The sequence below is a fragment of the Prunus avium genome, chromosome 7 (genome assembly GCF_965620075.1).
Source record: "Prunus avium chromosome 7, drPruAviu1.hap1.1, whole genome shotgun sequence".
In the NCBI taxonomy this organism is placed as follows: domain Eukaryota; kingdom Viridiplantae; phylum Streptophyta; class Magnoliopsida; order Rosales; family Rosaceae; genus Prunus; species Prunus avium.
The window spans coordinates 6,234,991-6,305,236 of NC_142290.1; the positions used below are offsets into that span (position 1 = coordinate 6,234,991).

The 70,246-nt window shown below is 37.6% G+C and overlaps 7 protein-coding genes across 8 annotated transcripts; 4 read left to right on the plus strand and 3 right to left on the minus strand.

The window, feature by feature from the left end:
- The first annotated feature begins 12,314 nt into the window (after positions 1-12,314).
- On the plus strand, positions 12,315-14,286 carry LOC148292903 (uncharacterized). Its single transcript, XM_088244493.1, has 2 exons — positions 12,315-13,139; positions 13,315-14,286. The coding sequence occupies exons 1-2, from the start codon at positions 12,315-12,317 to the stop codon at positions 14,284-14,286; spliced, it is 1,797 nt and encodes a 598-aa protein (XP_088100619.1).
- A 487-nt stretch (positions 14,287-14,773) lies between these two features.
- LOC148292904 (uncharacterized) lies at positions 14,774-15,888 on the plus strand. The gene is made up of 2 exons (XM_088244495.1): positions 14,774-15,109; positions 15,190-15,888. Exons 1-2 carry the CDS (start codon positions 14,774-14,776, stop codon positions 15,886-15,888), a joined length of 1,035 nt encoding a protein of 344 aa, XP_088100621.1.
- A 25-nt stretch (positions 15,889-15,913) lies between these two features.
- On the plus strand, positions 15,914-16,750 carry LOC110763657 (uncharacterized). The gene is made up of 2 exons (XM_021966489.1): positions 15,914-16,207; positions 16,403-16,750. Exons 1-2 carry the CDS (start codon positions 15,914-15,916, stop codon positions 16,748-16,750), a joined length of 642 nt encoding a protein of 213 aa, XP_021822181.1.
- A 12,435-nt stretch (positions 16,751-29,185) lies between these two features.
- Positions 29,186-32,918, minus strand: LOC110763666 (syntaxin-51). The gene is made up of 6 exons (XM_021966497.2): positions 32,623-32,918; positions 31,869-32,090; positions 30,430-30,635; positions 30,240-30,340; positions 30,078-30,122; positions 29,186-29,783 (listed from the first exon to the last, which is right to left on the minus strand). The coding sequence occupies exons 2-6, from the start codon at positions 32,081-32,083 to the stop codon at positions 29,658-29,660; spliced, it is 693 nt and encodes a 230-aa protein (XP_021822189.1). The 5' UTR covers positions 32,084-32,090; positions 32,623-32,918; the 3' UTR covers positions 29,186-29,657.
- A 421-nt stretch (positions 32,919-33,339) lies between these two features.
- LOC110763668 (uncharacterized) lies at positions 33,340-40,951 on the minus strand. Of its 2 annotated transcripts, XR_015825810.1 has the most exons (9): positions 40,637-40,951; positions 37,379-40,062; positions 35,837-37,190; positions 35,090-35,436; positions 34,798-35,001; positions 34,297-34,457; positions 34,037-34,128; positions 33,821-33,923; positions 33,340-33,637 (listed from the first exon to the last, which is right to left on the minus strand). XR_015825810.1 is itself a non-coding variant. In XM_088244732.1 (8 exons), the coding sequence occupies exons 1-8, from the start codon at positions 40,806-40,808 to the stop codon at positions 33,877-33,879; spliced, it is 5,061 nt and encodes a 1,686-aa protein (XP_088100858.1). In that variant the 5' UTR covers positions 40,809-40,951; the 3' UTR covers positions 33,645-33,876. The 2 variants fall into 2 exon arrangements, 1 of the variants encoding a protein (XP_088100858.1); XM_088244732.1 differs by lacking the exon at positions 33,340-33,637 and having other exon boundaries at positions 33,645-33,923.
- A 5,115-nt stretch (positions 40,952-46,066) lies between these two features.
- On the minus strand, positions 46,067-54,620 carry LOC110763667 (Peroxisomal membrane 22 kDa (Mpv17/PMP22) family protein). The gene is made up of 8 exons (XM_021966499.2): positions 54,135-54,620; positions 53,393-53,480; positions 52,352-52,446; positions 51,998-52,070; positions 51,801-51,893; positions 51,608-51,694; positions 47,907-47,987; positions 46,067-46,379 (listed from the first exon to the last, which is right to left on the minus strand). The coding sequence occupies exons 1-7, from the start codon at positions 54,545-54,547 to the stop codon at positions 47,907-47,909; spliced, it is 930 nt and encodes a 309-aa protein (XP_021822191.1). The 5' UTR covers positions 54,548-54,620; the 3' UTR covers positions 46,067-46,379.
- Positions 54,621-56,532: 1,912 nt separating this feature from the next.
- Positions 56,533-57,483, plus strand: LOC148292905 (uncharacterized). Its single transcript, XM_088244496.1, has one exon. The coding sequence runs from the start codon at positions 56,533-56,535 to the stop codon at positions 57,481-57,483; it is 951 nt and encodes a 316-aa protein (XP_088100622.1).
- The last annotated feature ends 12,763 nt before the right edge of the window (positions 57,484-70,246 follow it).

Here is a 70,246-nt window from a genome sequence, read left to right on the forward strand (position 1 = left end):
GCCAGTAAACGCATGCCCAAATTGGTAGCCGAGACCGCGTGGAGCACAGTTAAATTGTGGGACTCCTCCACTGCTGCCTTGTCAGACCTCTTTGCCACATGCAGATGATCTGTCGATGTGAGCTTGCTGCCAATCATGCCTTCCAGCAGTGCTGCTCTGTTCGGCACTGCCTCAGAAAAGTTCGGTATTACCTCAGCAAAGTTTGAGGCCGTACCATGATGATATGTGGAGTTTGGGAAGACATGGTTTTGAGGAGCCCTTATCTGCGCATTCGGTGGCGCAAGGGACAATTCAAGGTTGAGATCATCAAGACTTATGCAGATGAGGGAGCCGAAAGCACTTCAGATCTCGAGGGTGCTATCCTGTGCTCTTTTCTCTCGAATCCCTTCATTTCTGGCGCAAATTGCGAGCACGTTTTTTTTTTTAAAAGGGAGCATGTCTACACTTTCACTTACTTTTGCCTCCCTGTTTTCTGATGTTTGTGTTTTTGCTTTTTCAGTTTTTATTTTATTTTATTTTATTTTATTTTCAATTATTTTCTTCTTGTTTGACTGGTTTCTTAATAATGTAGTTGGAAGAAGAGACAAAATTAAAGATGCGTCTTGGACACCTGGTGCAAGAATCCCAACTCTTCTTTTAAATTATTGTTTGAATTGCGTGTTTATTTCAGTTTATTTATTTATTTATTTATTTTGTTTTTTATTTAATTAGGTAGTATAATTTAAAACTCATAGGATATTCTTTGAAGGAGCTAAATTTTTGGTAACTCCAGTGAGCAACCGCAGTCTATACAGTGTCTAGGAGTTCTTTAAGGCGACACCTTCGGTGTCTAAGAAGTTAGGGTTTTAAGCGGGACCATTGTGACCCCTCCAACCTTCCCGGAACCCCTGGCTGTGTTTTCTGAGGCCCTTAACTGGTCATCCTTAAGTTTTTCTCTTAAAAGAAGAAGCAGTTATTTGTGTATTTACTTAACTAAAAAAAAAAAAAATTTAAAAAAAAAAAAAAATCTTGTTTGGGTCTTCGTGTTTTTGTTTGATTGTCGTTCTTTACATTTAGGGTCAATCGTTTCTTTGAGATAGCTAACGTTTTTATTTCCCAATTAAAGAAAAAAAAAAAACACACATACACTTTAAAATTAAATAATAAATAAAAACTGAAATCATTTCTTCTTGGCGCTGGGTGTCTCGACCATAGGAGCTTTGAGTTTGGCCCTCTGGCTGTCCTCTTCCGGGGCTTCACGCACAGCCTCTTGGGGCTCATCACTTGAGCTCCCAAAGATCGCAATCTTAGCTTGAGCGTAACTACTCTCGCGATCCGCTTGCTTGCGTTTACCCGGTCGGTCTAGGTCCTCCAGTTGCTTTCTCATGTCGCGAGAGTACAACTCTACCATCTTTGATAGATTTTTATTCTCGTCTCGCAATACTTCTAGCTGGTGTCGATTCACCTCCACAATCCTTGACCTCTCCCTTTTCAAGCTTTTTATAGCACTCTGACAGTCTTCAACCAAACTTCGCTCCGCCGCCAACTGAGCTTTAAGCACCTCTACCTCATGGGACTTCGCAAGTAGGCGATGACCCAAACTTGCGACACATGCTGTACTCTGCACGCTCAGTGCCAGGGCATCACTCGTGACTCGGTTGTCATCCCTTGTCCCGAACACATGTATATCTTTGGGAGTCACTAAATTTCTGCCAACTCCAATGGCAACATCGTTGTCCAGGAGTATTGAGTCAGTTACTGTCACAGGCCCCCGTGAGGAGCCAAAGTAGGGCATCCATACTGGTGCTACTGCTTGGCCTCGTGTCTGAGTCGGTGGAGCTAGGTTGAGATCTAACGAAAAGGGGTAGGAAGAAGCCATTTGATTTCTCACTTTTTTTTTTTTTTTTTTTTCTTGCTTCTTTTCTCTTTTGTGTTTCTGAGTTTGTGTGTTTTTTGTTTTTTGTTTTTTTCCCTTCTTTTTCCTTCTTATAGATGTAGTCTTTGACAAACAAACCCTAGCCGTTGCAGCGTCTAAGCGTTTTCTGAATATCCAGCGTTCCTCGAGTCCCACAACCTTCTCACTTTCCAACCGTTTCCAACACATTTGTCACGACTTGCTTTGTCTGAACGGACGCGTTCAGCAAAGTTGTCGCGCCTTTCCATGAGCCCGTAATTTTCGCTTGTGGATCTGCGGCGCCTCTATGCGTCGACACGTGGCTCCTGCTTTCTGCCCGTGACTATCCATGAAACGACATCAGGGACCACATTCCCTCTTTTTAGAAATCCCGCTTTGCGCTCATAATTCACGTTTTATCTTTTTAAGAAAAAAATTAAATTTAAACGTGTGGGCTTCAGATTTCATGTTGGGTCGGGTTTTACCGTTGTTGGGTTAATTTCATTTTGGGTTGGGCTTTCAATTGTTTGGGTTTCAGTTTGTGTAAGACTATCTGTTAGGGCTTACTGTTTTGAGTGTTTTATTGTTTCGTGTTTTTTTATTTATTTATTTTATTTTATTTTATTTGATTGTTTGTTTTGTAATTTTTATTTTGTAATTGTTTTATTTTATTTTTGTATGTTTTGTGATTTTTATTTGCTTTAATACCCTTCATTTGTTGTTATGACATTGGTTGTGGCTAATTTTTAAACATTGAGGACAATGTTCATTTCTAGGTTTGGGGGTATTGGAGTTTAGCAAGTAAATTTGGTTTTTCTTAAAATTAAAAAAAATAATAATTGAAAAAAAAAATTATTTATTTTTTTGCTTGTTTTTATTTTAAATATTGTTTTGTTTTGTTTTTGTTTTGAGTCACTTTCTGAACACTTATGATGAGATAGTGATAAATGTTTGCATGACTTAAATAAAAATTGGATTTCATTTTATTTTAGTGTTTTTTTTTCTTTATTAAAAAATAAAAAAAATTTGGCATTGTTCTAGCATGATATGTTTGAAACCTTCTTTACACTTGCCATTTGTTTCATAATTTTCCAATTAAAGGATTTGCATGACCCAAAGAATTGTATCAAGCACAAATTAGACTTATATAACCATATAAAGTGAGCTTTTGAGCCTTGTACTTCAATTCATGAGTGTTATATACATACTCTTATTTTCTTGTCATCAAAGTTGTTGTTTGATCTCATTATTTATTGATTTGGTTGAACACTTAAAAGTCATTCATTCTTATGCAATTTGACTTCACGACATTTAAGAAGTGATATTAAGGCCCTCTTTGGATCGTTTGTGCCTTTCAAGCTAACCTTATGCATGCTTAAGCATGATTTTCCATTGTTAACCATTTTGAGCCTACATGTAAACCTTTTCTTTCATTTAACCAATTATATTTCCTCGCCTTAGCCTGAAAAACAAATATTTACCTTTCTAAGGAACTCATGAGCTTTAATTGGGATGTGTTTTTCATACTAAGTTTGGGAATTTCGAAGAAAAAAAAAAATCACACAATTGGTGAAAGAAAAGAGAAAAGTTGTGATTAAGTGGTGGTTGAATGAAATTTCATTTTTGGGCCTTCAAAATAAATTGGTGGTTGTTCAGGAAAGGAGTATCAATCAATGTAAATGAAGGTATAAGGAGTTTTGATCATGTAAAAGAAAAAATCTAATCGTGATGATTCGAAGTCTTGTAAACAATTATTTTATGCTCTTACATTGCGAGTTCCTTGGACTTTGTATTATCCATACCTTTCATTTCTTACTCACCTTACTCCCTTGGCCCAATTACAACCTTTACTAAAGACCTAAATTGATCTTAAATGTCATGTGGTTGAATTGCATTCATTTTCTGCTTTTAAGTGTTTGGCATCCTTCTTGAGATCATATTAATGCAAGTTCTTCATCTTTCTATTTTGAGTTAAGTCTTTATGGTTTAACTCTAATCTCATGTTTATAACTGAGTGTTGCATTATAGCCCTCTTCTGAGTGATTCATTTGTGAGAGGACAACTTTGGTGAGATTTGAAGTTGAACTTGTGCTTTGTATGATTTTTGAAATTGTGTGAAAACTAAGATTGGGGAATTTGTTGCATTTGGCTATCACACTACTACACTTTGAGCATATTATGTTTTGAACTTTGCCGCTTTGTGAATAATGTCTAAAATTGAGTTTTTATTGTTAAAAACTTTTGAGTCATGTGCATGAGTCATTTCTCTTCAGAAAATGTTCGGGAAGATTGTTTTGAGTCTTACTTTTGTTTTGTTTTTATTTATTTATTTTATTTATTTATTTTTTTGGTTTTTGGTTTTATTTTTGTTTGTATAATTATTTTTATTTTTATTTTGCTTAAGGACTAACAAATCTAATAAGTTTTCTAACCATTTTGTTTTGTAGAGTTAGAAAAACATTTGTGGGTATCGTATCTGTTAAACCCTCAGGAGACACAACTCCTCCTATTAGGGATGCCTAGAGGTTTAAAGGCTTGTTGCATATGCTAAATGCAATCGAGTTACCTACGAAAGTGGTTTAATTAACTTCTTGTTTGTTTTTATCTTTGTTTTCCTTTTGTTTTGCTCGAGGACTAGCAAACTCTAGGTTTGGGGGTATTTGATCGGTGCATAAATTACATATCATTTTGTACCCTTTTAACTTATGATTTGGTTATGTTTTTGAGTTAAACTTGTGCTTTTAATCCTTTTTGTGTTTATCTTTCAGTTCATTGAGCTTTAGGTAATAATGATGGCTTTAGAGAGCATAATTCATGCAATTCAAGCATGTTAAGGCCTAATTTGGATGAATGGATGAAGAGCTTAAAGACAAACTCATTTTGGCTACAGCCCCCTGCCAGTCCAGTTCCGTAGGTCATATTGCAAGCATTGTTTCAACAACCTACATAGCTCGAATGAGGCCACATTCTTCATGAAAGTTGTTCCAATTGGTGTTTACTATAACATATCCAAATTTCAGCCCCATTGGATAAATCTGGAGTCCGTTACCTAGCAAACACAGAACCATGCTCAGGATGGATCTTATCAGCGCGGAAAATGAGTTAGCAATTTGTTTCGGCCTTAACTTCTTCCTCCGACCTTGGATTGGCCCAAATAACATATGGCTGGAAAGAAGACATTCTGAACTTCAATTTAGAGTGCTTAAAGTCCTAATTTGATTAAGCGAAGCCCAAGTTGTAAGCCCTTGAAGTTGCTGGTCATGCTGACCTCAGCATGTGCTGGTTGGATGCTTGGTCATGGTGAGCTAGGTATGAGCTATCATTTCTGGTTGGAAGCTTGGTCATGGTGACATGAAGATGAGCTAGGGCTGCTGGTGGGATTTAGTGGTGAAGTGCATCAACCAATTCAAGATTTTCTAATACAAGTGCATCACCCATTTCAGATTTTCTAATACAAGTGCATCAACCATTTCAGATTTTATAATTCAAGTGTTGTATGCATTAGTCTTATTGAATTCTGATTTTCACTTCCCCTAGGCCTATAAATAGGGAAGTTCTCTAAGCTTGTAACAACACCCCAAGGGGGGGAGCTCTCAAGCACTTCTCTAGAGCTCCCTTCCCTTATCTCCCTCAAATTCTCTTAATTTCCCTTTGTAGTTCTCAATTGTTGTAATATGATCCTTTTACTAAATCTTCAAACACTTCCCAAACACTTCTCTATTCTCTTCCAAGCATTCTCCAATTCCTCAAACACATGTCTCTTCCCTTCCAAAGTTCTCAAAGTTCTCCAATTTTCCAAACACTCTCTCTTCCAAAATCCACAAAGTTCCCAAACACAATTCCCATTCTCTTCCAAATTCCCCATGTTCTCAAACACTTCTCCCATTCCTTCATCAAATTCTCTAAACTTCTCAAACACCCTTCTCTCCCTTCCCTAAGTTCTCAAATTCTCCAAGTTCATAAACATTCTCCAAACTTCTCAAACACTTTCTCCTCCCGTCTCTACGTTCTCAAATTTTCCAAGTTTCCAAAATCCACAAAGTTCCCAAACACCACTTTCCTTTCTTCTCCAAAAAGCCTACATATTCTCAAACACTCTCCAAACACTTCTCCCATTCCTTCATCAAATTCTCAATGTTCCCAAACACTCCTCCCTTCTCTTTCTCAAACACATCTCTCCTCTCTTCCAAAAGTCTCCAAATCTCTCAAACACATGTCTCAACCTTTCCAAAATCCTCAAAGCTCTCAAACACATGTTCTTCCAAAATCCTCCAAGTTCTCAATACTTTCTTCTCCCTCTCAAAGTTCTCAACACCCCAAGGGGGGGAGCTCTCAAACACTTCTCTAGAGCTCCCTTCCCTTCTCTCCCTCAAATTCTCTTAATTTTGCTTTCTAGTTCTCAATTCTAGCTTTCCTTTTGCTTCTTAGTTGTAATTTATTTTTCTTTGTAATGTAAATTCTTTTCTTAAGTTTTCAAGTTGAATTAGTTTCCAAGTTTCAATTATGGTTTTTGTTCTTATTCATTATGCTTATAAGTTAATATGCTAGTTTGAATGATTGATCACCATTTAGGCTTGCATGTTAGCTATCTTGGTTTGAATTAAGAGTATACACCATGCTTTAATTCGAATTGAACTATGAATAGGAAGAGTATGTATGGACATTCGACAACAGGGATTAGATACATGCTTGGTTGTTTAAATTGTTCTTCTATGCTTAATGGGTTCCTAATGCTTAATTTTAGGTTAGACAACAAATGATCAAATTAGGGAATTAGGAACACAAGGTTATGACCACACACCATGGCTTAATCATACTTTAGCTAGAATCAATCCATTAATCTAATTGAACTTGGGAACTTATTTGCTTGAGTTATTTCCTTTTTTCTTGTTGTATTTATTTCCTTTCTTTTTCATTTTTGTTTTGTGTAGGGAAAATGAATTGAATCATTCAATCACCAATCCTCGTGGGATCGACCTCGCACTTACATACGCTATACTACCGAACGGCTCGTGCACTTGCGAGTATCACAAGTGGTTGTGGCGGACTTGCAGAAGCGGCTCTACTGTGCCAATCAGCACGTGGAAGCACTGCAAAGAAAAAATGAGGACCATGTGGAGCTGCTGCAGATTCTACAAGTGCGAGAAAATAGAGGCAAGCCATGATGATGAAGAAGATGAAGAATATTTCTTTTTTTTTTTTTTTTTTTTTTTTTTTTTTTTTTTTTTTTTTTTTATAGTTAAACTTGATTGTTTGTTTTGTAATTTTTATTTTGTAATTGTTTTATTTTATTTTTGTATGTTTTGTGATTTTTATTTGCTTTAATACCCTTCATTTGTTGTTATGACATTGTTTGTGGCTAATTTTTAAACATTGAGGACAATGTTCATTTCTTGGTTTGGGGGTATTGGAGTTTAGCAAGTAAATTTGGTTTTTCTTAAAATTAAAAAAAAAAATTTTAAAAAATAATAATTGAAAAAAAAAAAAATTTTTTGCTTGTTTTTATTTTAAGTATTGTTTTGTTTTGTTTTTGTTTTGAGTCACTTTCCGAACACTTATGATGAGATAGTGATAAATGTTTGCATGACTTAAATGAAAATTGGATTTCATTTTATTTTAGTGTTTTTTTTATTTATTAAAAAAAAATTAAAAAAAAAAATTGGCATTGTTCTATCATGATATGTTCGAAACCTTTGCACTTGCCATTTGTTTCATAATTTTCCATTTAAAGGATTTGCATGACCCAAAGAATTGTATCAAGCACAAATTAGACTTATATAACCATATAAAGTGAGCTTTTGAGCCTTGTACTTCATTTCATGAGTGTTATATACATACTCTTATTTTCTTGTCATCTAAGTTGTTGTTTGATCTCATTATTTATTGATTTGGTTGAACACTTAAAAGTCATTCATTCTTGTGCAATTTGACTTCATGACATTTAAAGAAATGATATTAAGGCCCTCTTTGGATCGTTTGTACCTTTCAAGCTAACCTTATGCATGCTTAAGCATGATTTTCCATTGTTAACCATTTTGAGCCTACATGTAAACCTTTTCTTTCATTTTACCAATTATATTTCCCCGCCTTAGCCCGAAAAACAAGAATTTACCTTTCTAAGGGACTCATGAGCTCTAATTCGGATGTGTTTTTCATGCTAAGTTTGGGAAGGGATATTACATAAAGAAAAAAAAAAATTCACTCAATTGGTGAAAGAAAAGAAAAGAAAAGAGAAAAATTGTGATTAAGTGGTAGTTGAATGAAATTTCATTTTTGGGTTTCATTTTTGGGCCTTCTAAATAAATTGGTGTTTGTTCAATTCAAGGAAAGGAGTATGAATAATTGTAAATGAAGGTATAAGGAGTTTTGATCGTGTAAAAGAAAAAATCTAATCGTGATGATTCGAAGTCTTGTAAACAATTGTTTTATGCTCTTATATTTTGAGTTTCTTGGACTTTGTTTTATCCATACCCTTCATTTCTTACTCACCTTACACCCTTGGCCCCATTACAACCTATGTTAAAGACCTAAATTGATCTTAAATGTCATGTGGTTGAATTGCATTCATTTTTCTACTTTTAAGTGCTTGGCATCCTTCTTGAGATCATATTAATGCAAGTTCTTCATCTTTCTATTTCGAGTTAAGTCTTTATGGTTTAACTCTAATCTCATGTTTATAACTGAGTGTTGCATTATAGCCCTCTTCCGAGTGATTCATTTGTGAGAGGACAACTTTGGTGAGATTTGAAGTTGAACTTGTGCTTTGTATGATTTTTGAAATTGTGTGAAAACTAAGATTGGGGAATTTGTTGCATTTGGCTATCACACTACCACACTTTGAGCATATTATGTTTTGAACTTTGCCGCTTTGTGAATAATGTTTGAAATTGAGCTTTTATTGTTAAAACTTTTGAGTCATGTGCATGAGTCATTTCTCTTCAGAAAATGTTCGGAAAGATTGTTTTGAGTTCTTTTTATTTTTGTAATTTTTTTTTGTTTTGTTTTGTTTTGTTTTTGTTAATGTAATTATTATTATTATTTTTTTTATTTTTATTTTTTTGTTGTTTTTTATTTTGCTTAAGGACTAACAATCTTTTAAGTTTTCTAATTACCTTGTTTTACTGAGTCAGTAAAACGTTTGTGGGTATCGTATCTGTTAAACCCTCAGGAGACACAACTCCTCCTACTAGGGATGCCTAGAGGTTTAAAGGCTTGTTGCATATGCTCAATGCAATCGAGTTACCTACGAAAGTGGTCTAGTTAACTTCTTGTTTGTTTTTATCTTTGTTTTCCTTTTGTTTTGCTCGAGGACTAGCAAAATCTAGGTTTGGGGGTATTTGATCGGTGCATATTTACATATCATTTTGTACCCTTCTAGCTTATGATTTGGTTATGTTTTTGAGTTAAACTTGTGCTTTTAATCCTTTTTGTGTTTATCTTTCAGTTCATTGAGCTTTAGGTAATAATGAGGGCTTTGGATAGTAAATGATGCAATCCATGCATGTTAGGGCCTAATTTGGATGAATGGATGAAGAGCTTAAAGACAAACTCAATTTTGGCTACAGTCCCCTGCCAGCTCAATTTCGTAGGTCATATTGCAAGCTTTGTTTCAGCAACCTACATAGCTCGGATGAGGCCACATTCTTCATGAAAGTTGTTCCAATGGGTGTATACTATAACATATCCGAAATTCAGCCCCATTGGATAATTGTGGAGTCTGTTACCTAGCAAACACAGAGCCATGCTCAGGATGGATTTTATCAGCGCGCAAAATGAGTTAGCAATTTGTTTTGGCCTTAACTTCCTCCTCCGACCTTGGATTGGCCCAAATGATATATGGCTGGAAAGAAGACATTCTGAACTTCAAGTTTGAGTGCTTAAAGTCTTAATTCGCTTAAGGGAAGCCCAATTCGTAAGCCCTTGAAGTTGCTGGTCATGCTGACCTCAGGATGAGCTATTATTTCTGGTTGGAAGCTTGGTCATGGTGACATGAAGATGAGCTAGGGCTGCTGGTGGGATTTATTAGTGAAGTGCATCAACAATTTCAGATTTTATAATGCAAGTGTTGTATGCATTAGTGAAGTGCATCAACCATTTCAGATTTTATAAAACAAGTGTTGTATGCATTAGCCATACTTAATTCAGATTTTCAGCTTCCTTAGGCCTATATATAGTGAGGTTTCCCAAGCTTGTAAACACACCCCAAGGGGGGGAGCTCTCAAACACTTCTCTAGAGCTCCCTTCCCTTCTCTCCCTCAAATTCTCTTAGTTTTCCTTTCTAGTTCTCAATTCTAGCTTTCTTTAATGTTTTCTTAGTTGTAATTTATTTTTCTTGTAATGTACATTCTTTCTTCTTGTTTTGTTTCTTTTGTTTTTATTTATGTTTTGTGTAGGAAAACTAAATTGGATCATTCAATCACCAATCCCTGTGGAATCGACCTCGCACTTACATATGCTATACTACCAACGGTTCGTGCACTTGCGAGTATCACAAGTTGAGGATGCAGCTTAATCCATTTTGGTGGAGCTAAATCTACGCAACAATACACAACTACCACCAGGCTCTATCCTGACATGGGACGACATGCAAAAAGCATTTTTGGCACAGTTTGTCAGTTCAAAGAAGAAGGTCTCGATCATGGACCTAGCTCAAACTATCCAAAAGCCAGGGGAAAATGCCAATGACTTCATAATGAGATGGAGGAGCCTCAATCTCCAATGCCCGGAAAAAATTACCAAGCAATCAGCAGTGCAAATGTGCTATAACAACCTCATACCAGACATTGCAAATTTTGTTGCCACTGCCGAACCCCAATCATTTGATGCTTTGGTGTCAAAGGCGAGCAATGTGGAAAGACAAATTGCACGCCAAAAGTCCGCGACCCAGAAAATTCAATCTGGGGAAAAGAAAAACGACAAGAAGTCTACGAAGGGAGAGTCATTGGTCACTTTTGTCAAGCCAGAAAAGAAAAATGACAAAGGCCAAAGCAAAGACCCACCCAAAAGGCTCACGCTTAAAGAGCGTAAAGAGGTCAAATATTCTTTCGATGATGATGATGTAGAAGAAATCTTTGACCAAATTCTGGCCTCCAATACTATTACCCTACCAGAATCAAAGTGTCCTACTGAGGCCAACAAGACAAATGACCCCAAGTATTGTCGGTATCACCGCCTCGTTAGTCATACACTTAAAGATTGTTATATCTTAAAGGATAAAATCCAAGAGCTCCTTAACAGTGGTGGTTTGGTGATAGACTCTTCTGCCTGACATCAATCAGCTGCAACGAATATGATTGAGGAAAAGCTCACACTCATTGTTGCATTGCAAGAGAAAGCGAAATTTGCAGCCATTAACAGTGAGGCACATACCTATCTAAATATGCCACGGTCTACTGATCTTCAAATTCCTTCTCTTCATGAGCTCATGACTGCACCCAGTCTAGAGATATAGGAAGATTCTTCGGTCGACGAATCTACTGAGGGGTGGAAGACATTTGTTAAAAGAGCCAAGCACATGGCCAAACATTTCCCGCCCAATCACGGATTTATTACTCGTCCTGGAGTCAAGATTCGAGGCATGCCGTCCTTGAAAAATAAGAGGAGGAAGAAAAGGGTGCAAAAGAAAGTTCAAATCCCTCAATAAGAGGAATATGAGCAACCTGCAAGGGTCCCTGTCACACTCACCGAGTTTTTGCCAGTTGAGTTCTTCTCGAGTGAATCCGAAGTTGACGAAGAAATCATTCAATGCAATATGGTTTTTGTGGAGGAATATGAGGTTGACACAGAGGTTGATGAGATTAACCTCCGCTCCGGTCGAAGCATCCCATCTACTGATAAAGCACAACAAAATGAGGAAACTGTTTCTTCTAAAGCCGAGAAGAAGTCACAGCCAAAAGAGATTAAGGTCTCCTCGTCGGAAAAAACTGTTGCAGGGGAAGTTCCGCCGTCTTCCTCAAAAGAAAAAGACCCTAAGCCCGATACCGGTAAAACAAAGGAGTCATCACAATCACATGCGCTTAAGTATGATATTTTGACTCATCTTAAGCGTATTCCCGCTCCTTTAAGCGTCTATGACGCTTTACAAATGTCGAGATAGCTTAGGGAAGCACTTGTAATGGCTTTGATGAGCCCGGATTTGTACAAGTCATGTTTCAAATCAACTGATGTTCACACAACTGAAACCCCAAAGTTTTGTGCATCGTGTCTGGCAGCAATTACTTTTGGTGAATATGACCTTTTACTTGGGTCCAAATTCCATAACCGACCTCTTTACGTCACAGGCGAAGTTGGAGGCACGACCATTAATCGAATCTTGTTAGATTGTGGTTCGTCCGTGAATCTTATCCCATTAAAGACACTCCATGCTATAGGGATGAGTGCCCGACAATTGTCTCCCTCTATGCTCACTATTTAAGGGTTCAACCAACAGGGGCAAAAAGCCATGGGCTCTATTGCACTGCAAATGGAAATAGGGGACCTATATTCATACAACGTCTTGCTAGGACGCCCGTGGCTGCATACATATGGCGTAGTCCCATCTACACTTCACCAGTGCTTCAAATACTTGGTGGATGGGGAGGTCAAGAGTGTTTCAGCTGACATGGACCCGTTCAGAGGCGAAGAGGTAAATTACTTTGATGCAAAGTTTTACGGTTCACCTAGTCTCTCATTCACACAACCATTAAAGGTTGATAAGGAGAAAAGGGCGACTGCCGAAGTAGGAAAATCACAAAAGGCAGAAGCACCTGAACCTTCAAGAGTAATTCGAGTGAAGCTATCACCTCGTGGTGCGTCATCCTCAAAAGTTGAAGAAGTCCCGACTGCAAAGGCTCCCAAGCCAAAGATAATTTTCAAGACTTCAAAAAAGAAGCCTAGTGAAAAGGAAACAGGCTCCTTGAAACAAACGATGGAGTCACTGATGACAACAAGTTACACTCGTCCTCTTCGAAAGATCAATCAGTCTATCCCAGGGGGTACTCTGGTCATTTCGACTACTTTTGGCAAAAACAATGGCCCGAGTCAACGAGTAGTTGTCCACAAAAAGTCATCATTGCCAGAGACAACGTCTGCTCCGTTCAAGATAAAGCTCAAAGGCCGTAAGGCAAAGAAAAGCGATGCTGGCCTCACAGTTCAAAATGAGAGTGGCGTACTCAAAGTGACTCTTCGAGGGCCACAGCCAGAAGCTTCCGAGCTCGAAGTGCTCACTAATATGGAACAAGCTATGTTTAGAGAAGATGAGATGAATTCAATGCCGCTTCGCATTTGTGTTCAAACGCCTAGGGCGTAAACAACCACACCGCATCTCAGTCTTTCAACGCTTGGAAAACCCTTCCAAATCTCAAAAAGAGAAAGTCCATAAAAGGAAATGGAGGGTTAAGAGTCAAGAGAAAGCTGTGATTAAAACAGTCAAAAAGGTGAAAATAAATGACGACCTTGAGCAGGTCAATTGCACCTCTTTTGAAGAAACAGTGGACCAAGATGATAATCCTCAAGACACCGAGGAATTCATTGACATAGTCCAGCCAGCTCCACCACAAATGGAGGAGGGAGGTCAAGCCACGATTGATAATCTCCAAGAAATTAATCTTGGTACAGCTGACAGCCCAAAACCAATCTTTGTTAGTGCTTCGCTGACACCGCAAGAATTAGAAGAATACACACAACTTTTGCAAGAATATCGAGATGTATTTGCATGGAGTTATCAAGACATGTCAGGTTTGGACCCAAAGGTTGCAGTTCACAAACTTGGGATACCTGATGAGACTCGATGGGTGAAACAAGCGCCACATCACTTTCGGCGAGAGCTAACAATCCAAATAGAAATTGAGATTGACAAGCTTATTGCTGCCGGTTTTATCCGAGAGGTTCAATATCCCACTTGGTTGTCCAATATTGTTCCAGTCCTCAAAAAAACTGGGGCACTACGTATATGTGTGGACTATAGAGACGTAAATGATGCGTGTCCAAAAGATGAGTTTCCGCTCCCAATTACAGAATTATTGGTAGACGCCACAACTGGTTTCGGTGCTCTATCTTTCATGGATGGATTCTCAGGTTACAACCAAATAAAAATGGCTGCAGAGGATCAAGAAAAAACTGCCTTCCGTACTCCAAAAGGAATATATTGCTACACTGTGATGCCTTTTGGGTTGAAAAATGCAGGGGCAACTTACCAAAGAGCCATGACGACAATCTTCAACGACATGCTTTACAATACCATCGAGTGCTACGTTGATGATTTGGTTGTTAAAACCAGAAAAAGAGAACATCATTTGAGTGACTTAAAACGAGTTTTTGATAGACTCCGAAAGCACCAGTTGAAAATGAATCCCTTAAAATGTGCATTTGGGGTAACTTCAGGCAAATTCCTTGGCTTTGTCGTTCGACATCGAGGAATTGAAATTGATCCCTAAAAAATTAAGGCAATCTGTGAAATGCCTCCCCCTCGAAATTTAAGGGAGTTGCGAGGGCTACAAGGGAGACTAGCCTATATACGACGGTTCATTTCAATTCTCTCTGGAAGGTGTCAACCATTCTCGAGGCTCATGGAGAAGGACGTTCCGTTCGTATGGGATCAAGCATGTCAAAATGCTTTGGAAAGCATTAAACAATATCTGTTGAATCCGCCCGTTCTAATGGCACCAATTAAAGGTAAACCTTTAATCTTGTATATTGCGGCATTAGAACGCTCGTTAGGGGCACTGCTCGCCCAACACAATGAGGATGGAAAAAAAAAATGCGCTGTATTACTTGAGTAGAACACTCGTGGGGGAAGAACAAAATTACACCCCCATCGAAAAGGTTTGCCTTGCATTGGTGTTTGCTGTCCAAAAATTATGACACTACATCCTCGCTCATAAAGTCATTTTGATTTCCAAGGTAGACCCACTTCGATATCTAATGTCCAAGCCTGTGCTCTCTGGGCGAATAGCCAAGTGGTCACTCCTCCTCTCTGAGTTTGAGATAAAATTTGTGCCACAAAAAGCAATCAAAGGGCAAGCTCTTGCTGATTTCTTGGCCGCACATCCTACGCCTGATAATATGGAGTTACCTGCTGATTTGCCCGATGAAGAGGTGTTCACAACAGAAGCACTCACATGGCAATTTTATTTTGATGGGGCAGCAAGAAGAAATGGAGCTGGCGCAGGATTAGTGTTCATCACGCCATCTGGGGGCTTAATCCCATACTCATTCTCTCTACTAGCCTTGTGTTCGAATAATGTGGCAGAATATGAGGCACTCATCATCTCATCATTGGCCTTGAAATTGCTCTCGAGATGCATATTGATTGCTTGCAAGCATATGGTGATTCACAGTTAGTCGTCAGACAATTGAATGGCCAATACGCAGTCAGAAATGCTACTCTCATCCCATACCATGAAAGGGCGAAATATCTCATGTCACAATTTCAAGACATTCATATCAGTCACATCCCGAGGTTAGAAAATGATAAAGCTGATGCACTAGCTAATTTGGTTGCATCGTTAACGCTACCTGACGAAAGGGACATCCAAATCACTATTGGGGAACGTTATTTACTAGCCCCAATTATAGAGAGAATTGAAGAAGTCGTTGATTCAAACGTCATTATGGCTTCCGAATGTGAGGAAGAAACATATGATCTCGATTGGCGCCATCCCATAATCGAGTATATCCAACATGGCAAGTTGCCAAATGACTCAAGAAAAAAGGCTGAAATCCGACGCAGAGCCATCCGGTTTCTGTATTTAAACGACACCTTGTACAAACGGTCATTTGATGGTATGTTGTTAAGGTGTCTGTCGAAACAAGACGCAACTAAAGCCCTTCATGATACTCATGCTGGCACTTGTGGTGCTCATCAAGCCGGTCCAAAACTCTCAAATCAACTGAAGAGATTGGGTTATTACTGGCCAACAATGGTCCAAGACTCAATGAAATTTACAACCACATGTAAAGATTTCCAGTTGCATGGGGACTTTATACACCAGCCACCCCCAACAATTGCATCCAACAACTTTGTCTTGGCCATTTGAAGCTTGGGGATTGGATGTTATTGGCATGATAAAGCCTAAGTCATCACGTCAACATCAATACATCTTGGCCGCGACCGATTACTTCTCTAAATGGGCTGAAGCAATTCCTTTAAAGGAGGTACGAGCAGACAATGTTACAAACTTCATAAGGAATCACATCATCTACCGTTATGGGGTTCCATCGAAGATAATTTATGACAATGCATTGTATTTCAAGTGCAAGTCCATGACCAAGTTGTGCGAGAAGTACAAGTTTCAACACTCGTCTTCCGCGAGTTACAATCCGTCCTCAAACGGACAAGCTGAAGCTTTCAATAAGGTTTTGTGTAATATCCTAAAGAAGATGGTCTTAGGAAATAAAAGAGACTGGCATGATCGTCTTCCCGAAGCATTATGGGCCTATAGGACGACCATACGCAACTCAACAAGATGTACATCATACAATCTGGTGTTTGGCTCCGTGGCCGTTCTACCGTTGGAAGTCCAATTGTCATCGTTAAGGGTAGCTTAACAGCTAACAAACCCCGACGAAAACACAAATGTGAGACTGGCAGAATTGGAAGCTCTAGACGAGAAAAGACTGGCAGCTCAACAAAGGCTCGAAATATACCAAGCTCAGGTTGCAGGGGCATTCAACAAGAAAGTTAAGTTCAGATCTTTTTCAATTGGAGATTTTGTTTTAACTGTCCGAAGACCCTTTGTCATTACCAGGAAAATGCATGGTAAGTTTGAGCCCAAGTGGGAGGGGCCCTACGTCATTACTAAGGTTTTCTCCAAGGGTGCTTACAAGTTGTCAAACTCCGAAGGCAAGTGCATATATTCTTGTGTGAATGGGAAATTTGTCAAGAAGTTTTATGCCTGATGTTAAAAAATGCTTGTTGGGCTGAAAACCCGAAAGGGCGGTCTAAGCAAAAATTAGAGCACCCAAAAAAAAAAAAAAGCTTTGTGGGTTGAAAAAGGGCGGCCCAAGCAAAGAACTACGGGTGACTTGATCCCTCAAAAGGGGTACGTAGGCAGTCTAGTCCCTCAAAAGCTAGATTCAGTCACAAGACCCAAAATCCCCCTTCATTATCTCAATTCAAGGAGGGTGAACTACGTTCGGCTTGATCCCTTCACAGGGTACGTAGGCAAGCTAGCCCAAAAGCTAGGTGCAACCATAAATTATCATAAATTCATTTTTTTCACCGATGGTATTAGCACGTGGTTAAACTGCTGTATACTATCCAAGAACTCCAACTTCACATGAGTATAAACTGTGAAATAGGAAAGCAAAATCCTGCAAAATCTTTATTCTGAAAATTGTTCTTGGTGAAAAAAAAAAAAAACATTACATGAGCAAAGAATACTGAAACAAAGGCCTACAAGAACGCTTATTGAAAGGAAAAAGCATGCTAAACAAAAAAATAATAATAATAGGTTCATCTTCTAGAGCTCGCTACAAGAAGAAAACAGGGCATTGATCAGACGATGGATCTCTTGCTCTTGAACCTTCATTGACCGTCGAGTGCTCCCGATATGGGGAAGTAGATCTTCTTTAGCATTAATTCTGGATTGTTGAAGCTGTATCGCTTGTTCATTCTGATGCTCCAAAGAAATCTCCAAGTTCATCTTTTGCATACTAAGGAAGGTTTTCTTAGTTTCATGCTCTTCCCGCATTAGACGAACTCTCTCTTCTGCTTCCCTGATGGTAGCTTCCTTGACATCTAAGTCTTCAATCTCTTTAGCAACCTCTGTAAGTTCTGTCTCAAGAGCCAGCTTGGTGTTTAAACATTCCTCGTGCCGACGAATCAAATCGTGAATCACATCAACATTCACATCTCCTAAGGCTTCAATATAAGCACTACTCTCGGAATGTCGCCTGGCAAGCTCAAAAATCCAGTCCACAAGTTGGGCAAACTGCTTGAATGCAGTTTCACCATGCCCAAGAATGTCAACGGTTGACCCCAAAAGTCGATGGGCTTGGATGATCTCGGAACGGTGCATATGAAGTTGAACAGGTGTCTCTGAGGAGTAAAGTCGGCTGAAGATACCTTCAATTTCTCTACTGATAAACTCCCGCCTACTCTAGTTCACTCCATTCCCAAGGATCTGACAAACAAAATTCTCTACTGAAACCAAATTTTGGAGGGGTCGCACAACTGCTATGGGCCCTACACCTTCAGGAAATGGGTCATCGGCTGGGCTATTCTGAGCTTGTTGAGATTCAGATTCTTCAGTTAGGGGGTTTGTCCCGTTGTCGCCCAAGTTGGAGTTACCACCCTCATGAAAAATGCTTTCCTCTTCACTGGAAGAAATGGGCTCAAAAGCTGGGATATCTGTATTAACAGGCTCCATTTCGCGAAGGGCGGTAGTATCATCAAACCTCATTTCCACTTGCACCGGATTGGAACTCTCTTCTTCGAGTACATGGATAGAGCTTCCAACCTCAACCTTGCTGTGATTATCATGACGTGCTTGTTTGAGATGTGAGTCTTGATTAATCCTGGGAGGGTGGGACATCGTGTGGTTAATCCCAGAAAAGTGTTGCCCTTTAACATTACGAATCCTCTTCTTATATCCTCTGCTCGAAGAAACACCATGAGGGGGTGAAGATGAATTGAAGCCTCTTTTGCTCATGCCTGTCGAGATACTTTTCAAATTATCAGTCACAAAGACGCGGTCCTTCCTTGGGACGTGCCTGTCTACCACTGAGAAAATTTTTGACACAGAAAAGCCCATGTAAGGTGCACATGCAATCATCCACCATCTACAATACCACCAAGAGCATTCTCCAATGCGGGTGGAGCATGGAATATAGAAGCGCGGCGTGGTATCTTTGCGTAGAAGGACCGCTTGGGCTCTCGCCAACTTCTCAATCCCACACCGTTGCCTCTCACAGACACTAAATAGAAGCTTGTTTGCAGGAACTCCTTGATCAAAGCCAAACTGACGAGCAAACCTGTTTGGGTAGTAAGGCTCCAACCAAAGATCGCCACCTACCCTTACAAGAAGCAGTGCAGAGCGTATGCAAATCAAGAACTCAAAGGCATCATCTGCAAGACTCTCCATGTCTAAAAGGATGCAGTCTTCATGTGCAAGGAAGACGCTGGGGCGATAAACCATAAACTCACTCTTGAAGATGATTCTAGCTTGATTGGAGCTGACATATTTGGCTTCAATCTAACTATACCTCGCTAAAAAAGGGTAATGTGCTGGAAAGTCATTATCACATTGACGATCGATTAGATCAGGAAAATGCTCCCCTAACCATCCAATCACATAATGAATGGGAAGATATGCATTAGCTAAGCCAGGACCTCTACGATGTGTGGCAACCGTACCAAGGGCATGATAAATAAGTCCCAACACTGCTGGAGCAAGTGAAACTCTGAACCCTTGCGCCATCAAACTTGCCATATAGAAACATTCTGGCCTTATAGTATTATCAAGGGGCAAGACAAAACGGCTAAGCCAAAAGGCTAGGAAAGCAGCCAACTGTCCTTCTCGTGAAATGTTCAAGGGAAGTTTGAAGTCTTCGGCTTTATGTTTGGGAATTATGTTATTGCTATTCCCAGCAGCACCATATATGGCTTCCCCATGAAAGAAATGCTCAATCCATTGGTCATGGAAAACTTGCCCTTTATTATGAAAAACGCATAGTTGAGCATGGATTCTCAAAAGTTCACCAACAGTTGAAGGATATAAGTCTTCACGGCATAATTCTTGGTTCAAGGGGACAAGTTCATCATATTGATAAGTCCATAAATATACTCATTTATGTACTCTCTTTACTTAGGTTTTGTAGAAGAATTAGACTTAAAAAGGGCTTATTACTTCACTTTTCTGATTTTCAGCTTTTCTGCGCTCTTAGAAGGTTTTTAAGGGAAAATCAACTTTTCGGAGGAATTTTAGTGCAAGGTCAATTGGAGATGAAAGCTAACACCTTGAAGTTGAATCTGTGATTTTTCCAGAATTTTCTACCGAGCCAATTGGTACAGTATTACAAGTAAAGTTAGCCCACGTGCAGACAGGACAGTTTCTTACATGTTACGTGAATATGAAGAAACGGAAGCCTTCCCGAATTTTCCAAGTTATGTGCTATATATGGTTGGAAAGATAAGACATTTATCTTTCTAAAATATATTTTTCCTGATTTTTCTAGAAGGCCGAAGATCCCCAAATCTTGTGACAATTGGGCTGAGCTGTATTTCCCTGTGGAGTTAGGAATTGTGATCTTTACTTTCCTATTTGGATTCCTTGTTTACCAAGACTTCTTGGACGACTTTTCAGTAAATTTTAGGGTTTAGGACTTTGATTTAAGTCATATAAAAGGCCAGCCAAGGCCCCATACAGAGGATTCACGTCCGAAGGAGATCAACCGCGCAAGAGGAAAAAGCTGCCAGCGAGTTCTTTCTTTTCCTTTCTTCTTTTAATTTTCAGTTCTTATGTATTTATTTTTGAGTTCATCCCAGAACATGAGTAACTAATTTCTTGTTAGTTAGGGCTTAATCTTGAAGCCCTAAACATGATTTCAATTCTATAAACAAGTTTGAATGGATTTTTCAGTTTCTACAAGCGGGATGATTTCGGTTTCTCGATGTTATGTGAATTCTGATATTTTGTTTCTTTGAGTAGCTAACTTTGAAGCATGTATCGGAATTACATTGTTGTAGAACATAGGTCAATTGCCATATTGAATGTGTTCTTGTTGGCAACGAATAATTGGGTTAAGAACTAGTTATGAGAAATCGATTCTTGAATTCCTAATAACAAATGCCATGTTTTAGGGTTTTTGTGACACTCATATTCTCTTTGATCTTAATGGATTCTTGATTGTTAATTTGAGTAAATGCCATACTGGATTTCAATTAAGAATACACGTATTGATGTAAATGCCATACACTTTACATACACTTAAGAGAGAATCATACAACTCGAGTCAAATGCCATGATCTTGTTGTGAGTGTCGTCATCATATGCTTGCTAGAAATTGATTATCTATTGTTGTTTATGGATTGATTGATTGTTTGGAGGTGGATAGTGAGTCCTAGCTATTGTTCTTGATTGATTTTAAACTAATTTCTCTTAAACTCTAATTTAAATTCTGTTTTGTTTTCTTTTATTTACAAAATCAAATCAAAACCCCCTTGGTGTTGGCGTGTGTGTGGAAGTCCTTGTGATTTCAATCTTTATATTGTTTTCGTGTTTAATTGTGTTCTAGTTTTCTTTGTGTGACATTGATAAACAAAAAAATCGTTATGAGGCTTGAGGCCTGTTGGAATAAAAAAAATCACAAAAAAAATTGAAACGTGGGATTGGACACCCACAATTCTGATACCCGTTTTTAGCCACATCTAGCAAGCAGTAAATTGAGGGTAGAGAGGTGGGGGTCTAAACTAATGAAAACTCTTAAGAGAGGTTAGTGGCTCCTATTTTTGGGGGAGTTGATTTTTCAGTTTCTTTGGCTTATAAAGAGGACAGCAGTAAAGAAATGGGGAAAGAGAAAAAAAGGGGAAGGAAACAACAGAAGAAGAAAACTGTTGCAGGAGAAAAATTACAAGAGCACAGACACAAGAGAATACTTTTGACAGGTATACTGCTTCTTTCAATTAGTTCTTGTTGGGTGGCAACCCTCAAATCATTTTCTTGGATGATGAATCCATATTGGGTGGCAACCCTCAAATCAAACTCTTGGATGATAAATCCATAATGGGTGGCAACCCCTAAATCATGAACAGCAAATCCATGAGAGGATTCCTGTTCAACAAAGCTCTGCCGAGCAAATGGAAATCCTCTGAAACAAAAATGGTGTTATAAGGGTTAATTCCAGAATGCACAGAAAAAACAAAAACAAAAAAAAAAGCGGCGTGAACTACCTTTTGGACTCTCTGGCCACTCCTCTCCATCTCTGTATGAGAAAGCCTTTACTTTTTTTTTTTTCTCTCTGAGTAAACTACATCAAAAAAAAAAAAAAAAAAAAAAAAAAAAAAGGAAGTTAGTCATGAAGAAAAGAACAGACAGAAAAAAAAAATGGAGATCTACAAGAAAAATGGTTGTTCACCACTTTGTGTTTAAAAAAAAAGATGAAACAGCCATGTTTTTCTTTTACTAGAGGAAAGCTGGGTGCATGCAATAAAAAAAAAAATAAACCAAGAGGAAAGTCAGCACGATTCGAGGGTCTGGCTTGATACTGCCTATAGCAGCAGCAAAACAAAATGGCCATCGGAAAGAAAAAGGTTGAAGACAGCACGTTGGTTTTCTATTGGGCTTGGTGTGGCAGGTTTGGTGTTGTAGATAACACCAACAAACAAAAGGAAAGAAACAGCAACCAAAAAAAATAAAGTGAAGAGGAAAAGTCAAAACAAAAAACAAAAAACACAAGAAACTTGGTATTGCAGAGGACAAAAAAGAGGAAAAAGACAAAAAAAAAGTTTGAAACCTATTGATATTTGCGTCAGTTTTTTCCTCTGGTTTTCTCCTTGTTTGCAAAGGTTCTGTGCTGATTATGATTTGATGTACTCTTTTGAAGACGGAAGAGATGCAGAAGAGATGCAATATTTGCGTTCAATTTGGACTGTTCTCAAGCACTTCAAATAAACATAGGAGTGCAAGGTCCGACTTACTTGGAAACGAACTCTACAAAGAGTTGGATAGTTATAAGGTTATATCAATTGGCTGCTTTACCATGGGCTCCTTGTTCGTGGGCTAACTATCAACAAATTTCAAAGACCCGAAATAGAAAAATGGGCTGTCAAAATAATTATCCATTAAATTTGCAAAGGCCCAAATTTCCTATCACATGGTTAGTGGATTAATTTAAAAAATCCTCATAGCCATATTGAGTCCAAATGCAAGTGTCAATTTTAGAAAATTAGTGGGTTAATCAAAATTGCTCATTATTTTTCTTGCACATTGACAAAAGGAAAAATGGTACAAAACCATCTAATTTTTCCCATGGGTCATCTACCCATGAAAATTCCAATGAGATTAAATTCAAATCTCTCAAACAGAAATTCTCAATTTGTGGGCCACACTTGCCCATTAATTTCCAATTTTTCTCATAGGTCATCTACCTATGAAAATCTTCAAAGTGTCTCAAAGACACAAATTCTAAATTATTAGGTCACACTTACCCATTAATTTCCAACTCAATTGGAACTACACCAGTTTGATCCCATCAAGGGTACGTAGGCAGTCTAACATCCCAATAGATGCAACTGCAACTCAATTGGAATTACTAGTTACATCAACCAAATTCCCACAAATCAAATATCTACCTCCATACAAATCTTTTTGGAACTACGCCGGTTTGATCCCATCAAGGGTACGTAGGCAATCTAGAGATTCAATCTAGATGCAACCATCCCAAACACAATTCCATATCGAATCCCTGGCTTAGTCAGCTAAATTCACTCAAACACTCCTCAATCAAATTCATTCAAATTCTTCCTTTTGCAATGAGTCATCTATTCAATACGAATTTTTGAACTACGTGTGGCTTGATTCCCGCAAGGGATACGTAGGCATCTTGAGGTTGGACTTGGGAGCAGCCGCAAAACCAAACACACACGTTCTGTTTCTTTATGATGGAATCAAAGGGTTTTCCCTTGAAGCAAGGGATTGTAATTAAGAGACTTGCGTCTCGAATAGGTCGAACCTAAAATAATAAAACCCCATTATATAATTAGTGGTGGTGAAATTATGTTGGGAGGTTCACATTTTTCTTCAACAAGGCCATTCAGAATATTTGTTCTGTGTGTGTAAATTTTATCTTGTGCATGCTGAACGTTTGGGGATTTTAAACTGTGACTTTGTTTACAGGTGAAAATTTGTTGGATTGAACCTTTTTCAGGGGAGACCCTGTCAGTTTTCTAGTAGAAGTCAAACCCTAAAGCAGTGTTTGGGATTAAGGCAAAAATGTTATTTTGGACATTTGTGTCGACACCTTTTATGTGTTGGACACGCACACGATTTGACACGGATTCCAAAGTGGAATTTGGGTCGGATCCTGTCAATTTAAGTTAACATAATTAAAAATAATAGGAAAAAGAAGAAGAAAATCAACCTAATCATCTTCATCTTGTTTTTGTTTTTTATTTTTTAATTCTTTTAGTTTCATATTTGTTAAGTTTTTGTAAGGGCTTTTTCGTTCCGGCAGCTACTTATGGGCCTAGGCTGCTGTAAAGAGCCAAATGTATGCAATTTCCCATTGAGTCTGAGTTCAAGGATCAGACCCTAAGAGTGCTTCGAAAGCATAGCTGAGCCTTAGGAAACACCTTGGTCTCCTTCACCAATGAAACTAACAATGGCTTATAGATAGATTCTTAGCTTGGCATGAGAAGCTTGTGGCATGGGAGCAAAGCAATCATGAGTTTAGCATTAAAGAGAGAGAGGGCTATGAGTTCCTATGAGAAACAGGGGTTCTAAGGAAAGGAGGAAGGGATTCTAAGAAGGTTTGTTGAAGAGAGAGAGAGATGGAGGGTATAATGGGTGTGTTGAGTAGTTTTCGGCAGCTTGATGAAAATTCTGTCAAGATTTGGAATAGCTTGTCAAAAGAGAAAATTGGAGGAGATGGAGGAATATGGCTCGAAATTGAAGGGTTCCAGGGGTGAGAGATGATGCTTGCTCTCTGAGTCTGGTTTACTTGCCTTCGATTGAGTTGTTTTCAATGGGTAGGAGACACCCCCTTTTATAGCCGCTGGAAGCTCCTCCTTCCCAAGAAACCCTAATGGCTTTTCTCCAATTTTGCTAAGTCTCCTCCTTCATTTCTCTTTTCTCCCCTTGACTCATCCTATTTTGTGAAATCCTTTTCTGTCCAAACACACAAAGACAAGGTTTTTGGGAGCTCTAAGGCTTTTCCCACAGTTGCTTCAGTGGTGATTTCCTATCTTTGGTTATCACCTCTCCTTCTTTCCTCCCTTATTTCATGGTAAGGTCTGGTAAATGAAGGAGATAGATAACTTTGGCTGGTCTGAAGTGTGTTTTGCTCAAGTATCCTTTGGTTTTTTGGATGTCTTGTGTTGGGATTTGTCTTTGGACATGTGCTAGAGCCTCCCAGCAACTTACAGACATAAACATTTTGGCTTTCATCGTGGTCCATGTTTCCAGCTAAGTGCTGGAGACTACAGATATTTTCTTTGGTTGCTTGGGCTTTCCTAAAGTGATGGGTTAGCTCGTTAAGGGAATGGGCTAATCTCTTTAGGTGATGGACTATTTTATCAAAATGATGGGCTAATTTCCCTAGAGTATTGGGCTGGTTTTTTCTAGAGTATTGGGCTTTTTCTCTCTTTTATGCTTACCCATATATTTGGGCTCAAGAAATGGGCTTGAGTTTTGGGGCTCCCAAGCAGCCCAAAACTTCCATTTCTTGGCTCATCAATGGGCCTCATGAAAGCTCGTTACCATCCATACTACAACCCACTTAGCAAGTCCCGGGCATTCGTGTGGCTTGGGCCCACTTAAGCTTGTAACGTGGCTAGGTGTAAAATAATAATTTCCCGCTTGGCATGGCATGGCATGTTGATTGGCGTGCTTGAATTTTATCGTCTTTGAAAAGAGGCATGATGTTTGACATGATAATTAGCATGGGCTCGTAGAGCTAGTGTATTTTATAGGCTCATCTCGATTCTTAGCATGACAGATTATTTATTTGGCATGGCACGTGGACTGTGGCTCGTGCGAGCGCGTGTGATGAATTTTTGCTTGCTTCAAGTCGGATATTTTCTTAATAAGGTGTTTTACTGGGTCGGGAATTTATTTGGGCCTGACCCTGGATTTTTTGGGCCTTAACAGTTTTTAATTATAATGACTTGACTTAACGGAAATTTTAACGGAGTTACACGTGGTGGTAAATTGCTACACTTTATAAATTTTAGGTAGTTATTAATGAAAATTAAAAATTCAGGTGGTAAACATGCATATGCCTAAAAATTCACGTGGTATTTATACAAATTTTCCTAAATTTAAATATAATTGAAGAGATGAGGGGGGAAAGTAAATTGCGTAAAGTAAATGACAGAAATTAACGTGCATAAATTAAAGAATTTAAAGACGAGTGCATAATGTAAATTGCGTAAAATAAATAATTGAAATGTGAGTGGGTAAATTGAAGTGCGGAAAGTAAACTAGAATACAAGAACGATAAAGATTAAACTAAGAGACTTGAATTTAAATGAAATTGAAATACAAGAACAAGAATGTAAACTAGACTAGTGCATTGAAAGGTAAAGACATAATTGAAATTTATGGGAATTAGGGCGAAAAAATAAGTACTAGACTATAAGCTACATTGCACTACTCCTAAGATAAGAAATGAAAACAATATAAAATGACAAGTTGTGTGTTGTGTCACAGATCTTTTCTCTTTTCCAAAAACTTGGTATTTATAGGGGCTTTGGTACGTCCCAATTTGATCGGTCGTCAATTGGCCTTCAAATTAGTCATAATTTCATACAATCCTCCTCCGGATGTTCTCTCCCCATTTATGCTTCAGGTGATTTTATGCATTCAGCTTGTTCTAGTCAAGGTATTAAATATCGATATTATCGGCGATATTATCCCAATAATATCTGATTTTTGGGGGGCCGATATTTTAGCAACTAACCATAGTGTTATCGTCAATATATCGATATTATCCCGATATTATCCCAATATTATCCTGATAATATCGGGGAGATAACTTCAACATTTTTATGAATGATTTGGGCAATATATCGAGATATTATCGATAATATCCCAATACGAAACCCAAAAAATACATGAAATTTTTGAAAAGCTTCCCCTGTTGCGCATAGAAGGATTCGAACCCCTCCCATTTTACTCCTTCAACACCTTAACCACCATATCACTTATGTTTTTGTGAAGTTAAGAAGATGACTCGTAGAGAAAGAGGCAAGGGGACTTTGTCAAGTCAAGAAGATGACTCGTTATCTATAACTTCGGACTCTGTTGGAGTAGGAAGTAGTAACTATGGTTATACTCATAACCAACCATTTCCCTACCCTTCATATCTCATTCCTGTTGGGATGGAATCAAGCGACTCATGGAAAGAATCCGATACTCAATCTTCAAATGATTTTGCTTATGTACAACGTCAACCAATCTCGGATCCATATGGGTGGCATGTTAACAATTACATGCAAAACTATTTTGGGGATTTATCATTTGATGACTACTCTTCAAAATATACTTACTCTACACATAGAGATGATGAAGATAGTCAAAATTTTGAACCAAATAGGAACTCTATGTGGTACTAAGTCACTCATGTATCTTACCATGCAATGTATAAAGTGTAAAATATTGTAGTAATTCATTATATATAAATGATTATGGTGTATTTAATCTTCTTTCATTAATTACTACATATTTTCTACACTTACAGTGTTTGCCAGCTCGCTATATAATCAACTTAAATTAGTTAAATCCATCATGCAATGCATTTACTTCCAATTTTTTGTGACAAACTAATAGATAATTGACTAAACAAACATCCTGCAAAGTTTCAATAAAAATTTCCAAGTTTTTCTTACAATTTCCGTGGTTTTTCTTCAATTTTTACCGATACCGATAATATCCCGATATTTCCATCGATATTTTCGTATTTTTGGACTTCCGATATTTCCGATACCACCGATATTTTAGACCTTGGTTCTAGTCATTCGGTCGTATTTAGGCATTTGACCACTTTTATGTGCTCGGCCGTTTTCACATGCTCGACCGCATTCTGTCGGCCTCTAGACAATTTTGCACATAAACCATTGTTTGATAAATGCCATTAATATTCCACGAACAGTACAAAGAGAAACCGGCATGTTAACACTGATCTCATCAAAACCTTCTCAGGAAACTAAGTCCGAGCGAGAAAAGAGTATCACACATGCAACAAACTAACAAAAGAGTCCAAACAAAACCAAAACCACAAAACAAACACTTCTAAAACAAATCTAACCCCCCCCCCCCCCCCCCCCAAATATAAGCTATTAGCAACCCATCGAAAGAGCACACCAACACCTATTAGATTTTGTCAAAGAAGGCCTCATATGCAAACATAGTCCTTTATACAGCACGAGAATTGTTTAGCATGCAATGGGTCATAACCAAAAGAACACCAAAACGAGACTAAAAGAAACCCATCAAAAGAGCACACCACCGCCTCTCAGGTTCTGTCAAAGAATGCCTCCTAGGTAAACGCAGTCCTTTGTACATCACGAGAATTGTTTAGGATGCAATGGGTCATAACCAAAAGAACACCAAAACGAGACAGTCACATGAACAAAACACAAAATAAAGAAGAACTACCACCAAATGCCGCTTCCACCAAACAAGACAAAACAAAGCACTACTGCAAGCCCAACAATTAACAACCCACCAAAATGTATGATTGTCAAAGAAAACCTCCTATGCGTACTACATGTGTTTTTTTTTTGCTAATGATTAGGCTTCATGTTCATAGTTTGAAATGTTGGTGCTATTTTTTTTTTTTTTTTTAAATTTAATTTTGTTTGAGGGTCAGTTGATGACAACAAATAAAATCATATATTTTGACATATTTTCTTTTAAATTTATTTTCCTTCATTATTTTCTTTTATTAAGACTTTTTGGTGAATCAATAAATTGATAAACATAGCTAGGGGTGGGTGTGGTTTGATTCGGTTCAGTTTCTACCTTGAACTGGAATCGAAACTGATACTATTTAACTGGTCCGATTAGGTTTGGTTTTAATAAAATAAAATTATAAAATCAGCCAATCTAGTTTGAACCAATTTCGGTCCGGTTTATGAATCGGTCTGATTTTAGACCGGATTATTATTTATTTATTTCAAATTATTTTTTTATACAAATTCCAACTAAAATTTTATTTTTTGGGCTTGAAAATTAACAAATGATCTAATTTCATACAAAGAGAGATATTGGGCCTAGAAAATAGAGATGTTTTGAAGTTGGGCTTGGGGAAATATTAGTTATGACAGTAAAATTGTAGCATTAGATTTAAATAATGTTGTCAAAATAAAAATAAAAATAATACACAACCGGTCCGATGTGAAATTGAAACCGAAACCGATTGGGATTCGATTCGATCTGTTCTGATGTCGATTTGTTGACTTTTGGGTCAACTGGTATTTTTTTCCGATTTTTTTTCATCTGGTCAGATTTGGTGTTCTTGTTTTTCGGTCCCGATGCCTACCCTTAAACACAGCCAAACGAAAAAGAGAAAAGAAAGGAAAAGAAACCAGCTTTGACAATATGAGGCGTAAATGCATTTATTAATTGTCAAGCATGAAATAAATCAAGTATGTGCCGTTAAAGGGATCCAGAAGAAACAAACAATAAAGTATCAAGCCATGCAAAGAGGTTGTAGCTCAAGTAATTAAGAGCATTTATCCATGCATCTTAGGTCCTTGATACGATTCTCCCCTCCCCCAATTTTGCTTATATAAAAAAAAGTATCAAGCATGATCCCCAAATACCAGCAATGGTTTTTAGAGAGCTTGGAGCTTAAGCAAGTTAATTGCTAGACTGCAACAAATATATATCTCATTTTCAAAAAGTAATTCTACCTCTCAACGAAACTTGCAGCCCACGCTAGGTAATCAATCAAACAGAGCAAATCCAAGATGTATTGTTGACGTCTTTGGTAATCTCTCAATCCCTGTGCATTTATGCATTTTACTTTTTACAAGTTTTAAACCAAACGCAGGAGGAGCTTGTTGACACATGCCTTTGCAACTTAGTATCACTTCTAGTTGGAAAATTCCACCATTAGCAAGTTGATCATTGGTAATGTAATGTTACAAGTACTTGATCAATGCCCAGGTAACAATTATTAAAATCACAACCGCAATGACGAGTAGGATCAAAGAAGAACAACCGCCTTTGGTGCGTTTGTTCAGCACAGCCAATTTTTTTTGCACCCGCTGTTTCAAGAACAAACACTGTCAATATGAGTTTAAATTCAATTAAATATAAAAGTGGAGGGGTATAACAAATCAAATCGGGTGAAGCGATACCAAAATACACAGATTTTGTTTAGGGTTTGTTGTTCAAAAAAGTTTTGAGATTTATATTCTCTTTCTCTTTGACTATCTGATCATTAAGGTGGGTACTATGTATGCCCGAAAGAGGTCAGTTTATTTAAAACTATATGTCTACTCGGTGCTGTCCCATGAAATTCAAGCTAGGAAAGCAAGCAATAATATGGTAATGATAACCTGTAGGTTGGAATTTGTTGAGTCCACATGCTGGTCCAGATTATCCTGCATATCGTTTAAGAAAGACAAGTTAAAAAAACTGCAGAAGTCTTCATTGCAACTCTGGTTGGACATAAAAGACACCATAATAAAGTAAATTGGAGAATCAGCAAAAGATTCAACCAGAAGCATAGCGTGCAGATCAAGTTCTTCATTTACTGCCAACGCTATGTGTTTTGTACTAATAACTGTCTCCTCCAATTTTTCAAGTCCTTCATCTTGTTCTGCTAGGAATGCAAAACACATTACCATTAGTCGCAGACTAAATCAACTATTACAGAAAGTAAAAACCATTGAATTTACAATCACATGCCCTTCATGATTTGCCGTTGAAAGCTAACAAGACCATGGTTGTCTAAATCAGCCGTTCTGCTCATTATATCATCCATCTTCTTATCAGGGCCAAGCAAGTTCTGTCTATTAGCAAGGCTAGACATGTTGAGAGCAATAGCCATTTGATCAGCTTTAGAACTCAAATTTGTGAGCATATCTTTACGACGATTTATTTCTTTCCCTGTTCTGTTTATCACAGCATTAATTAAAACTTGTACAAAGAGTGAAAACCAGCTAAAATAAAGTACCATATGAACAGAAGAACTTTTTTGCTTGCACAAAAGTAGTTGCTACCATTACACGCTACTCATTTGACTTTAGTAAACATCTTAACCAAAATCCTCTCAGATTTCCAAAAAAGCAATCCTAATCCCATGACTTCGATATTCGATACCTAAACATGCCTTTTGACACAATTCAGGAGAAACACCACATTACAACCCACCACTATAGGAGCACATCATACAGACTCATCAGCAATGCATAGCAGAAGTTAGGGTTTATAGACATTAGTCAATTGTACAAGCAAATAAGCAATTTTGAACCCAAAGAAAAAAGATTACAGCAACAGTAGACCAGGAATCTGTCAGACTGTCTCATTAGAAAACATTATCTATCATATACAATTTTTTTTATACATATGTTTGTTCTCTGAGTTTTCAAACTTAAAACCATTGTATATTTATAAATGCAATCAAATATACACAAACATATGCTACAATGAACACAATCAGATCACCATTCATTAATTGATATCCCATTGTACAAATGTTTTTTTTTTTCAAATTCAGATCAGAACAAAACAAAAAAATCCATTTTTGTAAGATTAGAAACTACTTTCACGAACAAGAAAAAAAAATCCATCTATCTATTACAAAAGATTTTACTGGATAAACTTAAGTGAATTAATGTTTAGTTGTTAAAAACATAGAATGAATCAACAGATATTTGATTAAGGAGATAATATGCACAAAATAACAAACATTCTAAATAAAATATTAAATCTTTCTTCTGTCATTATATTTGGTCTCCTTCCTTTTCCCTCTACAACCTGGATCAACTAGTTTTCGACACTAGTTCATTCTCAGGTCATTGTTCCAATTGACTACTAAAACATATCAAAGAACTTCTCACATTCTTTTTTTATTAGTTCCAACGTCATCCTTGAAGTAATATTAACTTATATTGCACATTTCACATTCCAAGATGAGGAAGGTTCAATTGATACCTTATATTAGTATTTCATTTTTTCTGATAAGAAAATGGATGGAATATAATAAAATCGAACAACCTTTAGGTTCCTATGAAATGAGGTTTGGAGTAAAGCCACTAAGAAGTACCGGGGGATACAAAAGGAAATTCAAGCTAAATATTGGTCATGGGTTAAGAACAGGAATTGAACTCTACGAGAATACTCACATTGACTGCTTGTTGGGAAGTTTAGACAAGAGTGACTGCAAAGTCTCAAGCTTTGTCCTTAGTATTGTAACCTTTCTTCGAGTTGCAGACATATGACGTTGTGTTTCGGGTCCAGAGGGTGGCAAAGAACTCCTTCCAGAAATCATACCACTGATTTCATCAGCAAGCTTTGAAGCATCATTGAATTCTCGCATCCATGAGTCAGGAGATGCCATTACTTTACTGCCAATGCCAGACATATTGATATTAGTATGAATGTACGCATAGCCACTAAGCACATGGTTTAGTGCCCATTTGGGACTGCTTCTGTTTTAAGCATTTCTGCCAAAAGCTGTCTGAAGCGCTTCTAGCTCTTGGTAAACATTTATAATTTTAAATTACCTAATGAATACACATATCCATCCAGTTACATGATCATATAGCCTAATTAGAAGAAGTGCACCCTAAAACAAAATCATCATTAAAATTTAAAAGCAGATCATATATTAATTTCTTACAACACATGGTCATGTTAGCTTGCATGCTGACACTGACAGCAGATACAGGTGACTAGATATAAAATATATATGCATATTTTACAATTTTTCAGTGAACCCAGATTTGATTTTAGCGCTGCAAGGGTTTAGAGGTGTCAACGACAATAATCATAAATTCCTTCAATTTTAATTTACTAGTTCTAGTTCATACCAATTCCAATTGTAGACGGACAGAGAAAAGCATAATAAAGACATTACCAGATTCGATATAATCTTACTTGTTGTGAGGGATTTTGATTCAAATCAGAGTGGGCGTTGGAGAAACAGAGACGCGGACTTGAAGGTGAGAAGAGGTAAGAAAGAGCCCCGTTGCTTCCCAGAAAATGAAGTACAATAGACAGAGGAAACAAATCCAACCAAAAAAACAAAACCGAAAACAAACAGACAAAAGAGAGAGAGAGAGAGAGAGAGAGAGAGAGAGAGTTTTTATTTTATTTTGTTTATATTCCTGTTCTTTTGTCTGTTTTCCAATGAATGCTCATTAATGACTAGCATTCTCCAGGAAAAAAAGAGAGGACTAGTTTGCGTGTTTGTTTTATTTTTATAATATATTTTTTATACAAATCATATTGGAAAAGGAGAATCGATCCTAGAATATTGGATAGAAATGTAAATACTTTAACCACATGAGCTATAAGTTCATGCAAGTATGACTGTTTTATTAAATCATAAGACTTTATTATTATTATTATTATTTTATTTTCTTTGGTCCGATTTGAACTATTTCAATTTTGAGCTTGCATGAGTTTTTTATTAGATCGGAGATTTTTTATTATTTTTATTTTTATTATTTTCTTTGGTCCGATTTGAAGTATTTCAATTTTGAACAACTCCAAGATCGTATGCCTAGACAGTACTCTAGTTGATGAGATGATCAAAGCCCAAAACGGGGAAATACAAATTAGTTTTTGGAACAGCGGGTGCAATAAATAAGTCAACGACACTGATATTTGTTTCAACAAAATAGATGAGCAAATCCTGGCAGTAAGATGAACAAATCTTGGCAAAATCAGCGTTGACCGAAGTATGGTGCCAAAGAAATAACAATGCAGTAGCACATGCACAAATAGTCCGGCTTTTTAATCTTGCGTTAGAATCTTTATTCTTCTAAATATCCATGATGTTAGCTCAATAACAGTTAAAAGAGAATCCTATACATCACAATAATAATTCTACATTTTTTCAGCTACAAATTGGCTGGGAGGGATCACCTGCTCAAATAGTCTTGAAAATCTGCCACAAACAAAACATAAATACATAATAAAAAAAATATAAATAAATAAAAACAATTATTACAAGTATTTTTCAAAGAGAAATAATCTTGGATTTTAATAATGTATCTTGTAAATTTTAAGGAATGCTTAACCAAACTTTCAACCTAGATGAATTCCAACGGTAACATGCAGACAGAGTTACCTCTTCTTGACCACAAGCCCTTCGACTAGTTGAGCGTAGAATACATTAAATAGAGTTTAGCGCATTCCATTGTAGTTTAGATGATGCTTCCGAGGCAAGAGAACTACAAATGAGCATAACTTGGATATTTAGTCCAGCAATACCTAAAAATTGGCAGGCCAAAAGGCCAAAGCAATAGCTAGCTACTAAGATAATGATTTTACACCATAAAAGTACCTTCAGAGATACTGCAAAAGCTTTCTGGGGGGAAGATCGCCCCTGGGTCTGCTCCATTCTGGCAAGAGACCGCCAGAGCCAGGCAATTTTTACTGTAGAGAACAAGAAACAATTAATTAATAAGTTTTAGAGGCACATTACCAGAGTTGGCAGTTTCAAAGTGTACACAATGTATGCCTATCACTGAGGTGATTGCAGAGATCAATAATTTGAACACCGTATTTCACCTAAACAAAAAAGAGAAAATTTGAAAAGCATACCTTGACCATGATGGAACAAATTTACTATTTGGTATAACATCGTCATCTTCTTCGTTTTCATCATCTGATTCTTTGTACGGAGAGATTTCATAAGACTGTTCTTGATGTGTATTCGCAGCGGACTTCCCATTGTCTATTGGTTTGTCTACATTGCTCGGTACCTTAAAGATCACATGACGTATCAGCATGAAGCTGTAAAGACAAAGTAAATGTACACAAAATATGCAGCCATTCATGTTAAAGGAAACTTGCTAGAGGTGGCTCAGGTTGGAGTTTACAATTAGCTATTAGTAGTTACCCTCCAGCCTGCAGCAAAAGCTCAGAAATTTTTCTTACACATAGGCCTCCCTAGTATGAACTACACAAGTAAAACCACTCAACATATGAATACATGTTATTTCAGAGGAGAGGAATAGGTTTAATTGCCTCTTGTGCTGGACAATATGCAATAGATCCTAAGATAAGGTGAATATCAATTCTTAAGAAGTCATTAGCATTTACCTCTGCGTTATATCCAAAATTACTCAAGGCCAAACTGTGTTCTTCATGGATAATACTCTCTCTTCTGGCATTACTTGTTGAAACCTTGGAAGTCCTAGGCTCAGTCTCTGAAATGTTCCTGAAAGTGTCATATTCCCTTTCTTCCTCCGTTGTCTTATGCACTGTTTCATCCTTAGATTTCTTACTATCATGTCCTCTTCCATCCTATATAGACAGTCCAATACTGATTGTGATTTCTAAAATAGCAAAAAGATAGATTTAATAAAATGTGACATGGCATGAAGAATCATACAATGGCCTGGCATTTCATTTCTTTGTCTTCTTTTTCAGCAGGTAACTTGTCTTCATGTTCTCTCTGCTGTCTCCGTGCTTCAACACGCATTCTTTTTCTTTCCTTCTCCTTCCTATCTTCCTCTTCCCTTTGTCTCTTCTTTGCTGCCATATCAGCATCTTTTTTCTTCCTCTCTTCTTCTTTCTGCTTCTTTTGCAGCTCTAACTGCCTCATATTCGCTTGCTCCTTTCTTGACCGCTCAAGCTTCAAGGCTTCCTTCTTCATCTTGCGCTCATTCTCTTTCTTTTGTGCAAGACGCTTTGCAGTTTCGGCAGCCTCCAGGGCCTTCACTTTGATGTCCCTCTTCCCTACAAGAAAGCACAAGAAGCTCCAAATACTGAACCAAATCATCGGAGAACAAGAAGAAACAAAGAAAAGAAAAGGATTCCAAAATCTTCACCAGACATTCACAATGATGCAATCAAACAACAGATGAATCATTGTCAACCTCCTACCGACATGACGAGTTTACCAACAAAATATTTTATTACTCAATGATCCCAGACATGCAAAACTAATTTACAGCTCCGAACATAACACTCCTCGATTCAGTAAAAACAAAACGATCATCCATACTGTAGTCCAGTTTCCACATACCGTTATGATCCACACTCTAAATACACTCACATGGAATATGTACATGTAATGCAATTCCAAAGTTCTAAAATTGACGGTTCTTCATGATTAAAATTACTAGTAAGAAATTACCTGTTACAACTGCAGCTGATTGTTTCTGTTGAACAAGAGGAATGAAGGAAGTCATACTGGACACAATATTGTTACGCTTAGGCTCCCACTCTGACAAACTTGGACCACCTTTTCTCAAGCTGGTTTTTCCAGACAATTTTGGTTTACGAAGTGATCCAGTGGTCCTCTTAATATCATTTGTTCCTTGTGATATGCTCGGGTTCTCCTTGTTGTTATATCTTCTCTTGATGCTGTTTTGGATTCTCTGCTTCGGTTTGAAGCTCTTACTAGTCCCTGTTAAGCTGAATTCAGTGTTTACTGAGTCTAGACTAAGTCTATCAGCATGCAGTTCAGCTTTCGAAACTGATGCAGGAGGGTCTGAAATTTCAGTAATGTCAGCAAGTGGTACTCTTTGTATCGAGTTATTTAATTCTTCTGAAACAATGCCACCTCGGGAAGTAGCAGCTACCTCATCTATATTCTCATTTTCTTCACTAATGCAGGGAAGCTCTGGATTTAAGCTCCCTTGCTTCCCTGAACTGCTAGTGCTTGAACCGGTTCTATCCCAGAGTTTCCCAACTGGCGATATGTAAGGTTTCTTAATGTCCCAACCAGATTGACCACTACGATTTGGTAGGCAATCAGAATAGGACCTTCCATTAAACGCCTGGCCAACTTCTTCACTCAAGCAACTATGACCATCCTTTAATGGCTTGACAGCATCACTCATTGGCAAGGTGGTCCTCATATCCACACCACCCTCTAGAAGCCCAGTTGGAACAGACTGATAGAGATTTGGAATTTTGTGCAACTTATATGAAGCTGAAGAGCATGCTATTGGAGTTTGCATGCAAACAGATTTGCAAAGCTGCTCCAAAATGCTGGCACGTTCAAATGTAGTGCTCGGAAGGTTCCACTCATCAAAGTTAATATCCTCTCGAGCAATGCTTGTTGGTTTGTCATCTGTTTCTAAAACGAACCCCTCAAGCTCAGGCTTTGTATCATCACCACCAATCAAATCCAAGGATTGGCCACATGGAGAACCAACTGAAAAATATGAAAATTTTCTGGTCCCTCCAAGATCAAATCTCTTTTCCTGCATGGCTCTTCCAGCGGAAGTCCAATTTTCAACATTTCCTAGTGTAAGATTATCCTCAAGAGGAAGAGAAACATGGTTCCCTTCTATGCATGGACTTCCTGTATCATCAGTAATGCTAGTTGGGTGTGCTACTCCTGTTTCCTCCATAAAACAATCTTGAGACTGGCCAGAAGCTTGCTTCATCAAACTTGAGAGAAGTGATGTTTCCAATTCTTCATGCATAAAAGTGAAAGGTGCATTCCCACTTCTGTCCCCCCCTCCCACGCTGATTTCACCCTGTGAAACACAATCTTATGCATTACAACATATTATATAATAGCGGACAAGCAACCTGTATAAGAGAACAAGTAAACAGAATTCCCAAATAAAACAAGATTACTAAATAGGATAGCAAAGATATAAGGGAAGTAGCTTAGCTGAGAGAGAGAGAGAGAGAGATCAATGCAAAACAGAAAATTGAGTACCTCTTTCATATGTGCCTTAGGTGAAGATTCAGACCTCTCTATCATGTGGTGATCCTCATTTTGATGTGTTTCTTCAACTGGACTTCTACTGACAATTGATTTCACAACATCCTCCTGAGAAATTGAAAGGCCCTGAGATTCTAGTCCGGCATTCGGACTATGCTCTACATTTCTCAAGTTTCCACAAATAGAATCTCTATTGACGGTGTGAAAAACCTTTTCTATCAAGTCCCGTGAAGAAGACAGGTCATCAACTATTGGGTGCTCAATCTTTCTTCGTTTATGCTGAGGCCATGAACCCTGCATAGAAGAGCTAAAACTTCTTCCCTTGGATTTCTCTGCAATCAATTCAGTTGATTTGGTATAACCTACATCTCCCTTATCACCAATACTCCACAGTTTATAGTTTGGAGAAATGTGTGACTGTATAATGGGCTGAGGCAAGTTACCCTTCATCTCATCCATGGAAGCAGCACAAGGATTCTCAACTGCAAGATTCTTTGCATCCGGGATTCTGAAAGAACCAGGTTCGGACACCATAGTAAAATCAGAATAATTTGATACTGTTGGATTACCAACGGCATGAGAATACAGTGCACTCTCTTCTGCAACCAATTCAGTTTGTTTTGCAGCATTAACATTAGACACGCTTTCAACCAAACTTTCCCGGGCTACTTGCAAGCCCATTGGATTATCTGTCAAAAAAGATTTCTGAACTTTGCCACTTTCTAGCAAAGTATTAGCAACTCCATCCTTATGAGCATTGGATGTCTCTTTTACTGATGAGGCAGCATTTTCATTCGAGGCACTTCCAGTTTTATGCAACTGCTCTTCAGGGGCTTCAGATAAACTACTCTGGAGCTCCTTCTCTCTGACGGAAACTTCCTGATCCCCCAGAAAACTCATCTCCAGTGGTGTGTTACAATTGTCTTGGTAATTGACAGTTATTCCTTCAGCCAGTATATTTTCAGCATGCATCAAGGAAAGAGAACCTTTTTCTGATGACCTACCCTGCATTCCCTTCTTAAGAGCAGGAGTAGAAATTCCATTCAAACAGAGCTCTTCCACGTCATCAAAATTAAGTTGCTTGGGATTCACAAACGCACAGTCAGCAGGCTGCCTTGAGTGTAAAACTTCTCCTCTACCTCTAAGCCCATTACCATCCAAGTAAGATCCAGAACGAATAGGATTAGCTTCAATACATCCATCAGGATCAATTTCAGTTTCTCCAACACTTGCAACTTCAACAAATTCACTGGTTTGTGTACAAGGTACCTCTTGTACCATAGTACTGGACATATCCTGATGCCTGATTCCTGCAACCTCATGAGTCAGGTTTTCTGGCAAATCCTTGTTTGAAGCAGCAGATCTGGACTGTGTACCCCTGTGATCCAAAACCTGGGAATTGTCTTCTGTCCCACAATTAATTTCTGTGCAAGTATTTCTACCAGCGTAGTGATCTGCAACATTTTCCTTGTCTAAAGAGTCTATTGAATTCACTGCACATAGGTCTAGATCCCCTTGAATTGGAATAGACGTTCCAGCAGATATTTGAGTTCTCTGTGCATCATGAGACTTGTTCGATGCAGCAGACATTGACTGGTTTATTCTTTGACCCGATATGTTGCTGCTGGCATCTTTTGCTACAATTCTTTGACCAGACATGTTGGAGCTGGCACCTTTTGGTATTCTTTCAACACTACGCACAACTTGTGACCCAGTACTTCTGGAGACAAACTCCACAGAAGAATTCTCCTTACTTGAATGTTTTTCCCCATTTACTGCCCTTAACTCTAGATTTTCACATGTATCAGGAGGCTTGACTAAGTTCATTTCATCAACATGGTCAGTTTGTAGGAAAGATATCGCACACCCAATAATCCCACCAGCACAACCATTAACATTGTTCTTAACCTGTGAACTGCTTTTATTGGCACTGTTGCGAATTGCGAGAGCTCTTTGTCTGGACTTGGATCTTTGAACTCTAGCCAGTGATAGATCTGGGTCATGATAAATGTTGGAGGTTTTTGCATCCCCCTGATCTTCAGGAAAAATAACACTTGGATCTTCTTCTCTCTGATCTTGAGGAACACCATTGGAGGAAGCTCCTGCATTACTAATGGGGCACTGTGGCAAAATTGTACCCTCATCTCCTGCACCTCTAGCTGGTGATAGAGCTGGGTCAGGGTAAATGTCTGACAATCTTGCGCCCCTCTGATATTCTGGAGACGTAACACTCGGATCCTCTTCTCTCTGATCTTGAGGAAAACCATCAGAGGAACAATGAGCGTTACTAATGAGGCACTGCGGCAAAACAGATACCTCATCTCCTGCACCTCTAGCCGGTGATAGAGCTGGGTCGTGGTAAATGTCTGAGATCCTTGCATCCTTCTGATATTCTGGAGATGTAACACTAGGATCCTCTTCTCTCTGGTCTTGAGGAACGCCACTGGAGGCACACCCAGCATTACTTACAGGGCAGTGTGGCAAAATCAAAACCTCCTCTCCTGCACTGAAACCTCTGTCAAAACCATGACGTTCAGTGCACAAACCATTTGGTAGCTCCCCATTGTGAGCTGTAGGAACTGGCTTGTCAAACACAGGGCAATGGCTACCGGTAAAATGGATCACCGGCTGTGTGCGAGGGAGTGGAAATCCTAAAATCAGCTCTGGTTTGTTCAATACTGTAATGAAGAAATAAAAAAATTCTTAATTAATCCATGGGCATAACATAAGGGCAAAGGCATACATACAGCATACAATATATATACAGTATACAGATGTATGTGCGTGTGTGTTAGCTCAGGCGGTGCAACTGAAACCCCTTTTCACTGAAGCCATTCTGAGATACTTGTCATGACCAGTTGATGAGTCGTTCAAATTACAAATAATATCCCGAATTACAAACTTTCTTGGAAACCAAACAGAGAATCAAGAAATCGTTGACGGTTCGAATTATACTAATACATAATGCAATATTAAAAACCTAGGGATCATTTTTTTTCATCATCTAAAAACTTAATTGCTACTAAAATCAAAACAACACAGAAACTATTTCAGTCTAAAGAAACACAGTTAACAATGTTATTAAAACGATGCCTTCCAAAACCACGCAATTCGAAGTGAAAATGGCAAGAGTTGTAGAGAAATTATGAAAATGGAAGATCACTCTCAAGCACTGTTTGGTAAAACTTAGTAAGAAAAATTGTATGATTGCGTTGAACTGATAGAAATGAAGGTGGGGAAAGTAGTACGCACCATGATTGGGGTCAAAGGAGGAGGACGAAAGCCATGGAGGAGGGGCAATTCCGTCAATAAGGCATTTGGAGGTGAGGTGTTGCTCGAAGAGGTAGGCCTGGTGCTTGGCTTGGTTGACGATCCATTTCTTCCTCTCGAAGATTTGCACCAACAGCTTCTCTGTCGTCGGCATTTTCACACTTCAACCATGGATTTCGATTCACTGAGTTACAGAGGGGGAGAGAGGGAGAGAGAGATTTGGATGTTTGGGAATGGACGGTCGAGATAGATTTCGCGTATTAGCGCGGACTGGTTTTCAAATTTTCGGAAACTTGAGGAGTTTGGAGTTGAGCGGGTTTTGGGCTGAATTTAGAAATGGAGGCCCAAAAAATTGAAATTACTTTAGACACACACCCATTGATTTTTATTTATAAAGGACAATTTTCACATATAAAAAAAAATTAAAAAAAAGAAAAGAAATTAAAAAGCAAATTTATTTTTTACAATTATATCCTCATTATATTAGATTGTGGTGTTTGTTAACCATGGGTATTTTCAAAGTTTTTGAACGTTTCACTTTTAAGATTAATCAATCATTAAGAGCATCTCCAACTAATATGTCAAATTGTCACATGGACATGAAATGATAAAAATTGAAGGTTAAACCTGCTCTAACTGAATAGTCAAATCCTATATAAATTTGAAGGTTGTAAGAGATATGTCAAAAATAACATATCAAAAAGCTTGATGTTGTTCATCAAAATAAAGACAAAGCTTGATGTCAAATATTTTTTTAGTCATGGACCCCACTATCATTTACTCTCTTTTCAAACTTTATCCATTATATGGTCCTCATTTGCTTTTAAAAGTATAATAAAATAATATGGTATTTGGCATTTCAAGTGGAGTTAAATTTTTTCCCAAGTGTCAAATTTCCACATAAGCCATCAAATTCAATTTAACATTTTGTATTTGACATCTCCCTTAGAGATGCTCTAAGAACATCTCCAAGGTAGATGTCAAATTTAAATTTGATGACTTATGTGGCAATTTGACACATAAGAAAAATTTTAACTCCACCCGAAATGTTTATTATATTATTTTATGATATTTTTCAAAACACATAGGACCCATGTGATGCAAAAAGTACTAAGGATTATTTGTAGCAATGGTCCCTCAACTATACCCCAAGTTACACTTTGGTCACTCAACTCAAATATTAGTTGCAGAGGTCACTCAATTAGGTGTTTTGTTGCACTGTTAGTCCTACCGTCAAGTCTCTCTAATGGTAGAGACTAATGGTGCAACACAACACCTAATTGAGTGACCAAAATGTAACTCCGAGTATAGTTGAGGGATCCTTGCTACTGTTCACCCGTTTTGATTTGTCTCCTGTGATGGTAGGGTAAAGTTCCCCATTGTCTTGAGAACCATTGACTGGTCAGCAAGTCAACTTTCTTTAGTATGCGAGCGTGCCACTGCTAGCAATAATCCTAGCAGACTTCTTTAAAAATAGATAACTTGCACCCTAAGTTACTGATTTTTGAATAAGCGATTGTGAATTTGAGTGAGGAATATCTCCCAAGTAAGTTCTTTTCCTGCCTCAGACTGGTGAGGACTTCACAATTTTTCACAGTACAAAACTGGTAGTTCTGGCCAGAATAAATGATGACAGAGTGAACCGCTTTCAGGTAGAACTCCCTTTTACAAAGCTCAAAAGGGAAAAACTGACTATAAAAAGACAAAAAGAGGGTCGTGCTTCCATTTCTGTCTGGCAGATGCTTCTGATCCGGGCTGGACTGGATATGCCTGTACTGGACTGGACTTTCGACAACTTCAACTGCTAGGCTTCAGCTGCAAATCGATACCAAAGCTTGAGTATGGCAGAGCTTTAATCTATTTCAAGCCCTGGAAGGCTTCTGGATGGGCAGAACTGGGACTTCTTCAGTTTGAAAGGGGCAGAAGTGGCTGGACTTGAGCTGGAACTGTACTGTGGCACCTGTTCTGCTTAGTGAGGGCTCTCCATAAATTTGTTGAGGTTTTCGTATTTGTGAAAACTCAAGCTCTGTTTGCCTTGGCTTTGTTGAACCAAAATGGTAACGAGAGAAATCTCGTTTTAATTTATTTTCTTCTAAGTCTGAAAAACTGGAAGTTTTGACTTGTAACTGGCTTCTCTTGTGGCTTAGCTAGCTTTTGGTTTCTTCAATTTGCTCGAAGGTTCTCTGAGATCAAGTGATCATTTTGAGTGTTTGTCTTTTGACTGATTTTTTGGTTGTGTTGATTGTGTGTTTGCTCTGTTCACTCTCTCCTGTATTTATAAGAAATGCTTTTTGGAGTTTTAACTTTTTAATAATGGGCGGCAAACAATCTCAAAAGATCTTTACTTTTAAAAGAAAAAGAAACGGAGTTCTATCCATTTTCTGGCAGTTAGGCCCTCAATGATCATTTCCTGAGATAGTCACTTCCCTGTATTTTGATGGGGCGCCATACCTCCGTTTTCCAATCTAACTGCTTTTCAAACTATGATGGTGAGTGTGATTTTCCATTTCAGCGACTCCTTGTTTCCTGCTTATCTTTCTCTTAGAAAACACAGTCTGCGTATCCTTTGAGAATAGTGCCTGCCGAGTTTTCTATATATATATTTATATATATAAAAAAGGATTTTGATCTTTCTCTGCCTGTAAAAGTCTAGAGAATTTTTCTACAAGCGTGTATTCATGAATCCCTGTAACTTCTCTCTGTGACTTTAGTTGCAATTTTTGACTTTTTCAAAGTCAGGTAAGTCACGTGAGTATGTCTCTCTTTTGGGCTTCTCTTTTCCTTCTTCAATTTAAAACCTGCCAAGCCCATTTTGGTTTCGAGCTTGATTTGGTTTCCTTTCAAGGCCCAAGTCTCTTCTCGGTTTTGACTGCTTCCAGGCCTCCAATGTTTGGGCCGAGTGTATTGCTTTGGCCTGTTTATTTGATAATGGGCTGGGCGCGTTGATGGGCTGAGGGCGTCAATTTTAGGTCCAAACAAGCGGCCTGAGAAATGATGTGGGCTTCTGTCTTTGGACTGGGTGCACCACTTTTAGGCCCAAACAGCTACAAATAATCTTAATTGAAAAGTCACATTTGCCCATCAATAATCTAAGAGATGCTTGCCACGTCATCATTTTAAACAAAAAAAGTAACAGACTTGATGGTAGGACTAACGGTTCAACAAAACACCTAATTGAGTGACCTCTGCAACTAATATTTGAGTTGAGTGACCAAAGTGTAACTTGGGGTATAGTTGAGGGACCATTGCTGCGAATAACCCAAGTACTAAAAGAGGGTACTCAGTAAATGATAGTGGAGTTCATAATTGAAAAAGTATTAAAATAACATTTGACATCAAGCTTTTTGATATGTTATGTTTGACATATCTCTTCTAGCCTTCAAATCCATATAAGATTTGACAACTCGGTTGGAGAGTAACTTTAACATTAAATTTTTGCATTTCATGTCCACTTGGAAATTTGACATCTCCTTTGGAGATGCTCTATTTTCCTATCATCTTCCTCATTCTTCTTATTCTTGTTTCCTCTGCTAAAACCAAACTCGTGGGTACTATTCATCAGCCCAGAAGTCAAAATTTCAAAGATCGAATTAGAAAACTTCATTCATCAAAGTTGTACATCTGCTCGAGTATTGTACCATGTCCAAAAATCAGCATCATTCGATCACTCTAGCTACCTCAAACATGTTCTGACATTTCTTTGTTCATCCACAGATGGTGAGTTTCAATAATCTCGGTTTCAACATTTTTTGTTAATTTCCAGTGCTCAGATTATTATGGTTCCTTTATGAAAGTTGTTCCAAATTGTCTTATCTTAAGACCTTCAAATTTCAGAATTTTCTCATACTTGTAGTGTCCTAAACCTTGGTTTTACTCAAGTATATTCATCAATTCATGTTGTGATGCCTAAACCTTATTTTTTTAGGTTTATATATTATTTAAACAGTTTAATATGTTCTTTTTAAACTTAATTTGAATTTTAAATTATTAAGAGCTAAAATTACTAAAATGCCCATGCCACATCAACAACTTAACGGTTTAACTGAAAAAATTGACAGAATGGGGTAATGTAAGACATGAAATGCAAGTATAAGGGGGAAATTGAGTTAGATGAAAGTTCATAATCATTGATCATTTATTTATACAAGCAAAAGTATTTGGAACCTCTTCCAATTCTAACTTTTAAAGACTTTTATAGAGTTAAAAGTCTGGAGGTATTCAATTGTGACTTTTAAATAGTATTTAAAAGTTTAGTGGTATTCAATTGTGACTTTTAAAAAGTAGTTAAATATGCGTTTGGATGAGGGAAATAAACTTGGGATTTTGACAAAAGTCGGAATTTCTAAATTGACATGAACTAATTCCCGTGTTTGGATAAAAAAACATAAAAATTTAGAAATTCCGCATGGGAAAAAACATGGAATTTGGAGATCATAAATCCCAACTTTAAATTCCATCTAAAAGTCGTCATTTCTAAAATCCCAAGAGAGATTGAGTTTTTAAAAAGATAACTTTACAAATAAAAGTTAAATTCCGTGTTTTAAATCTGTCACCCAAACAAGAAACTTTACAAATTCTAGAACATCAATTTCTGTCATTTAAATTCCGTCATTTATGAAATCCTTTGTATTTTTAAATTTCCTCATCCAAACCCAAGGTAAAAGTTTGATGGTATCTAGTTGTGACTTTTAAAAGTCTTTAATGCGTTTGGATGAGGAAAATTAAAAGTACAAAGGAATTCATAAATGATGGAATTTAAAATGATGGAAATTAATGTTCTAAAATTTGTAAAGTTTCTTGTTTGGGTAAAGATTTAAATACGGAATTTAACTTTTATTTGTAGATAGAATTTTAAAAATGATGACTTTTTAGATAGAATTTAAAGTTGGGATTTATAACCTCCAAATTCCATGTTTTTTCCCACGTGGAATTTCTATGTTTTTTTAATCCAAACACGGGAATTAGTTTATGTCAATTTAGAAATTCTGACTTTTGTCAAAATTCCAAGTTTATTTCCCTCATCCAAACGCACTGTAAAAATTTAGTGGTATCCAAAAACTTAATAACTTTTTTTTTTTCTGAAAAAAAAACTTAATGACTTTTAAAAATCTTATTAAATGAATGACTTTTGCATACTTTTAAGGATAATTATTAATAGCAAAAGTCTTACCAATTTATTAGTGACTTTTATCAACTCTATGAAAATATTTAAGAATTTGTCACTATGAAGATCACTCACCAAGACAATATAAATTGACTAATAATCATTCTGGCCAGATATCCCAACCTGGAAAATGGATACCAATAATATATAATTTTTTTGTTTTTTGTTTTTTGTTTTTTGTTTTTTCAAAAATAAACTGAAAATTGTTGGGGTGGGTTATTTAGCTTTCACATTTTGCCAACTACACGAGTCCAAGACATAGATACATAGAAAATCATCAACCTCTACAAAAATCTTCTTGCTCAGTGTAGCAGAAAAGCATAGTAAACTTGGCCATAGATATTACACCTGCATAGAAGCTAAATACAAGAAAACGGGAAAAGAGACAAGGGTAAACCAAAAAAAAATAAGGCAACCAATGCCCAAAACACAGAAAAAGAAGAATAGTTCAAAGCTGTGTCACATCTAAACACAATACATTTCTCCAGATAAGAAGCAGAACTCTCCGTAGATCCTCAAATCAGCGTAGGCTCCGTTTGCTGCTGTCACATTCATTCATACCTTGAGCAATATACATAAGCAATGGTTAGCATGAAACAGCAAGATAAAAGTTGCAACTTCTACATATAACAAAATTCACACGGTTAAGCATTGGTCGCTCTTTTTTTTTAATTTTAATTTTATTTGTTTTGTTTTGTTTTTAAGATTATGTCCTTGAGCTAGTTGACTAATGACCCTGTCCGGTTTAAAAGATGTTTCAACAATTGTATAATTTGAGTTTACGTGGTAGAAACCGTTAACAATTATATATTTGTAATATATTCATACGTTGTGTTATATATTTTCAGATGTCAGTGATGATTTAAGCTTTTAAATGTAGTTCAGGTAGGTAGTCCATTCAAGAACCAAGGGGCACGTCCTTCACTGTCTTGGATCTCGTCTTATTTATTGTTTCTCATACAAGATCAAATTGATATAGCAAGGGCTCACTCTTTATCGGCTCTATAACCTGTTGGAGGCTAACTAGGCTACTGTTGAGGGGGAGATTTCTATGCCAATTTCTAATGAAAAAGTTGTTATTTCCAAAGTTTAATATGTTTCTGTAGGGATGAAATCACCACTACGAATTGCACAAGTGCAACCACAAACTGTTGTCAGAATTAGCAAATTGACGCAAGAAACGACCAAAGAATGAACAAAAATGGATCAGTGCAAACTGAACTATGAACATACAAAACATAGAACAAGATAATGAAATGTTCATCCACATCGGGAATGGTTAGGTTAAACAAACATCACCAAATTTGCATGCAGACATGACCAAAACCATCCTAAAAATGCCCTAACCTTAGAAATGAAATCCTGGGAAAGTGGAGGTCAAGAAATTCTTATTTCAAGCGTCTGCATAAAGATTGAAAAACAAACTTCAGATGTACTATACTGAACCCTTAACTCTAGGACTTCTACCTGCAAACACTAAATTCAGCATCAAAGTGCTTTCTCTCCTTTTATTCACTAAAATAACAAACAAGTCCACCATGAGGATGGATCAGTTTTTAAAGCTGGACCTACGTCTGTGTGACCACATTACCTGATACTACATACTGGATTTTTAACTATATAGTTAGCCCAATGTATTCGGCCATTTGATGTAATGGGATACGATGATCTTCCCTTGTTTTCAATTTCATTTCCAACAGAACATTGATATTTATGTTACAAAACATTGATATTTCATATTCCTGGTCTATGATTATGGAGATGTGTCAAAAATCAAAGCAAAGACTACAAGACTTGAGACGCAAGCCTAGCTACCATTATATACAACTAAGACCAAAGCTATGAAATATTATGTTACCAGACCATAAAATCAGGCTTTGGAGTTGCGGCCAACCAAGAAGCTGAAAATGGGTTTTGTTTTGTTAGCTCATATATGTTCAATTTCTCCCTTACTAATGCATGACAATTAGGGTAGATTCCAAAGAAATCATGATAAGAGCGATTAGCTATTACAAGATGTAGGGCAATAAGAGTAATTTCTTGTCTAACACAAAATTCATCAACCAACAACTTCTGGTTTTAACATACCTATTTTTGAATAACCTCTTTGTGAGCTTTAAACGAGAGGATAACATTCCATATCAAAGCAATGGAATTAGCAGCAAGGACCTGAAAAAACAAAAATCAACATAATGTAAAGCGAAATAAAACAAAAGGATTCCATGAATGAAATTGGAAGTTAGATAATATACGGTAAAACCAAACACTTCGAATAAAATTACCATAAATTGACAACAACAAAAAAAAGAAAAAGAAGCCAGCTTAAGAAGTGAAACCCATAAACATTACTTTTATTTTTTGGTTGAATAAACATAACTAGATTTGGATTTTCAACAGAGAATAGAATGACTCATAGATCATGTTGTGGATTTGATAATATCACCCACCTTTCTGTAGCCAGAAATTTAGAAGCAACTATTTCATTAACATGATTACTTCGTGCCTATAAGCATATAAATATCATCACTTAGATGGGCTTTTGGACCCCCCAACCCAACCACCCATACACACACACACATACACACACACCACATAAGATAAACTACGAGTATATGCATGGGGTCTGCTACATCCAGTTTTGGATGATTTGTATCATTATATACCAACTAAACCATCTCAACCATCATGCACAACCATTTGGGAGCCATCCCTTCATACCCAATTAAAGTCAATTCTATGATGAAATTCATATAATGGATCAAAGGATGGAGAGATCCCATCTTTAGCCACTCATTCCATAAGGCAGTCAATCTAATGCTCCGAATTACAGACTATCAGAGACTGGATATTAAATATACAAGGAATGATTTTTTTCTGTTTTCTGTTTGATAATGAGCTTTTCTACTTTGTCCGCCTTAACATAGTATTAGAATAAATGGGGTTTCTACACCTGAATAAAGATTAGCAATCAGAGTCACAAGCTTAAGAAATTTTTCTTTGGATGTTCAATCCTAAATAACTTCGTTCAAATAATCAAGAATTTACAGAGACCAAACCATTCTCTTATTGCGAACCATCTTGCAAGTTAACCAAGTGCATTGAAGCGTAAATCATAAAAATCCCACTTTACAGTCATTTGAAATTGGTGATTGGGTATGTCTGCATCTTTAGCCCTATCAGAAACACTCTTGAAGTGATCTTGACTACCACAAACTAGCTTTAGGGACCCTTCCGATTGTCTAAAAGACTAACAAGCTTAAGTTGGCTCCTCAAGCAAAGATGCATCCCATTTTCATGTTTCTCTGCTTAAGAAGAGAGTACGGGTGACCGCTAATGTCTCTGTGGTTCTACCTCCAATTTAAGATACAGGAATGACTCAAGGGTACCATAGAAGATCCTAGGCTGTGGACTTGTCAAGATAAAAGCATTTGCATCACATGTCAATTGAGGATGTGAGTAGAGCATGTTTTTCCATATTTTGGCATGGGGCAGGCCGGATTTCAAGAGAGGGATTGATGAGATACTCATCACACTAGGCCACTAGATATAATCATGAGATGGATAATGGGCTGGAGCTTTGGGCCATTGCTTCGTCGTTTGGAATTTTCTGATGTCAGTAAATAAGATAACTCTAAAGGATTCTAAAATTTGCTGCCTCATACCATTCTCTTGCTAGATTTCCGCAAATGGTTATGTGATTTTTTCCTTCCCCTTTACGTATTTGCATTTTCCTATTTTCGTACTGTTGTCGTATATATGACCAGGCGCTATCATGTAATGATTATGCAATGAAAGAATGAAAGGTTACGTTTTGTAGCTGAGAACCCGTAAAATCATCAAGTAATTTTCTTTATTTGGTTCAGTAGGTCATCACCCATAAATGCTAAGTTATATAGAAAAGTATAATTGTGCAGGAAAAGGTCATAATAAGCAGTCACAAATACCAACATTACTAGGCAACAGTGTCTATACACAACAGAAAAAACAAGTGATACTAATCAACAGTGATAAATTACAATATATATTCTGTCAAATCTTGTTTTGTACCAGACTAGCAACATGCTTCCACATCATTAATTAGAACATAAAGCAAAATCATAATACATTGGCTTCATAGTTTGTTACTCCGACTCCAGTAATTCTTTATAATAAGAAACATTATTTAATCGAGACTAGATGAGTACAAGCTGAAAGTACAAAAAAGTTGTAGAGGACAAGAAGTCCGCTGACACAGAAGCTAAAGCTGGCAAGAAGACATTTAAAATTCTACCAATGAAACCTGTCTATACACTTCTTCCCTCCCAGAATTCCATGTGCTTCTTACAAAATTGTGCTAAACAAGATGCTGGAACCACCCAGCTCTAACCAGCTTCTCAATGTAGTCCCCACCATAAACTTAAAGCAACTGGACAATGAAGAAGCAAATGATAAACACTTTGAGCCTCTCCTTTACACATAATATACCAATGGAGAGAAAGAGAAACATTTTAGGCTTTCTCCTTTCAACCATAGCACTAGTGTTGACCCTCCCATGAGCATTCATCTAAGATATAAACTGTATCCTTCGAAATCATGGGACAAGAATGGAAGCAACAAATAGATGGGTCGCCAATCCTCTTGCAAAAGATTTACAAGGAATCTCAGAAGACTCCAAATCCAGCTTCTTCTATCAGTCTAGATGGATATAAAGTGACATTTTCCAACAAAGTAATGAAGAAAGCTCCCCAACTTTAGAGTCATTTAAATTTCAACAAAGGAAAAGATCAATGTCACACATTCTATCAGTGGAAATGTTAGGAGAGGTTGCAAGTGTATATAGTTAAGGAAAAGACTAACACAGGTGTTTCCCCAACCCAAATTTCTTCCTAAAATCTCCCCCCCCCCCCCCCCCCTTACCCAATTCTCACCACAAAGCGACAGAGAGAAGAAAAAACATTGAAGCCTGGGAAATATCCTCCATGGACAACATGAGCCCTTGACCGCTATCTTTGTATGACACAGAATGGACTAGGGATATTTAATCTAGGCTTATTCTAGTTTCCTGTTCCTAGTAAGATTAGGTTTACTTTCCTGTTTCTAGCAACATTAGGTCCTTTTCAATACCTACTTTGCAGTTGAGTAGGAAAGACTTTGTTAGTTAATAAACTTATCCTTCTTGAATAACTTTCTCTATCTTTCCCCTCTTTCTTCTACAAGTCTCTTTCTGTCCATCTCCTTCTATGCTCTTCTAAATTTCTCTCCGTAATCTCTGTTTTCTCTCTGATTCTCTATCCACTCCTATAATTTCCCTATCTCTCTGCATCTCATTACTGGTTCTACGTCAGGAATCCCATCCATTTTCCTGAAAACTGTATTTACATTCTGATCACAGCATACCATCCATTTTCAGTATTTACCAGTCCAGTTTTTGGATCCTAAAGAAGTTCTATTATATAATTTAATTTTGTTTCTGTTCCTCTCAAGTAGAATTCTATCAACCACATATTAAATTGGCAAGCTCAGTCTAGGCTGAATGGAAATTAAGTAAACACAAAGTTTACATGTATAACTTCTAACAAGGAATTAATACTAACTAAACTTCTAAAATCTTTTCTAACTGTGATACATCTAGAGGCAGAGAGACAATCCCCACTGAGAAGCCCATGCATTGAGTGAGACTCTTGGCTCCTCACAGATGTCTTATATGTCAGGAGGCAGTGAGGCAATCTTCAGTCTGCAACTTCACAATGTCCCACATATCCTGTCTAGGAGCCCTAAAAAATGTATAGCGTCATTTATACCATTCTAACCTGGAATTGCTGTGGGACAAACCGAAAGTTAAGAAACTGGAAAGGTATCCACAGTTGCCAATTAGCAAGAACAGCAGAAAACCACTCCTACAAAAGTAGATACATCATATTAACAAAAACAGTTTGTATACAAAAGTAAATACAATCATTCAATTAGGTTTCAAAGGTGATATATATAATTCCGTAACACCACCTGTTGAAGCTTGGGTACAACTTGTGAAGATTTTCCCTCCAGTGTCATCAATGTTGATAAGAAAACTCCAATGAATATAGGAGAGAAAATAAACTGCAGCAACAATAACTCAAAACTTAACATGATGATGTGTCATGAAATTTATAAAAAAATAAAAATAAAAATAAAAAAACCCTAAAATCACAAGTTGAGGTCACCTGATCAAGTAGAAGGCGCTGGAATGCACCTGATGCTCCAGGCGTTGTTACCAGTTTGCTTAGATACAAATACCTAGAGATACAAAAGGTGATGAAATGGAAACTTACAAGAGCAGAACAGGAAAAAGAAGAACATAATCATAGAAACAAGGAAAAATTACCATGAAATTAGATTACTAATTTACAAAATCCAACATATTTTGTAGCATAGCGATGTAAAGATAGCAATCACATCGGTTGACATTTACTGTGTGTTTCAAAGTGTTGTATCCTATATTAGAAAAATTTAATGAATTCAAGGCTATAATGGCGATTCCAAATTTCAGGCTTACAGATGGAATTCTGAATGGTTACCAGAAATGCAACGTCGGACCTACTAACACCAGCCCCAACAGAGTAAACAAGAATGTTCTTTTCATGTCCAGGTCCGGAGCTTTATCAATCACAAGCTGGACAAAGAATTACACCTATTGTTATATTCCGAGAGAAAATAGCAAGTTATCAAAACAATAAACTACCAGAATAATTTAGGATCACCAGTACTAATTTAAATAAACTTATAGGATGTGATTTCAACCTCAGGGAAAATGTGTAGCCTACTTGAGATCAAGATATGGAGTTCTAGTAAGCACCAAAACCAGAGATGAATAGCTAATGTATAGCTAATCTATTGCTGGAACAGAGATAGAATTGGTTTTGGCCCTTTCGAGGTTCATCTTCCTCATTCTTCCAATTCTCATTCTAATAACATTAAAATCACATCGGATTTGCCAACTCGACCAATTCAACCAGATAACTTTTTTTTTCTTTTCACAACTGTATGACGTTTAATTATCCCCCTTAACTCCTAATTTTCCCTTGAGACCAAAACCTTATATTTGAACTGTGTAGTACTGAATATAAAATATCATCCAAAGAAGTTGGTATAAGATGAACGTGTCCAGTATTAGTATGGTCATGGAGCAAGTTGTCGGGAATTGTTACTCTGGAATAGAAGGTATGAACATCAACGGCTGTCAGTAAGAACTTCAGCGATAAATGTGCAGCTTGAACTTGAAGATCTTCTTTTAGTTAGGTGGCAATCAGTCTAAGTTGATCTGCCTTCTGTCTTAGATTGTGTTTAAATTTTGTAGCATGGTCTCAAAGAAGTAAACCAACAGCCGTAGATTCTACATTCTAATAGGCCAATGTAGCATAATAAACACTATCATTTTCTATACATATAATTTTTTACCAAAAGACACCAAATAAACACTCCTCTGAATTCTTCATGTTTTTACTATCTATTCAAATTAAAATAGACATACTGGAAGTGCAAGTTGAAGATAACGTAGCAAAACAGAGAGAAAGATATTATTTAATAACTTTTCTTAATGGCAACTACAGGAACTATACCTGGCAGATCACATCTCCAATGAGAGTTAAAAAGGCAGACGTAAGAGCTTTTGTTGACACTGGATACTTTGCAAGAAGATCCAAATACCTGTAATAATAAAAAAATCCATGCTGGTGAGGCTGAATAGATATTTTATTTGCAATTTGATTCGTTGAGAAAAAGGTTCACAATCCTATTTCCATCCTCAAGCTTGAACATAGGACCAAGTGCTAATATTCGTACATATGTTTGCCAAAGCTTTAAGCATTTCAAGTTTTGATGTAGATGTACACTCAATGGTACAAAACCTTTACATCCATAGCTTGAATGTAAAACCTCATCAGTCAGACATGTCAAGATAATGGGAGACTAACAGTTTATATGAACTGGTTTAGCTGACGTTTTATGTATCATGCAGAAAGCTATCAAAACAAAAGTCAAAAGAATAACAATTTCAATCTAGAAATTAATCAGCAAAATGAACGCTCACGTGAGAACAATCTCCAACCTGAATTTTGGAACAATCATTCCAACACAATTAAGTGGCCATACACAGAGTTTTAGTCCTTTCGGACAGAGAGTATAGAAGGCAATTGGCCAAAGCAAAATTATGACGAGCTCTCAGTTATTGTGACAGAGAGTGTAAGAATACACTTCAATTAACTCCTTAGGGGCCTCTAGTGTAAAATATATATCTATAGCCGTAGTGTACCAAAATAAAGGATAGTTCGGAAATTAAAGCTTCAAGTTGGCATATGTTACCAAGAGAGCAACGACCAATTGTTTTCACCACGACCACCATCTCCGGCACCACCGTCACCTCTGCCACCATAATTTCCATCACCAGAACCGCCATATCCACCAGTTCCACCCGACCCACCATCCGAAACGACGTAGAGACGAAAACGGTCAAAACCCAGTTGCCTAAAACCTATTTCAGAACGACCCAAGTCCTTAAACACGACTCCATTGCCAGAATTCAGGCAATATGAATGAGAATGCGGAGCATGTGAGTGGCAATGGCTCAAAGAAGAGCTTCTAAAGCCCCTTATCTGAACAGGGTTTGCTGCAATCCTAGACTGAGGACCAGAATGCAAAGAGGGTCTACGAGAATAACCCACGAAACGGTTTAGGAGAGGGGTTTTACGAGCGAGTGATACAGGGTTTGGAGCCATTTGTTGTTTGCTTTGAGTTGAAGGGTTTGAGACTTGGAAGTGTGACGTTTTGGGTTGACACAGTTTTTAGCTGCACGCGACTTCTCACCGTGTTTTTTTCGAATTTCAAATTTAGGATATATTTGTGAGTGCTTTTGGAAAGGTCAAAAGTGTTTTCTGACAACTAAAAACGATTCTGACAGTGTTTGACAGAAAAGTTTAGAAGCGTTTCTGGGTCATAAAAGTGTTTTATAGATAAGCACATAGCATGTGCTTCTTCAAGAAGCACTTCCAAGTGCTTTTCCAGAAAGCACTTTGATTTTTTATGAAAATTCAAGATATTTATAATAAAAGCGCTTTTGTTAGAAACGCTTATGAGCAAAAGTACTTCCTAGAGAAGCAGCCCCAAACGAGCCCTTAGAAGGGTGAAGTTCAATGACACCCCCAGCTTCTCTCCATTTCACATAAATCCATCACAACTTGCATATTTTTACAAGGCAGAAATTCATTTTTAGTCCTGTAGTTTATTGGGTTTTTCACTTTTATACATGTAATTTCAATTTCACCAATTTTATCAATCTAGTTTCGTAATTGACAAATCACAATTTCAGTCAATTTCTTTAATGCCATAACTATGTGCCCTTCACATGAGGGGTATTTTTGTCATTTCATGCCCTTTAACTCCAAGTCAGTTTTGGTCCTAGTAGTTTATCAATTTTTTTCTTTTTGTCCTAAAATTTTTCAATTTTGTCACTTTTGTTATTGTAGTTTCATAATTGTAGTCATTTAAGGACACATAATTATTTTCGTCAATTTGTTTCACGGCATGTCCTTGAATTGGTACAATTATGAAGCTATAATGACAAAATTGACAAAATTGAAACTATAAGGACGAAAGTGAAAAAACCGATAAACTACAGGAACCAAAAGTGACTTTTTCCTTTTTTACAAGGCTTATTTACACTAATGTCCCCTGAAACTACGGTCAAATCTCACATTGCCCCCCGAAACTTAAAATGGCCCACTTACCATGCTTGACCGTAGTTTGGTGACCCACTTTGCCCCCTGCCATCAACTCCATACAAAAGTCTGTTAACTATGATGACGTGGCAGAACTGTTTTTGTAATTTCATAAACATAAATCATTATCCACCAATTAAAAGGTGACGTGGCAAGTGGAGCCCACCTCCACATAAATAAAGATATAATTAAATATTCTAATAATTAAAACTAATACAAAAATTAAAAGAAAACATTAAAAAATTTAAAACTAAAAAGAATCTCTCCCTAAACTTTCTCCCTCCCTCCCTTAACCACCCATCCACCATTTATTCTGACCACCCCCAAACCCTCCTCATCTCTTCTGTTTTTCAACCCACAGACTCATCACCCCCTATCACAATTGACCTCTTCCCTCGTCATCGCAGCCTCCATCTCAACCAACCCACCATCCCAACCTCTCCCTCCCTATCTTCTTCTCTCTACCCCTGTCTTTGTCTCTAACTCTCAAATTCATATCTCAATCCATAGCCTAAGACCCGACTCAATCCTAATTCGAAGCCCGACCCACTTGTTCTTCCCCATCACTTTAACAAAACCTTACCTTAACTCAAACCTCTCTTTTGCTATATATATCAAAAGTAAATGAATGAAAGATAGCTATGTTAAAAGTACTAGATGTTTACTTCAGTTTTAAGTGGTCCTATTTTGTAGGTCTAGATAAGCAGGTTGTTGGTGCCTTGCTTAATAATCCCGTTTGTTATGGGATCCTTTTGTTATTTGACTTAGTCTTTTACCACGTTTAGGATTGGTTACAACGTGGGTTGCTTTCAATTTACCTTGTTCTGTAAGGCTATATATTAGCCAAGAGTTCTATTCAATAAACAAGCTTTTCCTCCAACTATCAAAGAATTTCTTAATACAGTAACAAGTGGTATCAGAGCCCACCCAGGGCCTGATCATAACGATTGAAGCAGCAACTTGAATTCTTGCAGTAGCAAGTAGACATGACGACAGAAAACAACTTTGTTCAACCAGCAATTCCTAGGTTAGATGGTCATTACGACCACTGGAGCATGCTGATGGAAAACTTTCTGAGGTCAAAGGAATATTGGCATTTAGTGGAGCATGGAGTTTCAGCCCTTGCAGAAGGAGCATCACCTACACAGATTAAAGAGGTGGAGGATCAGAGACTCAAGGATCTAAAGGCCAAGAATTATCTGTTTCAAGCTATTGACCGGTCTATTCTTGAAACTATTCTGAAGAAGGATACTGCCAAGAACATATGGGACTCATTGAAGCAGAAGTATCAAGGAATAGCAAAGGTGAAGAGAGCACAACTTCAAGCCCTTCGGAAGGAGTTCGAGATGTTGCATATGAAGGGAGCAGAATCTGTGAGTGAGTATTTTGCTAGAACTCTCACAGTGGTCAATAAGATGCGTATGCATGGAGGAATGATGGATGATGTGGCTGTTATAGAAAAGATTCTTCGTTCACTGACTGCCAAGTATGACTATGTTGTTTGTTCCATAGAGGAATCAAATGGCATAGATAGTCTCTCGATTGATGTACTTCAAAGCAGCTTGTTGGTTTATGAACAACGTATGAATTGTCATGTGATAGAGGAACAAGCCCTACAGATTGTTCATGAGGGAACCTCAGGAGGAAGAGGAAGGGGACGGGGAAGAGGTAGGGGCAGATCTAGTGATTTTGACAAATCAACAGTTGAATGCTATTATTGTCATGAATTGGAACATTTTCAATATGAATGTCCTGAAAAGGAGAAGGAGTATAAGTCGAATTTCCCAGAAGCTGAAGAAGAAATGTTGCTGATGGCTTACATGGAGTTCAAGGAATCTAAGCCCCATGACACTTGGTACTTGGATTTAGGGTGCAATAACCACATGTGTGGAAACAGAGGCTTGTTTTTTGACATTGATGAGAGTTTCAGAGAATAAGTCAAGCTGGGAAATGACACAAGTCTTGCCATGAAAGGGAAGGGCAATATCAAAATTCGAATAAATGACAATATGCAAACCATTACTGGAGTTTTCTATGTGCCTGGGCTGAAGAGCAATCTTATAAGCATTGGTCAATTACAAGAGAAAGGGCTCACTATACTCATTCAAAAAAACAAGTGTAAGATCTTTCATCCAACAAAAGGTCTTATTGTTCAAGCACACATGTCAGCAAACATAATGTTCTCTCTTCACACACAAAGTCAAACTCAAGACCAAACTTGTCTTGCTTCCACCACATAAGACACTGCGTGGTTATGGCATAGTAGGTATGGACACTTGAGTTTTAGAGGACTAAAAACACTGCAGCAAAAGAAAATGGTGAGAGGACTTCCTCAGCTCGAGTCTCCAATAAGGATGTGTGAGGATTGCTTGATAGGAAAACAACATAAGGATGAGTTTCCGAAGAAAAGCACATGGAGAGCAACACAAGCATTGGAGCTGGTTCATTCAGATATTTGTGGACTCATTAATCCTACTTCAAACAGCAACAAAAGGTATTTGATCACTTTTATTGATGATTTTAGTAGGAAAGCATGGGTTTATTTTTTGAAGGAGAAATTAGAAGCCTTTAATATGTTTGTAAGATTTAAGAATGCTGTTGAGAAGGAAATTGGATTAAACATAAAGTGTCTACGTACTGATCGTGGTGGTTAATTTACTTCAAATGAATTTACTAACTTTTGTGAGATGAATGGTATTCGTAGACAACTTACTGCTGCCTACACCCCACAACAAAACGGGGTTGCTAAAAGGAAAAATCGTACCATTATGAATATGGTTCGATGCATGCTTGCAGAGAAGAAAGTTCCAAAAACCTTTTGGCCTGAGGCAGTAAATTGGAGTGTACATGTTATGAATCGCAGTCCAACATTCACAGTGAAGAATTCAACACCGGAAGAGGCTTGGAGTGGTCACAAACCATCTGTTGAGCACTTTCGTGTTTTTGGATGCTTAGCATATGTCCACGTACCTGATCACAAGAGAAGTAAGCTCGAAGACAAGAGCATGGAGTGTGTGCTGCTCGGAGTAAGTGAGGAGTCTAAAGCATATAGGCTTTATGATCCGGTCACTCAAAAGATTTTAATTAGCCGTGATGTGAGATGTGATGAAGGGCAAGGCTGGGAATGGAGTGAAGGTAGCAACCAAAAGACCATTCCTGTTGATTTAGAGAGCAATGAAGGAAAGGCAAGCATAGAAATGGGTTATGGCAATGATACAGGAGGTGGAGAAACTGATGGAGAAGAGTTAAGTCATACAGAAGAAGAAGTTATAGCATCTCCACCAAGAACTGGTGCTAGAACAAAAAGATAGCCAGCTTGGATGCAAGATTATGTTAGTGGTGAAGAGCTTTCGGAAGAAGAAAACACAGCAGCACATTTTGCTATGTATGTAGACAGTGATCTAGTAGGATTTTACGATGCAATAAAAGAAAAGAAAAATGGAGAAATGCCATGGATTTAGAAATAGAAGCTATTGAGAAAAACAACACTTGGGAACTCACTGATTTGCCAGCAGGGGAAAAATCCATTGGAGTAAAATGGATATTCAAAACTAAGCTCAAGGAAAATGGGGAAGTTGACAAGTACAAGGCACGACTTGTAGCAAAGGGGTATAACCAAAGATATGGAATTGACTATGCAGAAGTGTTTGCACCTGTGGCTCGACTCGATACAATTCGGTTGGTCATTTCTTTGGCAGCACAAAATGGTTGGAATATATATCAACTTGATGTGAAATCAGCATTTTTGCATGGAGAGCTCAATGAAGATGTATATGTAGATCAACCTCTTGGCTATGAGAAGAAGGAACAAGAGCAGAAAGTTTATAAACTCAAGAAGGCACTCTACGGACTTAAGCAAGCTCCTCAAGCTTGGTATAGTCAAATAGAGTCTTACTTCATAAAGGAGGGTTTCAAGAAGTGTCCTTATGAGCATACACTGTTCATTAAAGCCGATGAAGGAGGTAATTTTCTGATTGTTTGCCTTTATGTCGATGATCTTATATTTACTGGGAATAATGAGCATATGTTTGCAAAGTTTAAGAAATCAATGATGGAAGAGTTTGATATGAGTGATTTGGGAAGGATGAGGTATTTTCTTGGAATAGAAGTTATTCAGACAACCAAAGGGATCTTCATTGGATAGAAAAAATATGCATCTGAAATTCTTGAGAGGTTTCAAATGGTGGATTGTAATCCAGTTCAGAACCCAATTGTTCCTGGGGTTAAACTGGTGAAGAACTCAGGTGAGAATAAGGTGGATGCAACTTATTACAAACAGATTGTAGGTAGCCTCATGTACCTAACAACCACTCGTCCATACTTGATGTATGTAGTCAGTCTCATTAGCAGGTACTTGGAGTCACCATCAATCTCACATCTTCAAGCTGCAAAGAGAGTGCTTCGTTATGTTAAAGGAACAACTAATTTTCGTTTGTTTTACAAGAAGGGGAAAACAGGGGAGCTGATTGCTTATAGTGACAGTGATTATGTAGGAGATTTAGATGATCGAAAGAGTACTACTGGTTATGTTTTTAAGCTTAGTTCTGGAGCGGTGTCTTGGTCTTCAAAGAAACAACCTGTGGTGACACTGTCAACTACTGAAGCTGAATTCATTGCAGCTACAGCCTGTGCTTGCCAAGGTGTTTGGTTAAGAAGGTTACTTGAAGAAATGTGCTATGCTCAGAATAATCCAACAGTGATTTGCTCCAATTGGTGTGTACTATAACATATCCAAAATTCAGCCCCATTGGATAAATCTGGAGTCCGTTACCTAGCAAACACAGAACCATGCTCAGGATGGATCTTATCAGCGCGGAAAATGAGTTAGCAATTTGTTTCGGCCTTAACTTCTTCCTCCGACCTTGGATTGGCCCAAATAACATATGGCTGGAAAGAAGACATTCTGAACTTCAATTTAGAGTGCTTAAAGTCCTAATTTGATTAAGAGAAGCCCAAGTTGTAAGCCCTTGAAGTTGCTGGTCATGCTGACCTCAGCATGTGCTGGTTGGATGCTTGGTCATGGTGAGCTAGGTATGAGCTATCATTTCTGGTTGGAAGCTTGGTCATGGTGACATGAAGATGAGCTAGGGCTGCTGGTGGGATCTATTGGTGAAGTGCATCAACCAATTCAAGATTTTCTAATACAAGTGCATCACCCAATTTAGATTTTCTAATACAAGTGCATCAACCATTTCAGATTTTATAAAACAAGTGTTGTATGCATTAGCCATACTTAATTCAGATTTTCAGCTTCCTTAGGCCTATATATAGTGAGGTTTCCCAAGCTTGTAAACACACCCCAAGGGGGGGAGCTCTCAAACACTTCTCTAGAGCTCCCTTCCCTTCTCTCCCTCAAATTCTCTTAGTTTCTCTTTCTAGTTTTCAATTGTTGTAATGAAATCTTTTGTGTTGAAATTTTCCTTAAGTTTTTCTTAATTCCACTTTACTTTTCATTATGTAAATTCTTTCTTAAGTATTCAAGTTTAATTAGTTTCCAAGTTTCAATTATGGTTTTTGTTCTTATTCATTATGCTTATAAGTTAATATGCTAGTTTGAATGATTGATCACCATTTAGGCTTGCGTGTTAGCTATCTTGGTTTGAATTAAGAGTATACACCATGCTTTAATTCGAATTGAACTATGAATAGGAAGAGTATGTATGGACATTCGACAACAGGGATTAGATACATGCTTGGTTGTTTAAAATGTTCTTCTATGCTTAATGGGTTCCTAATGCTTAATTTTAGGTTAGACAACAAATGATCAAATTAGGGAATTAGGAACACAAGGTTATGACCACACACCATGGCTTAATCATACTTTAGCTAGAATCAATCCATTAATCTAAATTGAACTTGGGAACTTATTTGCTTGAGTTACTTATTTCTTTCTTCCTTGTTTTATGTTCTTTGTTTTTGTTTCTATTTTGTGTAGGGAAACTAAATTGGATCATTCAATCACCAATCCCTGTGGAATCGACCTCGTACTTACATATGCTAAACTACCAACGGCTCGTGCACTTGCGAGTATCACAAGTTGAGGATGCAACTGAATCCATTTTGGTGCAGCTGTATCTACACAACAAGTTTTTGGCGCCGTTGCCGGGGATCGGTAACATTGTTTGATTCTATTTGGCTTTCCTACTTTAGTTTTTTTTTCTTAACTGGACAATTTCAAGTTTTAAAGTTAATGACGTTAATGGACAAGTTGTGTTTGTAGTCCAACAGAAAAGGACAATTGCCCAACAAGCAAGAGAACTGGGTTTAAGTCCCAGCTTACACAACCCATTGGTGCTTGTTGCTTTGAAGCATGGAATTGGATGTGTGTTGATTTTTCCTTTTCATTTTTAGTTTTTTTTTATATTTCGTAATCCTTTAATTCTGTTTCAAGTTTTTTGTGTTCGTTTTAGCAATTTATGATAGCTTAATAAAAATGGAGAGAGATGGCAACCTCAATCATAAGAATGGGGAGTGTGGAGCAGTGGGAGAAGTCGCGACCTCCAAATGCATCCATGCTCGACCTAATCGCTTCAAGGGGGAGTATTCCAATCTTTTCTCTTTAGTTGTTTTGTTATTATTTTAGTAATTTTAATTTTCTATTTCTTTTATTAAAAAAAAATTAAAAAGATTTTTTATATTAGCTGACTCGTGGTAACTCCAGTGAGCGTCTCCGTCAATACAGTGTCTAGGAGTTCTTTAGGCGACACCTTCGGTGTCTAAGAAGTTTGGGTTTTAAGTGGGACCTTTGTGACCCCTCCAACCTTCCCGGATCCCCTGGCTGTGTTTTCTGAGGCCCTTAACTGGTCATCCATGAGTTGCTTGTATATTTGTGTGTTTTATATAAAAAAAAAAAACAAAACAAAAACAAAAAATTTAAAAAATTGAAATTTGAGTTTTTATTTTTTTTATCCTTGTAAATTGAAATTTGGAACTTCTTTTTTTTTATTTTTTTTATTTTTCTTTGTGTGGTCAGTTAGTTGTAAATAATAATAAATTTAAAAAAAAAATCAATTTGGAACTTCTTTGTTTTCTTTTTTTTGTTTTGTTAAGTTAGTTTATGTATTTATTTACGTGGTGTGGTTAGTTAGTTTATTTCTGAGTGTTAAAAACATATTATTTTTATTTCACTCAAACACTGCATTACAAACAAAGAAAAAAAAAAGAAGTAAAAAATTTAAATAAATAAATAAAATATAAAAAAAAAAAAAAAAACATTCAAATAAATTAAAAATAAAAACAACTTCTTCTTCTTCTTCTTCGTCTTCATCTTCATCTTCATGGCATGCCTCTATTATCTCTTACTTGCAGAATCTGCAGCAGCTCCACATGGTCCTCATTTTTTCTCTGCAGTGCTTCCACGTGCTGATTGGCACAGTAGAGCCGCTTCTGCAAGTCCGCCACCATAGCCTTCAAGGAAGTTATTTCCTCGCTCATCGCGGCACACTCCAGTGTTCTCGCCAGCAATCGCATACCCAAATTGGTAGCCGAGACCGCATGGAGAACAGTTAAATTATTGGACTCCTCCACCGCTGCTTTGTCAGACCTCTGTGCCACATGCAGATGATCTGTCGGTGTGAGCTTGCAGCCAATCATGCCTCCAAGCAGCGCTGCTCTGTTCGGCATTGCCTCAGAAAAGTTCGGTATTACCTCAGCAAAGTTTGAGGCCGTACCGTGATGATATGTGGAGTTTGGGAAGACATGGTTTTGAGGAGCCCTTATCTGCGCATTCGGTGGTGCAAGGGACAGTTCAAGGCTAAGATCATCAAGGTGAGTGCATGAGGATGCCATTGTTTTGTTTTTGGATTTTTTGATGTTTTTCTCTGAATTTGCAGGAAGAAATGCGGGGTACTCTTCTACTTCACCGAGATGAGTTTAAATAGACTTATACAGACGAGGGAGCCGAAAGCACTTCGGATCTCGAGGGTGCTATCCTGTGCTCTTTTCTCTCGGATCCCTTCATTTCTGGCGCAAATTGCGAGCACGTTTTTTTTTAAAAGGGAGCATGTCTACACTTTCACTTACTTTTGCCTCCCTGTTTTCTGATGTTTGTGTTTTTGCTTTTTCAGTTTTTATTTTATTTTATTTTATTTTCAATTATTTTCTTCTTGTTTGACAGGTTTCTTAATAATGTAGTTGGAAGAAGAGACAAAATTAAAGATGCGTCTTGGACACCTGGTGCAAGAATCCCAACTCTTCTTTTAAATTCTTGTTTGAATTGCGTGTTTATTTCAGTTTATTTATTTATTTATTTATTTTGTTTTTTTTATTTAATTAGGTAGTATAATTTAAAACTCATAGGATATTCTTTGAAGGAGCTAAATTTTTGGTAACTCCAGTGAGCAAGCGCAGTCTATACAGTGTCTAGGAGTTCTTTAAGGCGACACCTTCGGTGTCTAAGAAGTTAGGGTTTTAAGCGGGACCATTGTGACCCCTCCAACCTTCCCGGAACCCCTGGCTGTGTTTTCTGAGGCCCTTAACTGGTTATCCTTAAGTTTTTCTCTTAAAAGAAGAAGCAGTTATTTGTGTATTTACTTAACTAAAAATTAAAATTAAAAAAAAAAAAAAAAAATCTTGTTTGGGTCTTCGTGTTTTTGTTTGATTGTCGTTCTTTAAATTTAGGGTCAATCGTTTCTTTGAGATAGCTAACGTTTTTATTTCCCAATTAAAGAAAAAAAAAAACACACATACACTTTAAAATTAAATAAAAACTGAAATCATTTCTTCTTGGCCTTCGGTGTCTCGACCATAGGAGCTTTGAGTTTGGCCCTCTGGCTGTCCTCTTCCGGGGCTTCACGCACAGCCTCTTGGGGCTCATCACTTGAGCTCCCAAAGATCGCAATCTTAGCTTGAGCGTAACTACTCTCGCGATCTGCTTGCTTGCGTTTACCCGGTCGGTCTAGGTCCTCCAGTTGCTTTCTCATGTCGCGAGAGTACAACTCTACCATCTTTGATAGATTTTTATTCTCGTCTCGCAATACTTCTAGCTGGTGTCGATTCACCTCCACAATCCTTGACCTCTCCCTTTTCAAGCTTTTTATAGCACTCTGACAGTCTTCAACCAAACTTCGCTCCGCCGCCAACTGAGCTTTAAGCACCTCTACCTCATGGGACTTCGCAAGTAGGCGATGACCCAAACTTGCGACACATGCTGTACTCTGCACGCTCAGTGCCAGGGCATCACTCGTGACCCGGTTGTCATCCCTTGTCCCGAACACACGTATATCTTTGGGAGTCACTAAATTTCTGCAAACTCCAATGGCAACATCGTTGTCCAGGAGTATTGAGTCATTGACAGTCACAGGCCCCCGTGCGGAGGCAAAGTAGGGCATCCATACTGGTGCTACTGCTTGGCCTCGTGTCTGAGTCGGTGGAGCTAGGTTGAGATCTAACGAAAATGGGTAGGAAGAGGCCATTTGATTTCTCACTTTTTTCTTCTTTTCTCTTTTGTGTTTCTGAGTTTGTGGTTTTGTTTTTATCCCCTTCTTTTTCCTTCTTATAGATATAGTCTTTGACAAACCCTAGCCATTGCAGCGTCTAAGCATTTCCCAGCTGGAGATTCAGAAATGCTTAGACGCTGCAATGGCTAGGGTTTGTCAAAGACTATATCTATAAGAAGGAAAAAGAAGGGGATAAAAACAAAACCACAAACTCAGAAACACAAAAGAGAAAAGAAGAAAAAAGTGAGAAATCAAATGGCCTCTTCCTACCCATTTTCGTTAGATCTCAACCTAGCTCCACCGACTCAGACACGAGGCCAAGCAGTAGCACCAGTATGGATGCCCTACTTTGCCTCCGCACGGGGGCCTGTGACTGTCAATGACTCAATACTCCTGGACAACGATGTTGCCATTGGAGTTTGCAGAAATTTAGTGACTCCCAAAGATATACGTGTGTTCGGGACAAGGGATGACAACCGGGTCACGAGTGATGCCCTGGCACTGAGCGTGCAGAGTACAGCATGTGTCGCAAGTTTGGGTCATCGCCTACTTGCGAAGTCCCATGAGGTAGAGGTGCTTAAAGCTCAGTTGGCGGCGGAGCGAAGTTTGGTTGAAGACTGTCAGAGTGCTATAAAAAGCTTGAAAAGGGAGAGGTCAAGGATTGTGGAGGTGAATCGACACCAGCTAGAAGTATTGCGAGACGAGAATAAAAATCTATCAAAGATGGTAGAGTTGTACTCTCGCGACATGAGAAAGCAACTGGAGGACCTAGACCGACCGGGTAAACGCAAGCAAGCAGATCGCGAGAGTAGTTACGCTCAAGCTAAGATTGCGATCTTTGGGAGCTCAAGTGATGAGCCCCAAGAGGCTGTGCGTGAAGCCCCGGAAGAGGACAGCCAGAGGGCCAAACTCAAAGCTCCTATGGTCGAGACACCGAAGGCCAAGAAGAAATGATTTCAGTTTTTATTTAATTTTAAAGTGTATGTGTGTTTTTTTTTTTCTTTAATTGGGAAATAAAAACGTTAGCTATCTCAAAGAAACGATTGACCCTAAATTTAAAGAACGACAATCAAACAAAAACACGAAGACCCAAACAAGATTTTTTTTTTTTTTTTTTAATTTTAATTTTTAGTTAAGTAAATACACAAATAACTGCTTCTTCTTTTAAGAGAAAAACTTAAGGATAACCAGTTAAGGGCCTCAGAAAACACAGCCAGGGGTTCCGGGAAGGTTGGAGGGGTCACAATGGTCCCGCTTAAAACCCTAACTTCTTAGACACCGAAGGTGTCGCCTTAAAGAACTCCTAGACACTGTATAGACTGCGCTTGCTCACTGGAGTTACCAAAAATTTAGCTCCTTCAAAGAATATCCTATGAGTTTTAAATTATACTACCTAATTAAATAAAAAAAACAAAATAAATAAATAAATAAATAAACTGAAATAAACACGCAATTCAAACAAGAATTTAAAAGAAGAGTTGGGATTCTTGCACCAGGTGTCCAAGACGCATCTTTAATTTTGTCTCTTCTTCCAACTACATTATTAAGAAACCTGTCAAACAAGAAGAAAATAATTGAAAATAAAATAAAATAAAATAAAAACTGAAAAAGCAAAAACACAAACATCAGAAAACAGGGAGGCAAAAGTAAGTGAAAGTGTAGACATGCTCCCTTTTAAAAAAAAACGTGCTCGCAATTTGCGCCAGAAATGAAGGGATCCGAGAGAAAAGAGCACAGGATAGCACCCTCGAGATCCGAAGTGCTTTCGGCTCCCTCGTCTGTATAAGTCTATTTAAACTCATCTCGGTGAAGTAGAAGAGTACCCCGCATTTCTTCCTGCAAATTCAGAGAAAAACATCAAAAAATCCAAAAACAAAACAATGGCATCCTCATGCACTCACCTTGATGATCTTAGCCTTGAACTGTCCCTTGCACCACCGAATGCGCAGATAAGGGCTCCTCAAAACCATGTCTTCCCAAACTCCACATATCATCACGGTACGGCCTCAAACTTTGCTGAGGTAATACCGAACTTTTCTGAGGCAATGCCGAACAGAGCAGCGCTGCTTGGAGGCATGATTGGCTGCAAGCTCACACCGACAGATCATCTGCATGTGGCACAGAGGTCTGACAAAGCAGCGGTGGAGGAGTCCAATAATTTAACTGTTCTCCATGCGGTCTCGGCTACCAATTTGGGTATGCGATTGCTGGCGAGAACACTGGAGTGTGCCGCGATGAGCGAGGAAATAACTTCCTTGAAGGCTATGGTGGCGGACTTGCAGAAGCGGCTCTACTGTGCCAATCAGCACGTGGAAGCACTGCAGAGAAAAAATGAGGACCATGTGGAGCTGCTGCAGATTCTGCAAGTAAGAGATAATAGAGGCATGCCATGAAGATGAAGATGAAGACGAAGAAGAAGAAGAAGAAGTTGTTTTTATTTTTAATTTATTTGAATGTTCTTTTTTTTTTTTTTTTTTTTTTTTATATTATTTATTTAAATTTTTTACTTCTTTTTTTTTTCTTTGTTTGTAATGCAGTGTTTGAGTGAAATAAAAATAATATGTTTTTAACACTCAGAAATAAACTAACTAACCACACCACGTAAATAAATACATAAACTAACTTAACAAAACAAAAAAAAGAAAACAAAGAAGTTCCAAATTGATTTTTTTTTTTAAATTTATTATTATTTACAACTAACTGACCACACAAAGAAAAATAAAAAAAATAAAAAAAAAGAAGTTCCAAATTTCAATTTACAAGGATAAAAAAAATAAAAACTCAAATTTCAATTTTTTAAATTTTTTGTTTTTTTTTTGTTTTTTTTTTTTTATAAAACACACAAATATACAAGCAACTCATGGATGACCAGTTAAGGGCCTCAGAAAACACAGCCAGGGGATCCGGGAAGGTTGGAGGGGTCACAAAGGTCCCACTTAAAACCCAAACTTCTTAGACACCGAAGGTGTCGCCTAAAGAACTCCTAGACACTGTATTGACGGAGACGCTCACTGGAGTTACCACGAGTCAGCTAATATAAAAAATCTTTTTAATTTTTTTTTAATAAAAGAAATAGAAAATTAAAATTACTAAAATAATAACAAAACAACTAAAGAGAAAAGATTGGAATACTCCCCCTTGAAGCGATTAGGTCGAGCATGGATGCATTTGGAGGTCGCGACTTCTCCCACTGCTCCACACTCCCCATTCTTATGATTGAGGTTGCCATCTCTCTCCATTTTTATTAAGCTATCATAAATTGCTAAAACGAACACAAAAAACTTGAAACAGAATTAAAGGATTACGAAATATAAAAAAAAACTAAAAATGAAAAGGAAAAATCAACACACATCCAATTCCATGCTTCAAAGCAACAAGCACCAATGGGTTGTGTAAGCTGGGACTTAAACCCAGTTCTCTTGCTTGTTGGGCAATTGTCCTTTTCTGTTGGACTACAAACACAACTTGTCCTTTTCTGTTGGACTACAAACACAACTTGTCCATTAACGTCATTAACTTTAAAACTTGAAATTGTCCAGTTAAGAAAAAAAAACTAAAGTAGGAAAGCCAAATAGAATCAAACAATGTTACCGATCCCCGGCAACGGCGCCAAAAACTTGTTGTGTAGATACAGCTGCACCAAAATGGATTCAGTTGCATCCTCAACTTGTGATACTCGCAAGTGCACGAGCCGTTGGTAGTTTAGCATATGTAAGTGCGAGGTCGATTCCACAGGGATTGGTGATTGAATGATCCAATTTAGTTTCCCTACACAAAATAGAAACAAAAACAAAGAACATAAAACAAGGAAGAAAGAAATAAGTAACTCAAGCAAATAAGTTCCCAAGTTCAATTTAGATTAATGGATTGATTCTAGCTAAAGTATGATTAAGCCATGGTGTGTGGTCATAACCTTGTGTTCCTAATTCCCTAATTTGATCATTTGTTGTCTAACCTAAAATTAAGCATTAGGAACCCATTAAGCATAGAAGAACATTTTAAACAACCAAGCATGTATCTAATCCCTGTTGACGAATGTCCATACATACTCTTCCTATTCATAGTTCAATTCGAATTAAAGCATGGTGTATACTCTTAATTCAAACCAAGATAGCTAACACGCAAGCCTAAATGGTGATCAATCATTCAAACTAGCATATTAACTTATAAGCATAATGAATAAGAACAAAAACCATAATTGAAACTTGGAAACTAATTAAACTTGAATACTTAAGAAAGAATTTACATAATGAAAAGTAAAGTGGAATTAAGAAAAACTTAAGGAAAATTTCAACACAAAAGATTTCATTACAACAATTGAAAACTAGAAAGAGAAACTAAGAGAATTTGAGGGAGAGAAGGGAAGGGAGCTCTAGAGAAGTGTTTGAGAGCTCCCCCCCTTGGGGTGTGTTTACAAGCTTGGGAAACCTCACTATATATAGGCCTAAGGAAGCTGAAAATCTGAATTAAGTATGGCTAATGCATACAACACTTGTTTTATAAAATCTGAAATGGTTGATGCACTTGTATTAGAAAATCTAAATTGGGTGATGCACTTGTATTAGAAAATCTTGAATTGGTTGATGCACTTCACCAATAGATCCCACCAGCAGCCCTAGCTCATCTTCATGTCACCATGACCAAGCTTCCAACCAGAAATGATAGCTCATACCTAGCTCACCATGACCAAGCATCCAACCAGCACATGCTGAGGTCAGCATGACCAGCAACTTCAAGGGCTTACAACTTGGGCTTCTCTTAATCAAATTAGGACTTTAAGCACTCTAAATTGAAGTTCAGAATGTCTTCTTTCCAGCCATATGTTATTTGGGCCAATCCAAGGTCGGAGGAAGAAGTTAAGGCCGAAACAAATTGCTAACTCATTTTCCGCGCTGATAAGATCCATCCTGAGCATGGTTCTGTGTTTGCTAGGTAACGGACTCCAGATTTATCCAATCGGGCTGAATTTTGGATATGTTATAGTACACACCAATTGGAGCAACTTTCATGAAGAATGTGGCCTCATCCGAGCTATGTAGGTTGCTGAAACAAAGCTTGCAATATGACCTACGGAACTGGACTGGCAGGGGGCTGTAGCCATAATGAATTTGTCTTTAAGCTCTTCATCAATTCATCCAAATTAGGCCTTAACATGCTTGAATTGCATGAATTATGTTCTCCAAAGCCATCATTGTTACCTAAAGCTCAATTAACTGAAAGATAAACACAAAAAGGATTAAAAGCACAAGTTTAACTCAAAAAC

What these genes read in the sequence shown, in the direction of transcription:
- LOC148292903 (XM_088244493.1), top strand. Translation starts at nt 12,315, where the DNA reads ATGGGCTCTATTGCACTGCAAATGGAAATAGGGGACCTATATTCATAC. An exon ending in CAATGCCGCTTCGCATTTGT is followed by an intron (nt 13,140 to 13,314) that starts GTTCAAACGCCT and finishes GACCTTGAGCAG; the next exon opens with GTCAATTGCACCTCTTTTGA.
- LOC148292904 (XM_088244495.1), top strand. Translation starts at nt 14,774, where the DNA reads ATGTCCAAGCCTGTGCTCTCTGGGCGAATAGCCAAGTGGTCACTCCTC. An exon ending in ATAATGTGGCAGAATATGAG is followed by an intron (nt 15,110 to 15,189) that starts GCACTCATCATC and finishes GGTGATTCACAG; the next exon opens with TTAGTCGTCAGACAATTGAA.
- LOC110763657 (XM_021966489.1), top strand. Translation starts at nt 15,914, where the DNA reads ATGATAAAGCCTAAGTCATCACGTCAACATCAATACATCTTGGCCGCG. An exon ending in AAGCTGAAGCTTTCAATAAG is followed by an intron (nt 16,208 to 16,402) that starts GTTTTGTGTAAT and finishes GTAGCTTAACAG; the next exon opens with CTAACAAACCCCGACGAAAA.
- LOC110763666 (XM_021966497.2), bottom strand. Translation starts at nt 32,083, where the DNA reads ATGGCATCTCCTGACTCATGGATGCGAGAATTCAATGATGCTTCAAAG. An exon ending in TCAACGGCAAATCATGAAGG is followed by an intron (nt 30,341 to 30,429) that starts GCATGTGATTGT and finishes CATTCCTAGCAG; the next exon opens with AACAAGATGAAGGACTTGAA. An exon ending in ATCTGCACGCTATGCTTCTG is followed by an intron (nt 30,123 to 30,239) that starts GTTGAATCTTTT and finishes AACGATATGCAG; the next exon opens with GATAATCTGGACCAGCATGT.
- LOC110763668 (XM_088244732.1), bottom strand. Translation starts at nt 40,808, where the DNA reads ATGCCGACGACAGAGAAGCTGTTGGTGCAAATCTTCGAGAGGAAGAAA. An exon ending in AAATGAAATGCCAGGCCATT is followed by an intron (nt 35,002 to 35,089) that starts GTATGATTCTTC and finishes CTGTCTATATAG; the next exon opens with GATGGAAGAGGACATGATAG. An exon ending in TTTGTTCCATCATGGTCAAG is followed by an intron (nt 34,129 to 34,296) that starts GTATGCTTTTCA and finishes TGTTCTCTACAG; the next exon opens with TAAAAATTGCCTGGCTCTGG.
- LOC110763667 (XM_021966499.2), bottom strand. Translation starts at nt 54,547, where the DNA reads ATGGCTCCAAACCCTGTATCACTCGCTCGTAAAACCCCTCTCCTAAAC. An exon ending in AATTGGTCGTTGCTCTCTTG is followed by an intron (nt 53,481 to 54,134) that starts GTAACATATGCC and finishes TTATTATTACAG; the next exon opens with GTATTTGGATCTTCTTGCAA. An exon ending in TTGTACCCAAGCTTCAACAG is followed by an intron (nt 51,695 to 51,800) that starts GTGGTGTTACGG and finishes CTACTTTTGTAG; the next exon opens with GAGTGGTTTTCTGCTGTTCT.
- LOC148292905 (XM_088244496.1), top strand. Translation starts at nt 56,533, where the DNA reads ATGACGACAGAAAACAACTTTGTTCAACCAGCAATTCCTAGGTTAGAT.